Source organism: Salvia splendens, chromosome 2, assembly GCF_004379255.2.
Source record: "Salvia splendens isolate huo1 chromosome 2, SspV2, whole genome shotgun sequence".
NCBI classification, from domain to species: Eukaryota; Viridiplantae; Streptophyta; class Magnoliopsida; order Lamiales; family Lamiaceae; genus Salvia; species Salvia splendens.
The window spans coordinates 23,153,428-23,214,375 of record NC_056033.1 but is presented as its reverse complement, the minus strand read 5'-3'; the positions used below and the strand labels follow the sequence as shown (position 1 = coordinate 23,214,375).

The 60,948-nt window shown below is 39.7% G+C and overlaps 1 protein-coding gene and 2 long non-coding RNA genes across 4 annotated transcripts; 1 reads left to right on the top strand and 2 right to left on the bottom strand.

Moving 5' to 3' along the window:
- Window positions 1-1,209: 1,209 nt before the first annotated feature.
- LOC121769268 lies at window positions 1,210-2,034 on the bottom strand. Of its 2 annotated transcripts, none has more exons than XR_006043530.1 (2): window positions 1,522-2,034; window positions 1,210-1,447 (listed from the first exon to the last, which is right to left on the bottom strand). It is a non-coding gene; the product is annotated as an uncharacterized LOC121769268 (long non-coding RNA). The 2 variants fall into 2 exon arrangements; XR_006043528.1 differs by having other exon boundaries at window positions 1,210-1,438.
- A 6,703-nt stretch (window positions 2,035-8,737) lies between these two features.
- On the bottom strand, window positions 8,738-14,392 carry LOC121764105. Its single transcript, XR_006042548.1, has 3 exons — window positions 14,259-14,392; window positions 12,557-12,632; window positions 8,738-9,014 (listed from the first exon to the last, which is right to left on the bottom strand). It is a non-coding gene; the product is annotated as an uncharacterized LOC121764105 (long non-coding RNA).
- A 35,086-nt stretch (window positions 14,393-49,478) lies between these two features.
- On the top strand, window positions 49,479-56,517 carry LOC121791877 (cellulose synthase A catalytic subunit 3 [UDP-forming]-like). Its single transcript, XM_042189697.1, has 15 exons — window positions 49,479-49,837; window positions 50,092-50,187; window positions 50,356-50,551; window positions 51,711-51,925; window positions 52,016-52,091; window positions 52,196-52,388; window positions 52,567-52,833; window positions 53,083-53,428; window positions 53,511-53,648; window positions 53,867-53,992; window positions 54,103-54,315; window positions 54,426-54,690; window positions 54,968-55,170; window positions 55,326-55,676; window positions 55,751-56,517. Exons 2-15 carry the CDS (start codon window positions 50,164-50,166, stop codon window positions 56,333-56,335), a joined length of 3,198 nt encoding a protein of 1,065 aa, XP_042045631.1. The 5' UTR covers window positions 49,479-49,837; window positions 50,092-50,163; the 3' UTR covers window positions 56,336-56,517.
- Window positions 56,518-60,948: the final 4,431 nt, after the last annotated feature.

Genomic DNA, 60,948 nt, shown 5'->3' with positions numbered 1-60,948 from the left:
CAATCTTTACCTCCCTGTGGATCGACACTTGAAATACTACTACGACACTGCAATCTTGCAGTATTGTAGTATTATTAGAGTTAATTAATTAAACTTGATAATTTGTCTGAACTGGTCTAGATACTCTAAAATACGCATCATGGACCCCATAATCTACTAACACTACTTTCCACCACATTTTCCCTCCCTCCCTCCCTTTTATTTTACTTATGGTGCATTAAAACTCGTGTCGTTTACAACTTTGTCTATTTTTTGTGGACGAGGGAGTGCTACTCAATTTGTAATGCCCCATCCCTAATCAATAAGAAACACTATTAAATATACTAAAATATGAATTTCTCTTATTTTAAAATTTAAGATATTAAATGGGAATAAAAAAACGAAAGCAATTTTGTAAACTTAAAAAAGAAAACATCATCGACATTTTATTTTAGTTCTTGAATAAAAATTTGTCAATTAACAATTACAAAATATGTGTAATCAAATACTAACTTTTTATAGTAATAACTAATAACTAAATATCAATTTTGTATGTTAAAAATATCAACATAAAGACATAAATTTATCAATCTTTTTGTGTTGATAAACTTATGTCTTTGTGTTGATATTTAAATTTACATGTTGTATTGATATAATTATATCTTTGTGTTGATAATTTTAATACACAAAATTGAAAATTATTAGTTAGTACTGTAAATTAGTTAGCACATTAACGCAACCCTAATATACTTCATCTAAAAAAAATCCCCATCATCAAATAAAAAGACATATACATGTATTTGATGTACTTTTCATTAGTACTAAATAAACCTGCAAGTATACATAGTATATATAGTATAGCTAATGGTCAGTACCGAATATCGAACACAGGATAAACGAACACAGACGGTCTACCTTCTACTAAGATTCTTCTACTATGTGGAAAAACAAGAGAATTTGATTTTTGAAAATAAAAGATTTAACTATGATAGAACCCAAAGGTTTAATCTTGTATCCTTCATCTTCTCCCTTGAATCCTTCTTCAAACACTTTTGCTTTGATGAACAACAGAAGAACTCTATTTGATGAAGCTTGAGGGGGTATTCATAGCCTTCAATTTCGTGCTCCAATGTAACACCCTGACTTTTTGACATCTTAGCTATTCTCAAAAGGACGTCGAATGGCTAGACAAATTTTTTTTGGATAAACTTTAAAACAATTAAAGGAGCATTTGGACGTTTACGATCGATCAAGAAGATTTTCAAATTTCGTTTAGTACAAAAGAATTCAAGTCAAAACAAACAATCAGGTCCATAATGATATGAAATTGTGTTGGGCTATGTCTAATTTTCCCTTGAGCCCAAATTCTTTTATGCTCGGCCCAATAGCTTGAAGATCAGCCACGTAGCAGCCACCTAGGGCCTCAACCGATCAGCTCCGAGACCCCTCTCCATATGTCCTAATTCAGCTAGCAACTTGAGTTGGTTACTACACAATTAATAACAAGGAGGAACCAACAAGGATAAAATAAATACGACAAACCTCTTGCATGCCAAAAGCTTTTCAGCTCCAACCTCAGCCACTCTTTCACCGACAGCTTTAGAGTGTCCTACACATGAAACAAAATCAGTTAGGGGACAGCCCTTGATGTTGTGCAGTACAGACCCAAAATGAGCATGCTATACCCAAAGAAGACCTGAAAAAGGGAACCAACTCCTAACTCAAAATATCTGATCCCCACCTGCACAAAACGTGCTCCCAACAGATTTAGCAAGAAGCCAAGAGAGCAGATTTCTCTCTACACACCCCTTTGACCAAATCCCAATAAACTCTCAAATTTAGTAGATATATAGGTGCACAGCTCCAATCTATTTCTCTTGTTACACAAAATCCTTTTCACCACCATAACCAAGAGAGAGCAAGAGAGAGTGTTAGAGCATCCGCAACGGTGGCGACGGTCGCCACCGCCGTCCGCGCCGCTGGCAAGGCGAAGCACCGCCGCCGCTGCGCTCGCGCCGCGCCAGCGAGCAGCTGACGTGGCGGCACGGGATTGGGCAACGGCATAGCCGTTGCCTTCAAATTATTATTTTTATTTAAAATTAGTTTTTAATTAAAAAAACCGATAAAAAAAAATTCACTTCCCAAAAAAATTATAACCGTTTATTACCATTTTTTACACTTTTTTTTTCCACAAAAATACACACTTTCATTTATAAATACCCCACTTTCACACCCAAAAATTCACATCAAACTACACAATTCTCATCTTCATTCTCCAATATCCATTTTCATCTTCATTCTCCCATATCCATTTTCATCTTCATTTCTCATACCCTAACAATGTCCGGCCAAGGCGATGACAACCCGCCCTCTCACGGTTGGAACCCCCAATGGTTCGGGGGACAACTGTTTCCTAGTCCGGAAACGGAATATTCGGCCCCTCCTCTCACCCAAGATTCGGCCGTTCCGGGTGGCTACCAGCCATACCCAATCGACGACCAAGGTGCCTCCGAAGGGCGATACGGGTGGACACCGGAGCCTAGGTCGACCACCCCTTCCCAAACTCCAACTCCTCCTACTCGCGCCGGTGTCCGCACACCGTACACTCCGGCGGAGATGGATAAATTGTTCAAGGCGTACTTTGAAATCTCCGAAGATGCGGCGGTTGGCACGAACCAAACCGGCGATCACTTTTGGTGGCGCGTCTCTCGCCGGTACAATGCAAACCGGCCGCCGGGAACGATCGAGCGCAACGAGAGTATGGTGCGCAACTGCATCGGCCGAGCCAACGAAGAAATTGGCAAGTTCAATGGCTATTTCCTCCAGGAGTCGCGGAATGCCGGGAGCGGCCGGAGCGAGGTCGACATCATCACTGCCGCGCTTAGCACCTACCAATCCTTGAACAGTAAGTCGTTCAAGTACCTCAACGTTTGGCAGGAAACGCGGTTCCACCCGAGGTATATGGGAGGCGTAACATCCTCCTCTAGCGGCTCCTCCAAACGGTCAAGGTCGGTATCCCTATCCGGCTCCGGCTCCGAAGAAGTGGCTAGCCAATAATCATGTAATTTTTTATTTTTAGGAGTTTAATATAGTAATTTTTAATTTTAGGATTTTAATTATGTAATTTTTAATTTTTAAGATTTTAATTATGTCTTTTTTATTTTATTTGTAATTTGTAATATTTATTGTGGTTTTTAATGAATTTTAGTATTATGGAAATGTTTTTGTGTAATTGAATTTTAAATTAATTGTGCTCGTCCTTGCGGAAGAGCACAGCTGTGGGTGTTGTGCTCTTGCCAGAGAGCAGGCAGAAAAAGTGGGGTCGAGCCCACAACCGTGCCGCTGGCAAGAGCACGGTTGTGGATGCTCTTAGGTAAAATGAGCTGCCTTGAAAGTCCAGCTTAAACCAAATCCGACAGCCACCCAAAGAAAGAAAGTCAGGTAACCACACTCTCGTCCTTCTATTTTCATGCATCTCACAGTTAGAATAGGAAAGCATGAATCATCTCCAGTGGGCGGATGTCCCATTAGGACATCCACTAGGCCATCCCAAAAACACCTCCTGCCACGTCACTAGTACTTTCCATCCCACTGTCACGTCACTAGGACATCCCCTGCACAATCTGTCCTTCACATCGCCCTTCCCACTAGGACATCCCGCAATAAAAAAAATCATACATTTACAAATAAAACAATTTACATTTACGGAAATAAAATTTGACCGAGAATACGAATGAAATAAAATTCAACGAGCCGTATATATAGAGTTTAAAAAAAAAAAAATTTAAAAACAGGACGTCCGACTGGACGCCACAATGGCGGACGTCCGCCCGCCCGTCGCGCCGACGTCCGAGGACACCCGACGTCCTCACGGGACGTCCGTATCCGACCTTCGACGCTCCAATGGCGGACGTCCCCAACGCCCTTCCGCACGTCCGACCCGACGTCCTACCGGAAGGCCGCCACTGGAGATGCTAAGAGCATCTCCAATAACCGGCGTCACCACCGCGACGCCAAATTTTCGCCGACGCCGGTTTGACGCCGAACCATTGGAACCGGCGTCGGCGAAATCGGCGTCAAAATAGGCGTCGCCATGCCGATTCCCGCGCTGACGCCGGTTCCGACGCCGATCCTCACGGGCGCCATTGTGCGTCCCGGATCGGAGCCAAACCGGCGTCGGATTTAAATTTTTTTTTTGTTTTTCGAAAACACTATATATACGCGCGTTGAACCTCATTTTCATTCGCACCACTTGTTTTAACGAGTATTCTCTCTACCTTACTTTTTGTTCAAGATCAATTTAAGAAATGAGTAATGCCGGTGGTAATGGTGGGGATGCGGATGAGTACGAGCGTATGATGAACGAAGAGCTAGATGCCTATACGAGCCGTGAGGTTGATCGATGGATGCAGAGTTATATGCAGCCGGCGGCACCTCGCCCACGACCAGTTGTCCACCGTCGACAAGTGGTGCATCGTGATCATGAAGCTGCACATCAGCGCCTGTTCACAGATTACTTCGCAGAGGAGCCGCGTTTTGACGCCAACCATTTCAGGCGTCGTTTTAGGATGAGGCGGGACTTATTTATGCGTATTGTTAACGCATTGGAGCAGCGATATCTGTATTTCCGCTTCAGGCACGATGCGGCTGGCAGACCCGGCCACACCCCTATTCAAAAGTGCACTGCGGCAATCAGGCAGTTGGCCTACGGCACCGCGGCAGACATGTGGGACGAATACCTCCACATCGGTGAGACGACTGCCATCGAATGTATGAAGTATTTCTGCCTGGGCGTGATCGAAGTATTCGGTGATCAGTATCTCCGAAAGCCTACCCCCGAAGATTGCCGGAATCTGCTGCGGATGCACGGGGATCAGCACGGGTTCCCGGGAATGCTAGGCAGCATAGATTGTATGCATTGGGAATGGAAGAACTGTACCGACGATAATGAAGCAGGTCCAAGCCACGGCGTCACCACCGCCAACATACGAGGTGGGGTACCGCACGATGAAGAAGCCCTCCTCCAAGCACATGCCGACATGCGTCAGACGGAGGCTCATATTCGACTGCAAAAGGATTTAGTTGAAGAGTTGTGGGCGCGGAGGATTGCAAGGCGTTAGTTTTTATGCAAATTTATGTAATTTTTTAAATGTAATTTTTTTAATTATTGTACTTTTTTTATAAAATTAATGTACTTTTTAAATTTTAATATTATTATTCGAATTTTCCGTATTTATCTCGTAAATTAAATTCCGTATGTTGATACGAGTGTAAATTAAATTATATAATTGTTATTAGTGATGTGGATAGGTAGTGTGAAGGCTATGTGAGGGCTATTTGATGTCCAGTTGATGTGGCAAGCTGATGTGGCAGGAGAATTGTAGGGCTGATGATGTGGCAGTGTGAGGGCTATTTGACGTCCTAACCTATTGGAGATGCTCTAAGAACCACAGATACTCTAATCCATGTTACAAATCTAGTAAATGAATTAAACAACCTATAAATAGAAATGACTTAGCTTTCTGCTGTGAGAGAGACTCCCCGGCGAGTCATCTCACAGACGGCATCACAACGACTGCTACTCATGGAACGCGATGGCCAGGACTTAAACGTTTGGACGCATCGGCTGCTCGCACATCAGCGCTGACGGAGGGAGTGCAGCGGCGGCGACACCGGTTTCGCGCTGGCAGGCCGCACCCCACGCTGCGACAGCCGAGCGGGCAGTTGCGGCAGCGCTGGTCTGAGAAGCGGACCGAGCAACGTCGGTGACGGAGACGGGAGGCAGCGACGGGAAGCTTCCAAGCCCTCGAACAGCAGCCGCGTTGCGGCAAGACGGAGTGAGAGCAGTCGACAGTGGAGAGAAAGGAAAGAGAAGGGAGAAGCGAGATTTAGGGATTTAAGTTTTGAATTAGGGAATGAATTTGTGGGGGAAAGGAGACGGCGACGAGGTACTGCGACACCGGCGACGGAGCGCCGGCAATTGGAAGAGGCGACCATGAATTCGCCGGAGAAAGAGAGAGAGAGAGAGCAAGCTAGGGCACGCTGCTGTGTTAAGGCGTGAACGAGGAAGAAAATAATTGGGGAAAGAGAGAAAGGAAATGGGTCAGATTTTAGTTGGACTCATTTGTTGACGTGTTTGGGCTAAAGTGTGAATATGTATTGGGCCAAAGTAAATAAAAGAATGAGATGAAGAAGATGGGCCAAGGAAATTAAAATGAGGTGCTATTTTATTTGGGGGCAGCTGCGAAATATCGAACGAAGGGGATGACGTCTTCACGGAAATTAAACTAGTCCTCCCGAAATAATTAACTCAAAGGAAGATTAAATTTTAGTAAAATTAATTAAATCTCATGATTTAATTAATATGTTTCTGGAAATTGTTAAGAATGAACGAAAGATAAAAACAAATTAATTAGGAAGCATGCATTCTTATTAAAGGTTTAAGTTTTCTTAACGTCTAATTAGTAAGTTGTTATGTTTTTCACAAAGGACTATCTCCGCGAGTTAAGATCAAAGCGACAAATTCAAGTTAAGGAAATTAAGCGAACGAGGTGGGCTTTTTGTTTACTATACAGTTTTTGTGAGAAGTATATTCTGTGGGCTTTCTATCCTATATGATTATGTGGGCTTTTCTATCCTACACTATTATTGTGGGCTATATGTTTGAAGTACATTTTTTTATGAAAAGTGCTATTATGATATGATATTACGTGGGCCTTATAAGATATGCTTTGAGTTGTTTATGTTCCCAGTATGTTTTGCAATATGAATGCTTATTTAAGTTATCACTATGTTTTGTCTTGCCAAGTTTTGTTTTGAACTTTGCCCATCTGTTTGTCTAGCAAGGGCGACGTACCTACTAGACCGGTTCAGTTTAAGCGAATTCGGGTCTGTAAGTGGGGTGAGCCCATACATACCCGGTTCACACAGTTTCAGATATGGCATTAGTTCCACGAAAAATAAACTGCAGTGACAGATTTTTACGTAGAAAATACTTTTAGTGTCCACGGGCCTTTTAAGTTAAAACCCCGAGTTCACTCAGTAACGGCTTGAAAAAACCAGTTTCTTTTCAGTAAAATATATTTCGGCACATGTCCACAACAGCGCCAAAAACTTGATGCACTTTTTATTAGCACTATAAATACCTGCAAGTATACAGAGTAGGAATAGTATAGCTAAAGGTTAGTACCGGATATCGATCACGGGGAAAACAAACACAGACTGTCTGTCCTCTACTAAAATTCAATTACTATTTGGAAAACCGAAAGATTTGAAGATTTTTGAAAACAAAGAACAATTGAAAGCAAATAAACAACTAATTGCAAATAATCACGGAGATAAAAGTATAGAGATAGGGGAATTCCAGGGATGTGCGTTCACAGTTATGGTTATACAAATTCCAACTACAACACCCTAGCACAGTTCTTACTTTGATAGAACGAGTCACCTAGCTTATGCTCATGCGATGCAAACGTTGATTACAAACATTAGGGTTGTTAATCCTAAATACGTAACTCCTATAAGCTCCTAAGACCCTTAAAAAGTCCCCACTCTCAATTAATAGTGTCGTTTTAAAGGAAGCTAATTATAGTGTCTACTAAGTGGATCTAACTCGCCAACCTCCTCTCACGATTATGTAGCAAGTTATATTAAATCATCACAGAATGTGTCATTCTAACGTGAAGCTTTATCCAATTACTTATGGAAGAAAAAAAGTAAGAACAAAATGGATATTAAATAGAAAAAGGAATTGTATAACCAAAGTCGTTACTAACACATCCCTGGAATCCTATGAGTTTAGTTACACATGATTGAATAAACTAAAAACATAGATTGTAGGGAAGATAATGAAAACATAAGGACTAAAGCAAATAAAACCCAAAGGTAGAATCCTTGTAGCATTGATGAACTCTTGAATCCTTCTTCAACCCCTTGCACAATGAAGTATTCTAACTTTTAAGCTCTGGAAATATTTGGCAATGTGAAGATCATTTTTTTATGAAGCTTTGGGGGGTATTTATAGGGAGAAAATCGGCCCTCTTCGAATATGGAAAAAGGTTGCAAAATATGGTAAATCTTGGAGAGAAAGTAGGGAAAATCTGCTCACCGCTTTTTCCCAGCGGGCCGCTGCACCTTGGCCAGCGGTCGCTGTGGGTTGTTCCGAGGCTTCTGTCTCTTGGCCAGCGGTCGCTGCACTTGTTTCAGCGGTCGCTGGCAATCATCCCGTAACTCTCTGGACTCTTTGTAGCGGTCGCCATGCACTCTCCAGCGGTCGCTGGGCGTATCCTTTCTTACATGCACAACTTCCCCGGAGTAGGCCGCTACTGACTTAGCGGTCGTTGGGCGCCAGCGGTCGCTGGCTTTGTTGCAGCGGACCGCTGGACATGCAGAACAACTCCAGATTTCCAACTTCGCGTTTTGACTCCATTTTTAAGCTCAAATATGCACATTTCTCACAAAACATGTCAAAATACCAAAATAGATAAAATATGCAAATAATGGACATGTAGTGCAACTTTGACATTAAAAACAGATCAAATAGTGGCCTTAAAACCTTGCAAAATCTGAGCGTATCAGTACTCATGTAACACCCCGACTTTTTTTTTCTTTCTCTCTTTATAGTTGTTCTCGAAAGGACGTCGTTTGTTTAAGCCAAATATCATGGTTGTTTCTTTTTATCGAATAAAGGAAATATTTGCGTTTTATCGATCAAAAGGATTTTTGATTTACGTTTAGTATTTGGAATAACACCAAAGTATTAAATGTTTAAAATAGTACTAAAGTTAACTCTAATAAAATAAATAATTTGGGTCTACCAAATATATTATCAGAGTCCTTTGTTTTAAATAAAATACAAGTTGGGCTTCGCAACTAAATGAATAAATAAATGAGAGGTGTCTTCAAGCCCAAATTCTTCCATTCTTTTTCCTCATGTATTTTTTCCACTCTCCAGTGCAGAGATTTCTTGAGAAATTTGTTCAACTCCTTACAGTTACTTTGCAAGAGATTAATTCCTCCATAAATATGATTAAATCCTGCAAATTAAAACCACCGTTAATACCATTCATTTCCATTTAGTGACAATTAACCCAATTGAATTGCAATAACACAATTTATTTCCATCAATTTACCAAGCAAATTCAAAACAATATATATACTCCTCTGTCTATCCCAACGTCCTCATCACATACGGTCTTGGTCAATCAAATTAAGAGAGTTAATAAGAAAAGAGAGAGAGCTAGAGGTGGGCAAGAATTTTGAGTTCGTATTCAATCCTTTCAAGAATTCACATATCGAAAGGTATAATTCTTTCCCTTTTCAAACTCTTCTTTTTCTTCATGAATGGCATAGCATGCATATTTCGAACAGTAGCATCAAATCGGGAACCCTCTTAATGTTGTAACTCAAAAACACTAGAAAGAACATAATGGCTGTTCGGTTATAAACGGGGGCGGTCCGGTTTTTGTCGGGGAGAATCAGGGCTGTTCGTGCTTAGTCGGGGATGTCGAGTGGTTGAACAGGGGCTTCCGAGCCGTTGACGGAGAACTGAGAGGATTGAGGGACTGCTTCTCGAACTGGACAGCAGCGGCGACGGCGAGAGAAGGCCGCAGAGCAGCGACAACGAAGTGCCTGAATCAGCGCTGCTGTTCGGCTGTGGTGATTCCACGGTGGTGGATTGTGAACGGAGACCATCCCCTCTCGCTGCAGCAGCGATTTCCGCAAAGGAGACAGTAGCAGCGGTGGCTGGCGAAGGCTGACCCGGCGAGCTGGGACAACAGCGACGGCGTGGAGTCGTGAGGAGGAAGGCGATGGAGTTTGGGTTGCTGATTTGGGGTATCTTGAGAAAAATTGAAAGGAGGGCGACAGAGGTTTTGAGAGAAAGAGAGAGTAACCGAGATGGTGGAAGGGAGTAGTTGGATCTTTTTGTTTGGACCTCACAAATTAAATTGGAGATATAAAGTGGGGAAATATTTAAGCCTTGGACTTTTAATTAATTTTGGGCTAAAGAAAATTAAGTACTTGGGCTGTAGTTTAATTAAAATATGTGGGCTGCCAGGATTTAAATTGTTGGTTTGAAATTAGTGTTGAAGGTGTTACGTACGGATGGAGGGCGCAAATGGCCGGCCGGCGTCGCCAGCGACGTCTTGGGCGGCCGCCAAAATTTGAAAAGGAGTTTAAGACGATGTTCTAAAACCACGATAATCTAATTTTCTTTTTCGAATAATTGATTTAAGGAGCGAAAGATAAAATTAACACCTACGTAGAATGCATACATTCTTTTTAGTTACTTGTTTTTAGGCTAATTTAGCATATTATATTGTTTATGAAAAGGCTATCTCTACGAGCAAGTTGAGGTTGGAGTAAGAAATCTCAAGTTAGGGAATTTAAGCGAACGAGGTAGACTTTCTTTTAAATAAAGAAAATATCTTTTGAAGTATGCTATTAGTTATTTAAATTCCCAGCATGTTTTGTCTTGCCATGTTTTATTTTGAGCATTGCCTATTTGTTTGTCTAGAAATGAGATCAACCCTACTAGACCAGTTAAAAGTAATCGAATTCGGGTTTGAGTGTGGGGTGAGCCCATACTCAGGCTAGGGTACACGATAGTGAGCCATCTTTCGAGTTGGCCACATTCCCGGCACCAGGAAAAGGTTCAGATATGGTAAATGTTCCAGGAAAAATAGATCATGATCACAGTTTTAACAGAGAAAAGATTTTAGTGTTCTCAGGCATTTTAAATAAAACCCCGAGCTCACTCAATAATGGCTTGACAAAACCAATTTATGGAAAAATATTTGGCATGTGTCTACTGAGTATATCAAATACTCAGCCCTGCATGTGTTTTCCCTATGTGCAGGTTGAGCGGTGCTGACGATGGGTGGTGTTGAGCAGAGACATCATATGTTCTTTAATAGTGATTTGGATGCATCGTGTCTCCATACATGTGACATTCGCTCTTGGATGCTTCCGCTAAAATAGTATTTCTTTTTAGTTTATGTAATTGTCGAGATGATACTCTGATTTTATTCAATTTATTTCTATGAATTCGAGCCAAGTCCAGTTATACAATTGTTTACCCCCTTCTTCCCCGCTTCTTAAATCCCCCATTAGTCGCGATCAACCGTTCTTTCTATCCTTAGAAAGGGCGGGCATGACAACTCAGCCCTGCATATGTTTTAAAAATGTGCAGGTTGAGTAGTGATGACGATAGGCGGTGTTGAGCACACACAACAAAGATCTTTCGATAGAGTAGTTCTTGGATGTATCGTGTCTCTATGCACGGTGTCATTCGCTCTTGAATGCTTCTGCAAATGTCTAGTTCATTTTCAGTTTTGTTGTCCTAATTAGCGATATTCCAAGTTTATTGTAATATGTCGCACTCTGATAAATTTTGACTTATATATTCCAAGTTATTTTAGTTCAAGTCTAGTTGTTCCACAATTTTCCCCTTTCTTCCCCGCTTCTTTCATCCTCCCCTGGCCGGGCTTTCTATCCTAAAAAAGTGCGGTCGTGACACCTTAATATGGTAAATATTTAGCACAGTATGGTAAACCTTGGAGAGAAAGTAGGTAAATTCTGGGCGCCGCGTTTTCCCAGCGGAGTGCTGCAGTTTTTTTAGTGGTCGCTGCGAATTATTCCGTAGCTTATGTCTCTTGGATAGCGGTCGCTGGCAATCATCATGTAGTTACTGGATCTCCTGGAGCAGTCGTTGGGCGTGTTCCTCTTTTCAACTCAACTTTTCCGAAGCGGACCGCTACCTGTTCAGCGGTCGTTGGTGGCCAGCGGTCGCTGGCTGTGTTGCAGCGGATTTTCATCTTCGATTTTTTCTATCTTTTTAGACTCCATTTTGCACATTTCTCACAAAACACGTCAAAATATCAAAATAGATAAAATGTGTAATTAATGGACAAATAATGCCACTTTGACAGTCAAAACGAACCAAATAATGACCTTAAAACAGTGCAAAATCCGAGCGTATCAGTATTTACAACAAAAGTTTACCAAAATAATATATACTTTATCTTGTAAATTGCTTGTAAATAAAATTTTATCATTATCAAATGCACAATTTTATCAAAAGACATATCTCAGCCCACGTGTAATTACCATTATCGATCACACGATTTCAAAATATAATAATATCACAGTATTCATATATACTCCCAAAATGGATACTAGTCAAAGATTGGTCTGGGAGTCCCGTGGACCACCCTCGTGGACCTGACCCCTCGTGGGCTGTGGGTGGGCTGTCACGACCCATCTGATCCCTAGTGGATCAGACCCCTCGTGGGCCCATAAGCTCATATGAATGACGCACGACACAATAATGATTATAACCAATTATGTAATGAATCATGACATATTGAACCATTTCAACTTAGTTGACTTCTATATGAGACTAGCCTCGGTCCCTCGTGGACCTGACCCCTCGTGGACTGTGGGTGGGCTGTCACGACCCATTTGATCCCTAGTGGATCAGACCCCTCGTGGGCCCATAAGCTCATATGAATGACGCACGACACAACAATGATTATAACCATGTAACCACTACGTTTACAGATAAAGTAAACCTCACCTCGAAAGCTACAATGCACAAATAACCTCCCAAGCTTGGTTCGATTTTCCGTCCTCTAGCCTTGGATATGCTGCTCCTAGCACTCATGCATTTTAACTCAGTTTATAAAATTTCAAACTTAAACTTCAAACTAGGAACTTGAACTCATTCCATCTTTAGCAAACTCAAAATTAAAGCATATACAAATAGCTTGAACATCAAACCATAATCTTCTTTAACTATTACTTATAACCATAATCTCTATCATCTATAGAATCTATCGAATTCCATCAACTTACAAGTTACAACACACAAAACGGTTAAATAAATGAATCTCAGTAAAAGGATCTGTTAACACATGAGCACATAATACATTCACCATATGTTTCAAAATATTTTACCTATCACTCAACCATACCAAAGTATCAAGGTATAAAAGCTCTCACACTTACTAATCATATGGTCTACAGTCAAAATTCCCAAAAATAATGCAAAATGGTTTTAAATGATTTCCAAGAATAATCACACATCTTCCTACATCATTATTTCCAGTGTATCTCAAGTTCATAATAATCTCACACCAATAGGTTACTCAAATAAAACTAACAAAATCACTTTTACTATTATCCGTTACTATTCACGACGAACTGCACTAACTTTGAAAAAATCATTCCGCTCGACTCATAAATTGAAAACCAACGAAACCAAAAGTAAAAGATAAGAAGAAAAGTCTAGTTTACGAGGATTTGTTTTGATCTTGAAATTCCTATCTGTTTAAGATTTATGATTATTTTTCCAAAACATGTAAGGAACATGGTAGTCCTTTTAAAAAATTCATAATAAATCCATATGAAGTCGGTTGAAGCTGAATTTGGTGACAATATAAAAGATATCTAAGGATACATTCTTGTCAAATATGAGCCGAAAACAATTCTTTTGGTCAGTCAAATTATCCCCGAAACCCATTGTTGAAACAATGTATTGTTGACAATCATATTAGAAATGAGTCACTCACCCCTTAAAAGGACTTATAAGGGGAGAGTTATCCATACTTATATAGAGGATTTAGTATCATCACCAAGTCGATATGTGACAAGATTTAAGAGTTTTAACACACCCCTTCACGTGTGGGCCGTAATGACACATCGGACTTCCATCGCATGGGTAGGCAAGAGAAGAAACAATGATATAAAATCCATCATCGACTTGGGCCAACTTTGATGTCATATTAGAAATGAGTCACTCACCCCTTAAAAGGTCTTATAAGGGGAGGGTTATCAATACTTATATAAAGGAGTTAAGATCATCACCAAGTCGATGTGAGACAAGATTTAAAAGTTTTAAAAAATCAAAGGCTTCACTCCACAGTTCAGTCTTTGACTCCAAAATATGAATAAAAAAAGAATCCATTGCATCAACAAAATAAAATTAAGCTTCCTCTTAGATCTAGGGTTTCAACAATCTTACTAATTAAATCAAAGTTTCAAAAACAGCAACCAATATCCAAAATTTTTAACCCCAACAAACAAAATAATAGCCAAGCAAGCAAAGAAACAGATCTCCAAATTAGAATGAATTCAATTCTCTTCACTCACACATACTGATACAAACATAATCTTTCAATTAAAAGAACAAATACACAACATGGGATGTCATACAATCAACGAGTAATTTCACATTTTACTCTAAATCACGAGAAACTGAAATCGAGAAAAACTCTAACCTTGATTCCAACTTTAATGGAGATTATGGAAGATGGGCATGAAGAATCCAAGTAGAGGAAGGTTAGCCGACAGCCACAGCAGTACTGGCAGGTGGCAGCCGGTGATTTCCTGTGGCTGATATTCCATCAAGCGGGAGGAGGGGGGGGGGGGGGGGGGGGAGTGATGGGTGCGTGTGCTTAGCAGTGGGGTAGTATGAATGTGTTGGTGTGTATGATGTCTAGTGTGTATCAGGGTGTAGTGTGTGTGTTCTAAAATTATGGCTTGTGCGTGTAGAGTGTTCTAGATTAGAGCATCCACAATAGGAAGGACTTTCCCACGGACTAGCACTAGGACTTCCCAAAAATACCCTCCGCCACGTCACTAGGACTTCCCACACCACTGCCATATCACTAGGACATTCTACTACACAATAGTGGACAAGCACTAAGACATCCCACTAAACAAATTCACATATTAATAATACGGAATTGAAATTTCGACACGAATACGGAGAAATTGCAATCATAATTTCATTAAATTAAAAACATTAAAAAGTACAATTAAAAAAAAAATAAATTCAACAAATTACATTATAAATATCAACGTGCACTCCTCCGCGCCCACAACTCTTCAATTATATCCTGTTGGAGTCGAATATGGGCTTCTTGTTGGCGCATGTCAGCATGTGCTTGGAGCCGTCCGGCGTCATCATGAGGTATCCTCATTCGTACACTGGCGGTGTCCACGCCGTGGCTTGGCCCGACGTCATCTCCATTGGTCCAATCAGTCAGTTCTGGATCTTCTTGTTCGACGATGAAAGGGTCTTTAGATCTCTAGTGATTGCAAAAGCACTCTAGTTTGCGGAACAAATTTAGGCAAGCAGAGTCAACCCAACTGATCAAGTCAGGTGTTGAACTGATCAAGTCGGCAACTATCGGGTCGTTGGTTATGCAAACTTAGAGACTAAAGGCCTTCAATACCTTAACCCACAATACTATTAACTAGTAAAGGGAAGTAAGGGTCGAATCCCACATCGATAGAGGAGGGTTGAGTTGTGTATGAGACATGTGGGGGTTCGCTGTTGCCACGCTTCACTACTGGTGGGTTAACTAAAACTAAGATTACTCAAGTTGTAAACTAACTTGATCAACTAGACTACCAACATGAAATCAACAATAACTCCAAACTGATCAACTCAGATAGAAACATATGCAAGCATAAAACAAACGGGGACCACTGAAAGAAAACTTGTGCACTACCAAAAGTTGTTAAACGAAAAGGTGACAGTGCATGCAATACTAACGAACTATGACCTTCTTCTTCGCTGAGCAACAAATCAAGCACACATGGCAAAGGAAAACATAGCATATGACATTAAAGCGAGAAATAAACAAATGAAAACATGGATCCATTCGATTTAGCCGAAGAGAAATAGATCTAAAGGTCTATCCTAATTTCATTCAAGTTGACGAGCAAAAACTTATATCTAACTATGAGAAATCGAAAACAGAGCAACGAAGGCAATATAAGCTAGATCTATCCCAGAAATCACCAATTTCCAACACACATGCATCGCATACTCTATCCAAAACATCAGATCTAAACATAAATCATTGAATTACGAAGAACAAAAAACATCATATCCAAAACAACTTGCACTGAAAACTCCATTTCATAAACAATCTCTGATAAACCAAACAAACAAAATTCCAAAACTTTAGATTTAGAAGATCGATCAACAACAAAAGTACTGTAGTAGCAGCTAAGAGAAAACAGAAAGAACAACTGAATTGTGGAAAATCAAAGAACTAAAACTGAATAACAATTGTTTGACCCCTCGGGGCTTAAAGAAAAAGAAACTATGAAGGCTTCCTTGGAAGATCTGAGTCTCTTCTTCCTTGATGAGGAAGAAGAAAGGAAAGTTGAAGTAGAAACCGGCTCCGATGACTCCTAGCTCCCGTGCTCCATGCTTAAAGTGTAACTGGTGATTGATATGATACTGGACTCTCCAAAAGAAAAACCGAACCCTGCTATGTGCCTTCTCTCTACTATTTATAAGATGGCCTTGGCTCAAATCCCTAGGTTAAGCTCATTCCGTCTTGAAATTAATGCCCCTGAGGTGGCTTCTTCTTTTCTCTCTCTTCTGACTCATCATCTCGTGTGTTGAACTTCACTTGATCAGCTCGCTAGTTGGGCAGGTTCTCTTGCTTGTTCGGAATTGATCAGCTTGCCCTCGGATTTGGTCATTTCTTGCTTTATTTCCAGGTTGATCAAGTCGTCCATGCACTCCGCCTCTTCTGCACTTTTCCAGCCCCTGGACACTTAAATTCACCACTTTTTTCGCACATTATCAACCCGGTTAGTGTAATAAACCCCTATAAAATCATGCTTGTAACGAATCCTATCAAACTGCTCACACTTAAACCATGTTTGTCCTCAAGTATGAAAGAACAAGAAAACAAAAAAGGGCAAGTTACATGCATGGGTCCGACTCCTAAAATTAAACAGACTCCACAGACACTAACACAGATAGACAAACACAAGCAACACTTAAACAAATGTTCACTTCTCCATGTTTGAAACTGGCTCAACTTCTGACAATATTCCCCACAAGCTTAAGGTCACTTCAAATATTTTGCAGTCTCAAATTCATCCCTCCCCTTTGGTTCAGTCTGGTCAGTCTATCAGTTCGTCAAGATAACCTCTATTCTAGTCCACTGTTGGATTCACTCGGTCACTCATTTCTCACCAGAGATGTTAGAACCATTCACTCATTCATTTTGCCACACCACTGATGCTTGAGTTCCATAGGCACAGACTAGCTCCTTAAGGTCTTTCTTAGGGTTGTAATGGGGCCATGGGTTTTTATGTGAATAGGTGAGGATCCTATGGGTTCTAAGTTCATAACATTCTTCACTGCAACGAAGGACATGTGAACTTGGAAACATAGCTGGAGCAGCCTCCCCATTACATCTTCAAAAATCCCAGAATCAAAGAACATCCCTTGGCCATTTTGGCCTTATTCGCTAACCTTTCTCTATAAGGCCGGGTTACATTGTTCATTGCCCTGTCTAAACTGATATATATGAAAAAGTTTGAGGGACAGGTTACACTTTCTCCTGCCCCCCCCTTTTTTTTCCTGCCATTCTCTCTTTTTTCCATGTCTTCCCTTCTTTTCTTAACTGTTTGACTGTAATTCCTTCTTTTCCTTTTTTACCGCTTCTATTCCTTGTTGGTAGCTGCTGCATTCCATCCCCTAACTCACATGGCATGAAGGCTCATGGTTCAAAAGGAGAGTGAATTCGGAATGCAGGCTCAAAATGGGGTGACTAAGGGGTGCCCTTACAATGAGGCGGGTTCATCTAGTTCAAAAGAAAAGAGGACCAATGAAGGTAACGTTGTGTTTGTGTATTACGGAGAAAGCAAGTGTGCACAGAGAAAACTAATGCAAGTGCTTGGGCAAGACACCACGCTCCTTAAATCCACTGGATCACCAGGTCCAGGAACTCAAGAGAACACGGAGTATTTTTGTCGTTGGACACACTCGACTCCCATTCAAAGAAAATATTAAATCCCTCAACCCGAATGCTATAAATTAGTATAGGGAAGCGGGGTCGATCCCACGAAGATGGATTCGTGAAGTAGTGCTTAGAGACTCTGGAAACAAGCGGCTGCTGCCACGCAAAAGGGTTGAGAATTTTAACTACTTCTAGACCTAGACACGAAATGTAAATGCTAGACCTAGGACACAGAACATGTAATAGAATCAGACTTCAATACTGAGAGACACATTTTGCTTCCTGGATGGAGTAGACGACTAACTAATTAAGACTAGACAGGGAGAATAAAACAGCGGGGACCATGACTCCAATTATAGCAAGTACGGTTAAAGCTGCAAATAACAAACTCATGCTCCAACTAACAATGACATGCAATTTCCTTACCGATTCAAGCACGCAAATGGAGAAAACAGAGCATATATCTAGATTCGAACAGAATATAAAGATTTTGATGCCAGAAACTTGCTATGAACCGGAAATACATCAAATCTACGTAAACTAGGCGAAATGAAATGAAAACACGTAAAATAGGCATGAAATTAAATCAATCTTGCTCAGATTCACGTCGGATGCTTAATCCACTCCGGATCTAAGCGATCCGAACCCAACAACAGACATAACCGACTCCATAACTCCGGTTTTCACAGATCTGCTCCGATCAACTCCGAATTCAAACAACCACAAACAATTCCACAACTCCTAACTCAACCCTCCGATTTATCCACAAACAGACTCCGATCACCCAGATCCAACTGCAAACCTGCATAAATTCAGAAAACAACTGCGAAACGCATCCAACTCGAACAATCCAACTCCAAAATTCCGAAAATCAACGTAACAGAAAATCAAACTTGCATTAAAATTAGAGAATATTCGGCAAAACAAACAAATAGAGCTCCGAGCTTCGGACAGCGAAGCTCGGCGAAATCAGGAAAGTATGAAAGCAGAAATTAAATTGTTTCTTCGCCCCACAGAAGGACGGTGTTACAACCCACAATAGCTTCAAAGAAAACTAAACATGAACCCCGGTGCGAACCCTGAATCTCCCCACGAAAAGAACCCAAGTGTGTGAAAAGTGAACTAAGCTACAGGCTGTTAGCGAGGCCTCCAACCCAGCAGATCCTCCAGCGTGCATGCTTCTCCGTTTTATAGATGCGGACATAGCCTTCTAGAGTCTTCGTAGAAATCTCTATTCTACCCTTCAACTCCGAGGTTTCCTCCGTCAAGCAATTTTCCGCATAATGTCCACTCATGCGCCTATTTCCTAGGTCCACGCAACTGTCCTCCTCCTTTCCTGGACCTGGCGAAAAATCTTCACACACCTGGCTTAAAACGTGCGTTAGACCCAGAAATTTCACGAATTAAAGCCCTAGACCTATGCATGAAATTAGCTTTATCAAACTGCTCACACTTAAACCATGCTTGTCCTCAAGTATGAAAGACAAGAAAAAGAAATAAGGCAAATTTCAATGCACGGTTCCCAAGAACGACTCTACAAACAAGACACTAACACAGAAACAGACTCCTAAACCTAGACACATACAGACTCTGAAAAGAAAATAACACAAAAAGAAAACAAAACACAACAAATAAGCATGCACTAGTTTCAACTTTTAGGCGACTGTCCCCACAAGCTTAAGTTCTCTCTGTAAAATCGTCTACAGTCTTCAAATCCTCCCTCTTCCTTTGTCAACCTAAACGGTCCGTCAGTTTGTCAAGATAACCTATTGATTTCCCAGCCATTAGGTTCGCTCGATCATTCATTCCTCACCAGGGATGTTAGGATCAAAACGCTTCAAAGTTAAAGTTACACCACTGATGCGTTGGGTTATGAGAGTTTCTCCTTTCTATCATCTCCTCCCCCCTTTTTTTTTCCTGGGTCAGGTAATTTTTTCTTCCTGCCCTTAGGTAATTAATCTTCTTTTTCCTCTTTTTATCTTCCCCCTGGACTTCGTCCAGCTTATACCTCCATTTTTTTTCTTTTTTCCTTTCAATATATATATATATATATATATATTTTAATTTACTCCTCCCCTGGACTTCGTCCAGCTTATACCTCCTTTTCCTGGACTTCGTCCAGCTTATACCTCCATAACCCATTTTTTCTCCTTTATACTCTACTCCCTAAGCATCAAATGGTTGCCCATTTTTTACATGTTAGCTCAAAGTGTTTAGGCTTATAACTCACTTTATAGTAGGGCTGCACAGCTAGGTTAGCTAAGGAATTTTCTATCGTCCTTACTTCATTCAGACCGCTTTTAGTTTGTTAAGGAAAAGGGCATCAAAGTTGACGTGTATCCTTCCTTCAATTGCTCTAACTAAGGGAATTTTTGCCGTATTGTATCCACTAGCTCATGCAACACGCAACACACAAACAAAACTGAAAACTCTAAGACTCTTATTCACAGAAAAAGAAAAACAAAGCAAATACTTGCACCTATTCCCTCCCCCTCCCACTTCACTCAAGCTTGTCCCCAAGCTATCCTAGTGAAGGGGGAAATAGGGAAGTATAAAAGACACAAAACAGACCACAAACAAACAAACAGCATGCTAGAAACAAAACAAACTTCTCACACTTAGACCGTACACCGGGCTAAGTGGGAGAAGGCTCAACAAACAAAACCAAACATGCAAAAATAAACGCAACCCCTTCTCACACTTAGACCAAAGATTGGGCTAAGTGTGGGAAGTTGCAACACATATGTACAAAACAAAGCATGCTGGCACGGATAAACATAACGGAAAACAATAAAAAAAAGGATGAAAAGTAAAAGTTACTTGGGTTAGGGGGGTTCAATTCGGGGTCTGGCCCCCTCGGTAGCCAGACTTGGGCGGCACGGCCTGTTGGGTCACTTTAGCTTTCTTTCTCGCCGGCGATTCCGGCTTCTCTGTCGTCTCTGCTGTCTGTATGGGTACGGCTTCTTCAGGGTCACAGATTTGGGGATTGATTTCACAGTCACGGGCTTGCTGGCAGACGGGGTGGTTAGAGGTTTTGTCGGTTGGGAAAGCTTTTGAAGAGATGAACTTCCCTGCCCCGGCGATTCCGAAGTGCTCCCAGGTCCAGGAAACAACTCTAGTGCGTCTGGGAACTTCCTTCTAAACCATTTTGCCATCGTCATCATCAGTGCGACGGCCTCGGTCATCTTCTCAGTATACTTGGCTGATGTAGCCACTAGATCGGAAACACGCCCTTTAAGGGCCACGATCTCTTCCCTAACTTGCCCAACTTCCGTTCGCATGTTGTGTACTTCCGTTCTTACTCCCGTGACCTCCTTCCATACTCTCTCACTTTCAGCACTGTCCTTTCCTTTGCCCCGTAGGGCCACGATCTCTTCCCTCACCATTTTAATTTCGGATCTCATCCATCCGACTTCTTTCCTCATTTCTTCAACTTCCACGACTGATCTTCTGGCTTCATCCACATCAGCAATTTCCTTCACTCCCGCCACCTCTTGCTCCTGTTTGATCTGGGCTTCCGACTTACCAACTTCATAGAAACAGACGTCCTTCCCGTGTGTGATTAGCAACCCCTTGTTGAAGAAGTAATCCATGTTGAAAACCTCTGGGGGTAGAAACATCTTCACTTCTCGGCAGGACTTGTGGATCTTCATAATCACATTCCGCTGTAGATACGCCCCAAGGAGATGGCATGTGTATAGATGCCGGGAAGGGTTGGTAGTTACTTGGTGGCAGGCTTGAGCTAACCAGTAACCCAAGTGGACACGTACACCCGTGGCCATGCACCAGGTAAAGTATAAGTCGGGAGTTGTCAATGCGTTGTTGCCTGTGCGCCTGTGCCCATCAGATTGTAGCTAATGAAGGTTTGGGCGAACCTCAGGATCCTGTTCTCGATATGGTGGGCCTTCGAAAAACTAGTTTTAAATTGACCCACCCTCGGGTGAGTCAAGAACTCCCATGCACTCTGCGCTTTGAAACCTGGTGTGAACTTCGGTTGGCCGACCATTCTCTCGTTCCATAATCCTTCATCATCTTCTGTACGCGTCAGCAGACCCATCCGTAAAGTCCACTCACGGATGCTCATCACACGCTCTTCATTGAAGAGCCGGAAGCTAACGGAATCGGCCTCCAAGTCGGTGGTGGATTTAAACCGAAAAGTCGAGAAAAATTCCCGTGCCAAGTCTATCGGAACCTCAAGGGTGCTATGCTTTAGCAACCAGTCAAAGCCGATTGCATCTATATTCCCCCAAACTCGTCATTTGACGCGATCTCCTTGAGTTCCGCCGAGTCATACATCTTCCCGGACTTAGCAACCTTTCCCAAACCACTCTTCTCTTTGTGTATGGCGGCACGTTTTGGGTCCGCGAACTTCCTCATCTCGTTCAGCAGTTCTTTGGTGATCCAGATTTCTTTCGACTCGAAGTTGAGCTCCTCTTCTTGTTCTTCTTCGGAGTTGCCGGACCCATCAGGGCTTTCGGACTCAACAGCGTACGGCACCTTAGCAGGTGAAGGGAGAGAGGGTTCAACGGACTTCCCTTTTACTTTCTTGGTCGAGGAAGGAGCAATCTATTTTCCTTTTCTCTTCCTTTCGACCGCGTGGCGGCGCTCCTCCTCCTCGTTCTCCCCATCGCTAGGTCTAGGAGAGATTACATGCTCAGGTGCTGCGGTCTCTAGACCCAACGACCCTTCTTCTGTCTGTGGAACGTGTTCCTCGATTTCATCACGTAAACTCCGACGAGCTTGCCTCCTTGCATCTCTTGCGTCGATCGGTATATTCGTCCCCTCTAGGACATCCGTCAGATCCACAATCAATTTAACCTTGTCCTCAACAGGGTCTTGTTCAGCATCAGCAACGAGGGCTTCTTCCTCTTCAGACATAAAAGGGGTCGCCCCCTTGAGATAAACAGGGGACTCTACCCCAACCAACTCTTGTTCAACGTGGGCTTCTATACCCACAGACTTTTCAGGGGTTTCCCCCTCTTTGACATCTTCCTCAACAATTTGGGCTTCGGTGCCCCCAACCACTTCTGGGGTTTCCCCCGCTAAGTTTCTTCCAGAATTTAGGGCTTCGTCGCCCTCAGGAACATCATTACCAACAACAGGGGTTTTCCCCTCAACAAACTCCTCCAAAACACTAGGGGTTTCCCCCTCAACAAAATCCACGGCGGCGATAATAGAACCTACCCCCTCGGACACACCATGGGTTTCTTCCTCAGTGGCAGAATCTAACCTGGGTTCACTCACAGCCAACAACTCCAACCCTGCCGCCAGATCTGCTTCTTCTGCATGAGTTTCTGCGGCGGTCGTTTCTGGAACAGTAGTGTCGGGCTCTGCGACGGCTTCAGGTATATCGGGTACTGGCTCCGCGACGGCCTCCGCTTGGGATGTTGAAACCCCTGAAATCTCCGCTTGGGATTTCCCCATCACAGCCGCGAACATAGCAAACGCCTCCATCGCCTTTTCTGGTCCGCCAAATTTTTGTAGTATGTCGGCCATAAACGCTGCCGCGCTTGAATCGGTGGTTCCCGACGTGTTTCCGGTCCCCTGTTTGTTATCCATGAGGAATTCTGTAGAAAGATTTGGAGAAACTTGGACGAAACTTGTATCTTGATTAGGGTTAGAGAAAGAAAACACGAGAGAGAATTTGGGAAATTTTTGTTTATTTTTTTTAATGTAGAGAGAGAATGAGTAAAAAAAACAAACACGGTTATAGCGTAGGTATGAGAGAGGACGTTTTGCAGGCTGTTGCAGGTATGACGCTAGCTACCATACGCCTCCCCATAAAAGTGCCTTTTGAAATCCGAACCGGTGCCAACTCCCTCCAAATTTTGTACTCCGCAACTCCCTGCCCCAGTAGATACTCTCTGCAAAACTGCACATAAAAAGATATCAAACTAAAAAAATGAAACGCCAGACCCCCTAGGTCTAGGATATGACAATATAAAAAACATTCCTGAGGAGTCTGGTATTTCGAAAATATTTTTGGAAGATTTTTTTTTTGATTTAAAGAAAGCAATTAAATATTTACAAATTCTGTTTCCAAGTGTTCTCAAGATTCCCTGGGTCAAGGTATATAAAAAGAAATCTAAGTCACCTGACCCAGGAATTTTCTAAGAACACTTCCTTCCCAGACCAGTCAGGCGATCTCAAGGAGTGCGCGTAGCGGCACTTCGTCCACTACACACATCTCCGAGTTATCCCTAAATATCTTCACACTATGACCATTAACCAGAAAAGGAGTAGAGTTTGAAGCACTTCCCTGGATCTCTACTGCCCCATTTGCACGAAGACTCACAACAGTGTATGGTCCAATCCATTTGGACTTAAGCTTACCAGGCATTAACTTGAGCCGGGATTGGAACAAGAGAACTTTCTGCCCAACTTGCAGTTCCTTGGTCCGGAGATTCTTATCATGCCAAAGCTTGGTCTTTTCCTTGTACCACATCGCTGATTCGTAAGACTCAAGTCTCAATTCTTCCAACTCCTGGAGCTGCAGTTTCCTCTCTCCCTCACAAGCTTGAGGGTTCATATTAATCTCCTTGACCGCCCACTACGCCCTATGCTCAATTCCCACCGGCAAGTGACACATCTTGCCGAATACTAACCTGTAAGGGGACATTCCAATGGGTGTTTTATACGCTGTTCTGTAAGCCCACAATGCGTCATCAAGTCTCTTACTCCAGTCCTTCCTTGACGGATTAACCGTCTTCTCCAATATCGACTTTATCTCCCTGTTGGAGATCTCTGCTTGCCCATTTGATTGAGGATGATACGGTGTGGAAAGACGGTGGTAAACTCCGTACTTTCTCATTAGAGCTTCAATAGTCCGATTACGGAAATGCATCCCATTGTCAGATATTATAGCTCTGGACACTCCGTACCTGTTAAAGATGTTAGTTCTAAGAAATTTCGCTACCTCTTTAGCTTCACAAGAAGTGGTCGCCTTGGCCTCTATCCATTTCGAAACATAATCAACCGCCACAAGTATGTATGTGTTCCCGTATGAAGTCCATTCCCCATACGTCGAAGATTTCGCAAACGATCACAGGGACTTGCGGCATTTCATCTCTCCTAGAGATTCCACCAGTCTGCTGACACCTCTCACAATTCTGGCAAAATTCGAATGAATCCTTGTGCAACGTAGGCCAGTAAAAACCACTATCTAACACCTTCCTTGCAGTCTTCCTAGGTCCAAAGTGACCTCCACAAGCTAGGGCGTGGCAATGGTTCAGCACATCCCTTTGTTCCCATTCTGGTATACATCTTCTAATCACCTGGTCAGCTCCCATTTTCCACAAATACGGGTCGTCCCATAAATAATACTTGGCTTCGCTTTTAAGCTTCATTCTCTGGGCCAGGGAGATTTCCTGCGAACTGGGCACCTCTCCAGTGACCAAGTAGTTTGCCAGGTCTGCGAACCATGGCTCATCGTTTAGGTGACATTTACCCTTTTCAGAATCTCCTAGACCTGTTAATGCCATAATCTCTTCCCAATTGATAGGTCTAGGAAATTCCCCTAAATAATACAATTGTTCCTCGGGGAATGCATCCGGTATTGCTTCCTCGGTCTCCCCTTGAAAAATACGACTCAGATGGTCAACCACCTTGTTCTCAGTTCCCTTTTTATCCTTAACCTCCCAATCAAATTCTTGTAAAAGTAGCACCCAACGGATTAATCTCGGTTTGGACTCCTTCTTCGCCAGCAGGTACTTAATAGCTGCGAGGTCTGTGAAAACGATCACCTTCGACCCCAACAAGTATGGTCGAAACTTCTCAAATGAGTATACAACAGCCAGCATCTCTTTTTCAGTGGTGTCGTAGTTCTTCTGGGCTTGATTTAGCGTTTTCGAAGCATAGAAAATCACGTAGCTTTTTCCATCAACTCTTTGACCCAGCACCGCCCAAACTGCATAATCGCTGGATCGCACATGATTTCAAAGGGTAGATTCCAGTCAGGTGCTCTGATAATGGGAGCGGATACTAATTTGTCCTTCAACAGCTGAAAAGCTTTTTTACACTCCTCATCGAAAACAAACTCCACATCGTTATGCAATAAGTGAGTGAGCGGTTGAGCAATTCTTGCGAAATCCTTTATAAACCTCCTATAAAATCCTGCGTGCCCTAGGAATCCTCTCACTTCTTTTTGATTCGTCGGGTAAGGCAGTTTTGAGATAACATCAATTTTTGCTTGATCTACCTGTATGCCTCTTTCCGATACCACATGCCCTAGGACAATTCCCTCAGGGACCATAAAGTGGCATTTCTCGAAATTCAAAACCAAATGCTTCTCCTGGCATCTTCTCAGCACTAAGTCCAAGCTCGCCAAACATGAGTCAAATGAATTCCCGTACACAGTGAAATCATCCATAAAAATCTCGATGCAATCCTCCAGAAGATCCGAGAAGATACTCATCATACACCGCTGAAAAGTGTCTGGCGCATTGCACAGACCAAACGGCATCCTTCTGTAAGCGTACGTTCCAAAGGGACACGTGAAAGTTGTCTTCTCCTGGTCTTCGGGATCCACATAGATTTGAAAATACCCACTATATCCATCCAGGAAACAGAAATATTGCTTTCCCGCCAATCTTTCCAACATCTGGTCAATGAAAGGTAACGGGAAGTGATCCTTCCTAGTAGCCTCGTTCAGCTTCCGGTAGTCAATACACATCCTCCACCCAGTAACAAGTCGAGTGGGGACCAACTCATTTCTATCGTTCTTGACCACCTGTATTCCTGACTTCTTCGGTACCATATGTACTGGACTAACCCATTCACTGTCTGGTATGGAATATATGATTCCTAGGGATAGCAACTTCAATACTTCCTTCAACACTTCTTCCCTCATGTTCGGATTCAATTTGCGTTGCGGCTCCCTACAGGCTTTTGCTCCTTCTTCTAGGCGAATGTGATGCATGCACATATCTGGACTGATTCCAACCAAGTCAGAGAGTGTCCACCCAATAGCCTTCTTGTTCCTCCGAATTACCTTCAGCAATTCCTCTTCTTGTCCCTCGGTCAAGCTGCTGTTAATAATCACCGGGAAATTTTCATTCCTCTCCAGATACGCATACTTGAGCCCAGGTGGAAGCGTCTTCAATTCTTTCTTGGGAACATCTATTTCCTGGGGCAAGGGATTTTTCTCTGTCGACTCAATTGCTATTCCCTTCTTAGACTCAGTAGAACTGTCCATGCTCGCCACATAAGATATCTTCCTTGATCGAGCTAGCTCCGAGTTCGTACAGAATTCCAGAATCGCTTCAGCTAGCTCATCGTTTGATAACTCACTCGTGTTCATTTCTTGACACCAACTAGCTACTTCTCTATCAATGGCATGACTCATCTCGGAATTCTCAATCTGTTCCTGCATTAACTCTGTCTCAAGATATTCCTGGACCAAAGGGTTAATAACATCTACAGCACGCAAATTTTCAACGTCAAGAGGTTTTTTCATTGCCTCACCTATGCTGAATGTATATTTCTCCCCATTATAATCAAGGCAGATGGTAGCATCAAAAACATCAATGATAGTCTTAGCGGTACGCAGGAAGGGTCTCCCTAGTAGTACGCCGCCAGACTCTGCAGACTCATTATCACTCATTCTAATCACATGGAAATCAGCTGGGTACAAGAAGTCATGTAACTTTACTATTATATTCTCAAGCACTCCTTCAGGACAAATGCATGACCTGTCTGCCAATTGGATCACAACTTTGGTGTCCACCATGCCTACACCTACCAACTTCTTGTATATAGACAGTGGTAACACATTTATGGATGCACCTAAATCACACATAGCATGCTCGATTTTTACATCACCAATAGAGATGGGTAAGGTAAACATACCTGGATCATTGCATTTTGAAGGCATCCTCCGCTTTTCAATCACTACAGAGACGCTCTCGCCTATCAAAATTTTCCCACTGGGTCTAGCCTTCCCAGCTATAAATTCCTTGATGAACTTGCTAAACACCGACAATTTCAAAGCCTGTAAGAATGGTAGATTAATCTCCAATTTCCCAAAAATATCCATGAAATCCACCGACTCTTCCTTCTTCTTCTTGGCTTCCCCCCGGCTTGGGAAAGGCTTCAGTCGCTTCCCTGCTCCGATAGAGTTTTCAACTGAGAATTCTCCGATTTCTTCCCCTACTGCCTTACTTCTCAATGCTGGCTTTGGATCAAGGAAGAATGGTTCAGTTGACCTAGGCAGAGGTTTCTCCAAATCTCCTGTCTTAAGGTCATCCTTGACCAAAGAATTTTCTCCCTCCAAGTTCCTAGACCTAGGAATTGTATCCTCTTCCTTTTTGCCTTCCTTGGGGTCTGTCGCTTCCTTCATTCTTACCAATGGCCCATCATATCCCCTCCCGGATCTCAAAGTAATCTGACTTATATTCGCTCTATCCGGTTGCCTTACCGAGGCGGGAATCTTTCCTTCATTCCCCCTCATATCACTCAAAGAAGTGGCTATCTGGGATAATTGTTTGGCCAGCATATCCATTGCTGCCTTCTGCTCCTGTTGAGCGTCTCGAAGCTTGTGCACGGCGTCATTGTTCGATTGCAGGTTGTTTTAAATATGTTGTTGAGAACTAACGAGATCATGCACCATATCATCGATACTCTTTGGTGGCTTTGGTGGCTGGCTGGGCCCTGGCCCTATACTCAGAGTCGGTCCACTCATTTGACCCTGACGAGCGTTTCCTTGACCTCCTGAAGAGTTGTTGTATTGATTTCCTTGACCCTGGTAATTGTTTTGAAAATTCCTTTGGTGCGGTGGTACATAAGAGTTCCCTTGATTGTTCTGATTTCTGTTTCCCCAGTTCGAGTGGTCTCCTTGGTTCCGATTGATCCAGCTGCCCTGCCCCTCGTGATTCCTTCCTGACCAGTTACCTTGTCTCTCGGGCTGAGGTGCAAACTGCTGACTTTGTTGTTGTGCTGGCTGATTCTGCTCATTGTCAGTCCATCTGAAATTTGGATGGTTTCTCCAGGGCGCATCTCTCTGTCTCCCTGGATTCCAGCTCCCATCGGGATTCCAACTTCCCATTGCATTGACCTGGGCCTGATAATCTCCTTCCTGGGTCCCGTAATATTGCTGAATTTGATTATCTCCTTGACCAGGAGATTTATCCTTCCCTTGTGAAGCTTGTGGAATTGTCTTTTCAATCGCGTTCAAAAGAGCCTCCTCGAGCCTGTCAATCCTCGCTTCTACTTTATCATCTTCTAGTTCTCTTATGGCATACACCGATCCTCTTCTCACTGCATTCCTAGGGTTATCGTACGCCTTCTTAGCGTCGATCAACTTCCCCAGGATTTATCTTGCTTCACTTCCCCTTTTTCTTGTGAAATTCCCCCCACTCGAGGAATTCATTAAGTCCTTTGACTCAGGAGTTGCCCCTTCGTAAAACTGAGAGTAGGTTTCTGCCTCTATCATTCGGTGGTTCGGGCACGCATCCACAACCCCTTGAATCTCGACCAATACTGACTCAGAGATTCATCGTAATCCTGCTTACACTCTAGTATTTCTTTTTTCAGTGCATTCGTCTTGTTAGATGGGAAGAAATAATCTAAGAATTCCAACTTGAAGTCCCTCCATGTGCGGATAGAATCCGGGGGCAACCTCAATAACCACGTATTAGCTTCCCCTTTCAAGGTAAACAGAATTGCCCGTAGGCGATAATCCTCCTCTGTTGTTTCATTCGGCCTCTTCTGAATTCCACACAACTTACTGAATTCATTTAAGAACTCATACGGACACTCATTTCTGCGCCCAGAGAACGTTGGCAAGATGCCGAGTACGTTTGTCTTGATCTCAATAGTCCTCTGGCGCTGGTTCATTACTATGGCTTGGGCTGGTTCTCCATCTAAATGGGCAGTGAGCGAGCCGATCTCTGGATCTAGATCTACTACATGCGCCATGACTACTTCCTCTGCTTCCCCTGTTTCTGACTCTGTTTCTGATTCGGGTGGTGACTCTGGATCTTCGCGTCCTGACGACGTCCAAGATTCGTCGCTAGTAAATTCACTCGGAAACGGATCTCCCGTGGTAAACCCTGATCTGGTGGTCACAGTAGAGACTGTATCCTTAACCCGCCAATTTAACTGGCCGTGCTTCCACCCAGATGAGTTGCTCCAGTAGGTAGATCTTGAGCCTCTGCTCATAAACTACAAATAAAAGATAAAATAAATCAAAACTATTTACACCACAGACTCTGAACACTTAACACAAAGCACGCCATCCATCTCCGGCAACGGCGCCATTTGAAGGTAACGTTGTGTTTGTGTATTACGCTGTAAGCAAGTGTGCATAGAGAAAACTAATGCAAGTGCTTGGTCAAGACATCACGCTCCTTAAATCCACTGGATCACCAGGTCCAGGAACTCAAGAGAACACGGAGTATTTTTGTCGTTGGACACACTCGACTTCCCTTCAAAGAAAATATTAAATCCCTTAACCCGAATACTATAAATTAGTATAGGGAAGCGGGGTCGATCCCACGAAGATGGATTCGTGAAGTAGTGCTTAGAGACTCTGGAAACAAGCGGCTGCTGCCACGCAAAAGGGTTGAGAATGAAATGTAAATGCTAGACCTAGGACACGAAACGTAATGTAAATGCTAGACCTAGGACACAGAAATATAAATGCTAGACCTAGGACACAGAACATGTAATAGAATCAGACTTCAATACTGAGAGACACATTTTGCTTCCTGGATGGAGTAGACGACTAACTAATTAAGACTAGACAGGGAGAATAAAACAGCGGGGACCATGACTCCAATTATAGCAAGTACGGCTAAAGCTGCAAATAACAAACTCATGCTCCAACTAACAACGACATGCAATTTCCTTACCGATTCAAGCACGCAAATGGAGAAAACAGAGCATATATCTAGATTCGAACAGAATATAAAGATTTGGATGCCAGAAACTTGCTATGAACCGGAAATACATCAAATCTACGTAAACTAGGCGAAATGAAATGAAAACACGTAAACTAGGCATGAAATTAAATCAACCTTGCTCAGATTCACGTCGGATGCTTAATCCACTCCGGATCTAAGCGATCCGAACCCAACAACAGACACAACCGACTCCATAACTCCGGTTTTCACAGATCTGCTCCGATCAACTCCGAATTCAAACAACCACAAACAACTCCACAACTCCAGCGAACTCAACCCTCCGATTTATCCACAAACAGACTCCGATCACCCAGATCCAACTGCAAACCTGCATAAATTCAGAAAACAACTGCGAAACGCATCCAACTCGAACAATCCAACTCCAAAATTCCGAAAATCAACGTAACAGAAAATCAAACTTGCATTAAAATTAGAGAATATTCGGCAAAACAAACAAATAGAGCTCCGAGCTTTGGACAGCGAAGCTCGGCGAAATCAGGAAAGTATGAAAGCAGAAATTAAATTGTTTCTTCGCCCTACAGAAGGACGGTGTTACAACCCACAATAGCTTCAAAGAAAACTAAACATGAACCCCGGTGCGAACCCTGAATCTCCCCACGAAAAGAACCCAAGTGTGTGAAAAGTGAACTAAGCTACAGGCTGTTAGCGAGGCCTCCAACCCAGCAGATCTTCCAGCGTGCATGCTTCTCCGTTTTATAGATGCGGACATAGCCTTCTAGAGTCTTCGTAGAAATCTCTATTCTACCCTTCAACTCCGAGGTTTCCTCCGTCAAGCAATTTTCCGCATAATGTCCACTCATGCGCCTATTTCCTAGGTCCACGCAACTGTCCTCCTCCTTTCCTGGACCTGGCGAAAAATCTTCACACACCTGGCTTAAAACGTGCGTTAGACCCAGAAATTTCACGAATTAAAGCCCTAGACCTATGCATGAAATTAGCCATATCAACCAACTAGTTACATCCTATTGCCTTTATTCCTTACTAGCCTATGTCACTTTTCTCTCAGCATCAAGTGGCAGCATCTCTAGTTTTTTTTTTAATTGTAGAAAGTGTTTCTGCAAGGCCTCCCTCATCAGGTGATTTATCTCAGCGGACGTATAGGCCCGTATCTCTTCGCGGATTCGCCGCGATACTTCGTCATCCCAGCCACTGCCACCCATACCACTACCACTATCACTAGCCATTTCGGGATTTCAAAAAATGTAGAGAGAAAGAAGAGAAACTCGTTAATACAAGTGAAGCGAATGAAAATGAACTGGAACGAGCCGTATATATAGAGTTTTAAAAAAATTGAAAAATTCGGTCGTCCGTGCACTCGTCCGTCGGGTGCCCACAATAGCGAACGAGCCGACGGACGAGCGCCTTATCCGACGGACGAGGGGTCGTCCGTCGACCGCTTGCTGGTCACAATAGTGGACAAGCGCGATGGACGAGCGGCTCGCCGGTCGCTCGTCCGCCGGCTCGTCCACTATTGTGGATGCTCTTTTAGTGTAGATTTTTATTTTTATCAATTCCTTTTTCTATTTTCTTTTTCTTATTGTAACTATCATAACGACATAAAAACCGACATAATTAATTATATTGTTCAAACATTTACTAAGTTTCTAATCTTAGTCAATCTATTATACTCCATCCGTGCCCAAAAATATGTACTTTGGGTTTGATACGGGTTTTAATGTAAAATTAGGAAAGTAAGATAGAGGTGGAGAGAAAAAGTAATTAAAATATTGTTAGTGGAGAATAAATCCCACCTTATTAGAGTGAAAAAATATTCGAAATTGGAAATTTCATATTCTGGACTAAAAAGGAAAGAGTGCATATTCTTGTGGGATGGAGGGAGTATGTAAAACCAACACACAAAAAGAGCACAAAAATAATTATAAGTGACATTAATCAAATTCTCTATATTCTAATTTCAATTCAAGCTTCTATAGCTACAAATTTCACCAAAAGATCAAAAATAAATACTTAAAACCTTATTAAATTTGCTAGGGCGCATCTTCAGATAAATAGGACAACCAATAAAACATTTGGAAATTACACTCATTAGTTCAAAGCTTTTATGATAAATTAATTGAAAATAAAATGATTTCAAAAATACTTTTAAAAATACCCAAAAATATAATAGCTTTTTTTTAAAAAAAAAGATGCAGGGTATTACACAATTCCTCCAAAAAAGGCGAAGTACTATATCATTTTCAGTACGAAATTTTATATAGTGTTGTTTTAAATGTAGTTTTAATGAGTAATTAGTAAAATAAGAAGAAAGAAGAAAATGTAGCTGAAATAATGTTAATGATGGTGAGACCCACATTTTTAGTGGTGTTTGTTTATCTGGATTGACCTCATCCTAAGATTTTACTTAAATTTCAGAATATTAATCAATATCACTATTGTGATTAATATTCAAATATCATTCCAAATTTGAATCACATAATTCCCGTGTTTAAGATATACTATGTCCATGAAATTATTCTTGTTGAACGACTTAATATAATTCATTTCTTTTATCCAGAAAGTGTTAATGTTTTGGAAGACCGTTATTTATTGTGCTTGAATAAGTTATACTCCATTTGTTCCAATTAGGTAGAGGCGTTTGAGCACAAGATTAAAAATTATATTAAATGGAATAAATAAAATTAAAATAAAACAAGAGAGAGAGTAAAATAAGAAAGATAAGAGAGAGTAAAATATGAGAAGGAATAAACTAAAAGTGATTAGATATTTTATATTGTCCAAAAAAGGAAATGAATCAATTTAGTTGGGACATCCTGAAAATGAATATGACCCAACTTAGTTGAGACAGAAAGAATAACTCTCTAGGTTTCTGTACAATATAACCTTGTTCAGAACATTTCTTGAATACAATATCATCTTCGACGTACCGAGACACAATTCTATAAATTAACAATACTAGCCATTCTCGAATGTTTATCACAACTACCCAAGACGACATGATTATCTGGTTGCGAAATACATTTCCTTGTTAAGACAAAGAAAATGTTGTATCCAATTATGAGACAAGAACTAAGGACGAAGCCACGAGTTCTAAATCAGTGGATGTGCAACAAGAATCAAGCAAGCGGATGAGGCATGTTCCCAAGGGGTCGTTTGATTTTCTAGGTAGGAAAGAGCAAGAAAACTAACTATAGATAGGATTTTCGGGCCGAAAATAAGATAGTTCAAAATAGTCTTTAACATTGTTGTTTGATAAGCAAAATAGTTTTTGTAGATAAAATTTGTAAGGACAAAAGTACCCTTATGTATTTAATTTCTTTTATGGATCTTAAATATATAATTTCTAATAAATTAGTTATATTATTCATTTATATATTAATTTATACTATGACTTATGACTGATAAAAGGTGTATTAGGTCCAATTTTTTTTTTGTATGAGGAATTAAGATTAGCTTATAATCATTTTTTTTATGAATTAGTTCAACAATCAAATTTTGTATGAATAAGTATGTCAATAATAAAAAAATTTAGCCATAAAATCAAAGTTTGATAGAAAACTTTCAAGAATCTAGCAGCTTCATCTCCTAATTTCCATGGCCTCAAGGATCCATTACCCAATTTTATTCAAGAACCCAATAACAATAAAATTTATTAGAAGTTTGGCCGCAAAATCTACCTCAAGGAAGAAAAAATCGAAATCGAGCAAGTCTAGATAGATGACCGAAATCAAGAAAAAAATCATAAAACGTAAACTCGAACAGAAACCCGATACTGATTAAATGAACCCAGATTTTCGGTCGTGGAGAGGTAGGCGGGCTGACGAAGCAAGAGGCTCAGATCATCGATTACAATAATCACAGCCCCACAGACGCAAATAAAAGAATCAACAAAAGGTAGCATTTTATCTCATCACCGCCTTACTAGATCCAGCCCGGTGGCTATGGAGCGGCAACACTCATGGTGCAACGGTGGTTGTCAGCGGCGGACCACTATAGCCATGGGAGAGGTGAACTGAGACCCAAAATCAAGAACAAGAACAAGAGTTTGGTGGGTCAACAAAGAGCCATGAATGTCTCGCATAAGAAACAAAATCATGCTCTCCATATAACAAGAACGGAGACGGCGGCCGGAGCGATATCACGTTCTAAGAAAATCGTCGCTGCCACTAGGAGAGAGTCCTACCACCTATAAACCAAACAAAATCGCAGTCCATGGAATCAACAACGATCGCACAGAAGATGTCTAGCTAGATCGAGCCATAGAGGGGGGAGGGCTGGAGATGAGGAGATGGGGAGAAAAGAAAGATGTGATAGAGAGGGCATTTATGGGTATTTTGGGCAAATAGTACACTAACCCACCAAATTTTGTGGGTTAGAGGTTCGGGCCGAGTGCGGGCTTTACATATTTTTTGGGCTCACGGAAACAACTTTCTTGACAATCAAACAAATGATTGAAGTGGTATCTACCCTTTTCCTTTTCTACCTAGGCAATCAAACGGGGCCTAAGGGTGCAATATTGAGACGTGGTAGTAGGGTCAGAACACCAAAGATCTTTGGTCCTGACTATATTGCTTTCATGTTGGATGAACAACCAATATCAATAAAAGTAGCATTTGCTGGCCAAGACAGGTTGCATTGAAGAAAAGCTGTTTAAATTGAAATTGATTCAGTTTTACTAAACCACACTTGGGTGTTAGTTGATCTACCTGAATGTGCTAAACGTTTAGAATGCAAATAGGTCCTTACAAGAAAATTTAAGGCCAATAGCACACTTGATAAGTATAAGGCTCGACTGGCAGTCAAAAGCATTACCTATTCACCTATAATGAGGATTGCATCAATTCGAGTGCTTATCGCAATTGCTGCTTTACACAATCTTGAGATTCATCAAATGGATGTTAAAACTGCATTTCTAAATGCTGACCTTGAAGATAAAATCTATATAGAACAACCTGAAGGGTTTGTAGTACCTGGACAAGAGTAAAGAGTGTAAACTGGTCAACTCCCTCTGTAGGATGAAACAAGCGACGTTGCAATGTAACTTGAAATTTGATAATGTGATGTTATCAAATTGGTTTAAAGTCAACCAATGTGACAAATATGTCTACATTAAAAACACCGGTAATGGATATGTTATAATGTGTCTCTACGTTAAGGACATGTTAATCATGGATAGTAACACCCGAATGATTAACGACATGAAAACCATGTTAAAGAGAAACTTTGTTATGAAGAACATGGGTCTAACTGATGTTATTCTTGGAATGAAAGTTCTAAAAACATCTGATGGAACTGTCCTGATATGTTGAGAAAATGCTATAGAGATTCAACGCTTATGTTAGAGTGTCGGCTAAGACGCCTATAGAGCTCAATGTTCATTGAGCAAGAACTAAGGCGAGCCCATAGCACAAGAAGATTATGTACATGTCATTGGTTGCATTATGTATCTGACTACTTACACTGGTCAAGCAGGCTAAGTGGCTTAAGTACTCCAAGTCGGCAAGCCACCTAGTCAGAATAACGTAGTGAAGCATAAGTGGCTGACACGTAATAAAGTTCACACATCATGAACGAACCTTGACGCGGGACGTGCCCAAATACATCCCGATCATTGATGAGCCTCCGACTCATGTAAGGGATAGTAACCCTCGTTGGTTACAAACTAGTCATGATGACAGATTCCAAATTCGAAATTGAATTATGTTGATTACAACAAGCTCCCAAGTCAAGTGGACTTGGCCTATAAATAGGAAACACTTCATGCATTCCTTACACTGCAACATTTAACATTTGCATTCACAAATAAGATCTCTCCATCTACATTGTCTATTGAGTCAAGGCTATGCCCTCACCATCATCCAGTTCGTCGGAGCTTGTTCCATCTGCTGTGTTGCAACGAACAAGATGAAGTCGTTTAATCTTTGGGGGAGACACGCCAAACCGAGAGCACTACCCAAGCGTATCTCGCCTTGCGGAAAGAGGTTACTTCGACTTGGCCTGATCAATTTGACTCGTTTATATTTTAGTTCATATTTAACTTTGATCAGTTTGTTTTCCTATATTTTCTCCTTCGCTTATTTTCCATTTGATTAGTTTGTTTTCCTATATTTTCTCCTTCGCTTATTTTCCATTATTTGGATTGTATTACGCACGACAAGTTCTTTATCATTGTACATCTAGGTATACTACCATAAATCAACAGTGATGATGCTCACAAATAAGTTCCTAATTTTCTAGTGCGAGACAAAATGAAGATGATGCTCTCACAAGCCATTTTCAGTCTTTCAAGCTACATATGTGTTGAATTCAAAATTCAATTATAATGTAACAAGATTCAAATCAAATTATACTAAAAAAATAATTTTCATATTTGAAGCTCTAAACGAGAGAGTGATTAGATGTTAGTTATGCACTTTCAACATCAGAATGGTGATGCTTAGAAGTTGGATGCTTAAGAGTAAGAGCATCTCCAGTGGGCGGATGTCCCACTCGGACATCCACTAGGACATCCCGAAAACACCTCCCGCCACGTCATTAGGACTTCCCATCCCACTGCCACGTCACTAGGACATCCCCTTCACAATCCGCCCTTCCCATCGCCCTTCCCACTAGGACTTCCCGCAATAAAAAAAATCACAAATTCACAAATTAAATAATTTACGTTTACGGAAATAAAATTTCAACACGAATACGAACGGGAAAAATTAACAACTTCATTTAAAAAAAACATACATGATTTGAAAAAAAAATTACATAGTAATAAAACAAAAAAAAGTACTAACATCAACGTCAACCCTTCCGCGTCCAAACCTCTTCGATAATATCGTTCTGAAGTCGAACATGGGCATCTGTTTGCCGCATGTCGGCAAATGCACGCATCCGCTCGACCTCTCCATGAGGTACCCCCATATTCACATTCGCAGTGGCCACGCCGTGACTTGGACCTGCACCCGTATCATCTTCATTGGTCCACTGAGTCAGTTCCGCACCTTCATTTTCGACAATCATGTTGTGCATTATGATACATGCGTACATGACATCGCCGATGTTGGGAATATACCACTGCCGTGCAGGACCCTTGACTACCGCCCATCGACTCTGGAGCACACCAAATGCCCGCTCTACATCCTTGCGCGCTGCTTCCTGACGGCTCGCAAAGTATGACTTCTTTTGTCCGAGCGGATGCTTGATTGTCTTCACAAAGACGGGCCAGTTTGGGTATATCCCATCCGCCAAATAGTATCCCATATTGTGCTGGTTGCTGTTGGCGACGAAACTGATGGCGGGACCAATGCCCGCGCACTGAGCTTTGAACAGGGGCGACGACTGGAGAACGTTGATGTCGTTGTTCGACCCGGCGACTCCAAAATAAGCATGCCATATCCACAGCTGGTAGTCAGCTACAGCTTCTAGGATCATCGTGGGATGCTTGGCTTTGAAGCCAGTAGTGTACATCCCCTTCCAGGCGGCGGGGCAGTTCTTCCACTCCCAATGCATACAATCTATGCTGCCCAACATCCCAGGGAACCCGTGCACCGACCCATGCATATCTACCAGGCTCTGGCAGTCTTCGGGGCTCGGACTCCGAAGATACCGCTCACCGAATATCGCTCTCACGCCCGCGCAAAAATTCTGCAGACACTCGACGGCTGTTGACTCGCCAATGTGGAGGTACTCGTCGAACATGTCGGCCGCGCCTCCGTACGCCAGTTGTCTGATTGCGACAGTGCACTTCTGCAAGGGCGTGAGTCCGGGTTTGCCAGCTGCATCCTCCCTGATCCTAAAATACAGGTATCTTCTCTCTAAAGCACCCACGATGTGCAGAAACAGCGGACGATGCATCCTAAAGCGTCGCCGGAATAAGGCTTCCCCAAAACGCGGTTGCGAAGCGAAGTAGTCTGCATACAACCGAATATGTGCAGCAATGTGGTCACGGGGTACTGTAGTTCGACGATGGATCATCCGAGGTACCGCAGCCTGCTGCCGCCGCTGCGCCCTCTGCTATAGCAGCCTATCTATCGCGCCTTCCACAGCGACCTCCAATTCATTCTCGCTATCACTGTCACTAGACATTCTAGATATACTTGAAATTAGAGATGTAGAGAGAGAAACTTGTTAACACAAGTGGTGCGAATGAAATAAAATTCAACGAGCCGTATATATAGAGTTTTAAAAAATTAAAAAAAATTTAAAAATCGGACGTCCGACCCGGACGTCCGCCCGCCCGTTGCGCCGACGTCCGAGGACACCCGACGTCCTCACGGGACGTCCGTATCTGACCTCCCCTGTCACAATGGCGGACGTCCCGGTCGCCCGTCGCGCACGTCCGACCGGACGTCCGCCATTGGAGATGCTCTAAGATATGTACTTCCTTTGTTCCATTAGTGTTGGCACATTTCTTTTTTACACTTGTTTGAAAAAAATGATAATAAATAGTTAAAGTCGAGAAAGAGAATAATATAGTGAAAACTCTTCTCTACATTATTTTCTCTCTTATTTTACCATCTCTCCACTTTAAATATTTATTATAATTTCTCCAAAACAAGAAAAATAAACGAAATGGAGTTATATTTAAACCCAAAACAAACAATGCTAAAAATTCGAAGTTTAAGACATATGATATGTTGTTCTTTTGAGATGTAGATGATGACTTGGCATATGAGAGATATGTTGCTCTAAATTATTTACTATTATCATGTCGATTTAGAAAAGCAAAAAATTAATAAATCTTTTATATGTAGAAAAATAACAACAAATGCGATATATTAATCGCCGATCATATAAATTCAAATACAATTTAAAAAAAATAAAAATCTTTGAAACTCACATTAATTATGTGAAACTCTATCTAATAAATATTTATATAAAATATTTTCTTTTTTGTACAGTTGAAATAAACAAAATTGATTGAAATTAAAATGATTTGAAGTATATAATAAGTTTAAATTAATTAAAGTAATAAATTTTATAATAATCATTATACTATGTGCTATGACATATATATGAATAATAATAAATACGACCAATGTAACCTCTCTATTTTCGTTACATATAACCATATAATGTGAGTTTCCCATTTGTAGTTTATTACATACCGAAACTTGAATCTTTCATTTACATTTCCATAAGAAAAATCTGACACTGATTTGATATTAGCCGATGAACAATGGCGATAATGGATCTATTACGAGCATATCCCAACTTTGGTGAGCTAGCGTTTAATTCAAGAGGATTATTAGGCAACCCCTCCGCAGCCTCCCTTTCGCTTTTGGGGCTTTGCTTGTCAATTATCATCACTTATCAATTACATGACATCTTTCTCTTATAAACATGATTATTAATTCACATACCTACTTGTGATTGGTTACAGAAACATATATATATTCAGATTCTAATTTTGTATCCATAAAAGTGATTCATAGTTAATATGGTTAAGTTGGTGACGCCTAACGTAATTTGGTATTGATAAATGTATCAATTTGTTTTAAAGACACTTGCAAAATATTGATAGTTTGGAGGTAGATTGGAATGGAGTAGTTATCCTGTTAACATTATGATTGTGTTTGTGAGGAGTAGCATCCTCTTCTGCACATAAATACCATTGCTTTGTGTGTTTATGAAAAAGTGGAATAAAGTTGTGGTTGAATGAAATATAGAATTTGTCATCTTGATTTCCTTCCTTTGCTTGCAAATAATTTGTTGGATGAGAACTATACCATGCTATCAAAACTAACTTAATATGCATCTCATCTCATGTATTAAATCATCTACCCAATTTTTCGATAAAGTCTGAAATACAAACTTATTAAGAAGCCTTAATATTGTAGATGTAACGACTTTTATGCATCAGTGAATTCTTACTAGAACTTGTAGGTGCAATGACATTACTGACTACTAATGAAATCGAAATATACCATATCCCATGAATGAAAGTGCTAGTTGAACTACTATCCTGAATCTCTTAGTTGAATTTAACTTTACATGTACATGTTTCTTCATGAATGGAGCTTATTGCGATGTTGGTGCCACGTTAAGCGAAGATTATCTTTCTAAAATACGGGCTACATCTGGAAAAATCTTCCAGAATGATGCCCTGACATACAGTACAAAGCAGTATGATTAGGCGTGCACAAACTGAACCGGCCCGGCGGTTAACCGCCGATTCGAGCCCGCCAGTTCATGAACCTGAACCGGGACTGGAACCGGCGGTTTGAACCGTCCGACGGGTTGCCGGTTCCAACGGGCCGGTTCAGGGTCGAAGGATGCGTGAACCGTGAACCGGCGGTTCAACGGTTCAAACCGCCAGTTCAGGGTCGGCAAAATCGTGAACCGTGAACCGGCAGTTCGGAGGTTTGAACCGCCGGTTCAACCGAATTTTTTAAAAAAAATTATTTATAAAAATTGATTTTTATATTTAAAATCAATTTTTACAAACAAATGAATACAAGAAATTCGTAATAGCCCATATATATTTGATGGGATTGCGAATTTAAGAAACTATTCTTGGTTGTTTCTCTTTTATAGAGACATCCTTGAATATTTTATGTTCCACTTTCGATGTGGGACAAACTCATTCTTGGTTGTTTCTCTTTTATAAAGACATCTTTGAATGTTTTATGTTTCAATTTCGATGTGGGACAAAATATGTTGAAGTACTTTCTTTAATAACTACATGTTTAGAGCATTCATTCATCTTTTTCCAATGTGGGATACAAAACTTTCTTTTGTCTTCTACTTTTCTTCATGTTTTGTATGATATATATAAACAAAATTAATATTCAAATATATTCTTGATTGATAAAAATAAAGAATTATTGAGAAATATGATTTGTATATAGAAAATATTTATTTGTATAATAATTATTGTTAGGTTTATTTAATTTGTATAAGAATTATTCTTTCAATGTGCATAATATTATTTATTAGTTAACATATACATAAATTTATAAACATAAGCAAATCATTAATGATAAATAAAATATTAAGTAGTGTTTATTAATTTTTGTAAATAAAATGTATTCATTATAAGTTGAAATACACTCTCTATAATTCAATACACTATAATTCAAGTAGTGTTCTCCCTATAATTCAATACACTCTATTCCAATTTAAATGCTCAAGTCCAATATTAAGTATTGATATTTTAAAAATCAAAAGGTTTAACTTTAAGTAGTGTTTATTAATTTTTGTAAATAAAATATATTCATTATAAGTTGTAATTTTTAGTCTTATTCAAATTTATTATCAATAAAATTGTAATTTTCACCTTATTGTTTGAAATTTGTTTAAGCACATTTTATACAAAATAAAGACTAAAAAGACAAAAAAAAATACTCCATACTTAAAGTTGGATTTGATTTTTTAAATGCCAATACTTGGATGAGAGTATATTGGATTTTATTTAATTTAGAAGATAGTATATTGAATTATTCTCTTTTATAGTTACACATTTTGGATGTGTTACTCTTTATTTCAATGTGGGATAAAAGTCTTTATTTATAAGTATATTATAGATCGTCCATCATTCTTCGTCTATATTAATACTCTATCTTCTATTATTATAATTTAACAACAAATATTATTACATAAACTATTATTCATTAGTTCTTTATCATTAATGATTTGCTTAGGTTTATAAATTTATGTATATGTTAACTAATAAATAATACACATTGAAAGAATAATTCTTATACAAATTGTATAAACCTAACAATAATTATTATACAAATAAATATTTTCTATATACAAATCATATTTCTCAATAATTCTTTATTTTTATCAATCAAGAATATATTTGAATAATAATTTTGCTTATATATATTGTACAAAACATGAAGAAAAGTAGAAGATAAAAGAAAGTTTTGTATCCCACATTGGAAAAAGATGAATGAATGCTCTAAACATGTAGTTATAAAAGAAAATACTTCAACATATTTTGTCTCACATCGAAAGTGAAACATAAAACTTTCAAGGATGTCTCTAGAAAAGAGAAACAACCAAGAATGATTTTGTCCCACATCGAAAGTGGAACATAAAACATTCAAGGATGTCTCTATAAAAAGAGAAACAACCAAGAATGATTTTGTCCCACATCGAAAGTGGAACATAAAACATTCAAGGATGTCTCTATAAAAGAGAAACAACCAAGAATGGTTTCATAAATTCACAAGCCCATCAAATATCTATGGGCTATTATGAATTTCTTGTATTCATTTATTTGTAAAAATTATTTTTGAGTATAAAAATCAATTTTTATAAATAAAAAGTATTTTTTTTTTAAATTTTCGGTTGAACTGCCGGTTCTTGCCAAAAACCGGCGGTTTTGAACCGCCTCGTGAACCGGCGGTTTTTTGAACCGGAACCGCCGGGACCCTTGGCGGGCCGGTTCCGGTTCATGCATATGATGAACCTTGAACCGCCGGTTCATGAACCGGAACCGGCGGTTCGGAACCGTTGTGCATGCCTAAGTATGATATTCAAATGAAGCCACTTTTCTCAGCCATCGCTATGACATCACTAAGGTCATTTTTGATATTCTATCTTCTCTTCAAGAACCATAATTACGCATGGAAGAGGATGATGATGACTTCCTAGCAGATGACATGGAAGAAAATAAAATAGACTTGGTGATTCCTTTCAAGCTTGAGGTGAGAATTTCTCTATTTCCTTTCAAAACTTGAATACGAATCTTAAGATTTTTTTATGCACAGACGACAGTAATCACAACAAGGCGCCTTCTTGAAAGAGTTGTAGTATATTATGGTTCACAACGCATGGCATGCACAATTCTCAAAGGTATTTTTAGATGTTTTGTTGCATTAATTATAACCTATAGCTTTTACATGTTGCTCGAGTGGTTGTGTATAAGAAACTATTGCCGATGTCCCCCATTCTGCCCTTCGGAAGGCTGGAAGACATATACTGTGTCGGTAGAACTACTTTCAGAGGTCATATAAGCTTACTTTCATTTTACATGTCATGTTGTTAACTCTCAACAATTCACCATTTTCTCATTTTCATTTTCTTGATTGATATCAACAGCACATTTAGCTTCATGGATTGTTCACGTTGACAAAACAAAACATTTCTTACGAATTCTTAGAAGAAAGGTCTCTGGTGCCACTGTCGGGTGTTGTCGAGTTTAACTCGCCCTTCTGTAGGACAATGGATTGGTAAGATTTGATATTGACTGTCTGAACATGACAATAATTCAAACTGCATAAAACTGTTAGTCATTTTGCGGTCTGTATTTTTTTGTGTAGGAAGTGAGGTGGCTTTGGGGAAGTGGCAGGGCCTATTATCATCGCCTTTTGTTTTGAAAAAGCTCGTGGTGAGATCTAATGCTTCTTTCAAGATAAAAGATGATAGTTTAAGTCCTCTTCAAGGATTACGTCTAAGAAAATATTACATGGTTCATATTGACTTTGCACTAAGCTAGTGTAGTGGAGATAGTTGCCACTTATATTATATATTGACCATAACTTTTTTGGCAGTTCATACAGAATGAATAAACCTTGATTAGAATAGAACCAATGTATTTTGGGTTTTCTTATTTTTAAAGAGTATTAAAATTGTTTTGTCATATACTTTGTGATAATTCAAATTCCAATTTGTCATTTTCGGGTTGATAGTCACTTAGGGCCTAATTTTTGTGGGTTCACATGGTGATTTATAACCCAGTCTTCTAATATCATAAGATCATTAACAATGCATGAAAACTGAAGAGCATTTACTAATAAGTACTACTCCCTCCGTTCCATCACAATCGATGAATTTCTTTTAGGCGTGAGATTTAAGAAAATGATATGTATTGAGTGAAGTGAATAAAGTATGAGAGAGGAGAAATTAAGAGAGATAAACCGAGAATAAAATAAGAAACATGGAATAAAGTAAGACAGAGATAAAATAAAATAAGAGAGAAAATGTTTTATTTTTTGCTAAAAAGGGAAATCAATCACTTGTAGTAGGACAATCCCAAATAGAAAGCTGATCACTTGTGATGGGACGGATGGAGTACTCTCTAGAGTCCCAAACCTACTTTTAACCTACTTTTGAACTCGAGACCTAACAACTACAACCCATAAGTGCTATGAATATTTCACTTATTATATTTATGGTCTCACACCATCATTTCTTGTTCTTTTGTTTCAAATTTTTATTCTCTTTGTTATATATTCCAATTAAATTGATTTACAACTAAATATAAAATATTAATTTCATTAAAACAACTATAATTTGCATAATTGAAATAAAATATAACGTAATTGAAATATATCACTGTATATTTAAAATAAATCCTAAAGATTAAGGGGGGGCCAAAACTTGACTAAATTTCGTCAGCTAGATTATATTGTTCTTTATTGAGTGGTGTAACATAGCTACCTGCTTAACTTGGGAAATTTATTGAACCTTGATTTAAGCCGTCGCTTGCAGTCGGTTAGTCAATCGTGTCCTCGTCTACCTAATAAGGATTGCTGCCTCTATCATCCTCAATAATCATATTGTGTAATATGATCCATGCATACATTATCTGGCACATACTTGAACCCTATATGGCCCATACCTTTATTGATTGTGGATCATGTTTAAAGCGCGCTGAATGTACATTCATATCTTTAGTCACATATGATAAACTTGTTGTCTCGTACTCCCTACGTCCCTTTGTCGCAGGGACGTTTCGTTTCGGTAAGATATTTAAGAAAAATTGTGTTAAGTTAGTTAAGTAAATGGATAATAAAGTACGAAAGGAAAAATTGTGTTAAGTAAGTTAAGTAAATAAATGGATATATCTTAGTCTAAGACAAGGATAAGTCAAGTTTTTTGCACCATTGGGGATCATTATGTGTTAAACACATAATATTATGATAAAATTGAAATTGCTAATCTAGGCATTTTATTTTATTTTTATTTGGATTTCTATTTATGCTAATACCTTTTGTTAACAAGATTGCATGCACATACACTCTAGATGGATGGAAGTCATTCCAACCGACACAAATTATTCCAAGGTGGTTATAAAATTAGTATAGAAGAACATCTTCATCAAATTCGGCACAAGTTAAGAACACATGGCTGGAGAATTTGCTTACTAGATGTGGAGTAAAGAACTGAGTGAGGACACTGTATCATCGGCACAAGTTAAGAACACATGGCCGGTTGTTCGATATGGCGACTTCGTCTCGAGATAGAGAAGCGGCAGAAGGCGTGAAGTTGGAGCATTATTTCCTAGTTTAGTTAGACTTATTTTTCTTGGCTTTCTCTTTGGTTTAGCGTCAGTTATGGACCGAATTTATTATTTTAGAGTCGAGCCCAATAAGCTCCTTTCTGGGTTTTCTTGTTGATTCTTTCCCAGATCGCAAAAGAGAGTCGAATCGTCTAGGGTCCTTAGATATAAAAAAGGATGAATGTTATGAATTACAATCAAGAAATAACATAATATTTTCCCAAGTTTTTACGTTTTCTTTCTTTTCCGCAACCCTAATCGGAGTTGATCTCGGGGAGAGCCTGAGACGTCCATCTTTCATTCGTACGTTGTCGACACCGCGTCGCCGATCGTTTCTTGTTGAGGGGATTACCCTTAACAGCCCCCAAACGACAACATCATCTCCTTGTGACTCATCTGGTGGCATAATAACAGCTATGATTTCGACAACATCTCTTCGCACTAAATGTTGAAATTTAGACTAATTACAAGCCGAGTTTTCAACAAAAAAATCTATTGTCTTGTAAAGCAGACGCTTGGGGATAAGCTGAATAGCTGATTCAGACAATGGTCCACTTAACATTGGGACCCATCGATGATTCCAAAATTGGACACTCTTGCCTGTCCCCAATGCCCATACCAAGTTCCTTTGCATTAACATCCAAGAGCTGCAAACAAACCCCCAAAAAGGTGTGCAAGAGGTAGTGGTATATAGATCAAAACCCAATGGAGGCTCAAACTTGTACTTTGCACATAACAATCTGCCCAAAATGACTCTGGTTTTTTAAGAATTTCCCAACAAGCCTTCATGCCAAAAGCAACACTAACTAAGTGTAAGTCTCCGAACCCCCGGCTGCCTTTCTCTTTGGGTCGTTCAATCTTACTCCATGCCACTTTACTCAAACATTTGCTTGCCAGATTACTCCCCCAATGAGATGGAAGGAATTTTAAGTGGGACGGAAGGAGTAAGTTATTCACTATTACTATTATACTTAATATATAGAACACATCAAAATTTAAAACTAGTCATACAATGATTTTTTTGCAAATAACTTGTCAAATAACACTCCATGAAAATAAAAAAAGGTTAAATACTTCATCAGCTCAAGGAGACTAATTCTTTAATAAAAGCTGTAACATACAATAGCGATTAAGAAATGATGTTACATAAAAAAATACTCCTTTCATCACATAAAAATAGAATTTCTTTCCAATTTTATTAGTCTTATAAAAATAGTTTATTTCTATTTTTTTCATAACTTCTTTCTTTTTAGTTAGGCATGTCACATCATCCACTAATATATTCTAATAATTTTTTGTTAGAGCATCCATAGTGATCGGCGGACAAGCAATAGCCCAGTCATAGTCCAGCCATGCCACATCAGCAGCACTAAATTCCTCCTGCCACATCAGCTGGACAAGCAACTGGACAAGCAACTGGATAAGCAATAGCCCAGCCACAACCTTGCCACATCATCAGCACTAAAATAAATAATTAACAATTACACAAAATACGGAATTAAATTCACGCCACATATACGGGAAAATTCGATAATTTCATTTAAATTAAAAAAGGTACATAATTTAATAAAATTACATAATAAAAAAAATTACATAATTTAACAAAATTACATAATTAAAAAAAAAACTATCGTCGTGCAGTCCTCCGCGCCCACAACTCTTCAAAATTACATAGTGTTTCGAAAATTAAAAAAAAAAATCGTTCGTCGGTTCCTCGCCGATCGGGAGGCTGCAATAGCGGCGAGCCGATCGGCGAGAGAATCGGCGAGCGCCCGGGAATCGGCGTACCCTCACCGAAATTCTCGTCGATTTGGTGCTCGCCGGCTCCAATAGTTCGGCGAGTGCCAAAAATCGGCGAGCCGCTCGCTCGCCGACCACTGGAGATGCTCTTAGGCCATCCACAACGCTGTTCCTATACCGTTCCTAAACCGTTCCTTAAACCACTATTTGAGGGCCCCACTGTACTTTTTTACTCCATTCCTTAACTAAGGAACGGAACCTGCAACCCTCGTTCCTTAACCGTTCCTTAACCGTTCCTTAAATTACTATTCATTCAATTTCATTTTTTTTTAATTTCAACTCAATTCAATTAAAAAAACAAACACATTTTATTAAAAAACACACAACATTAAAACAAAGTTACAACTTAAACTTAAAAAAATAAAAACCACACAATTAAAATCATAAAAAAATAAAAGTACACAATTTTAATAATTTCATCCGCCAAAGTTTGCCCAAATGTGCTCAATTAGATCATGTTGGAGTTGGGTGTGGGCGCTAGAGTCGCGTGTCCTTGCACGAATAGATAACCGTTCTTGTATAGACGGATGCGCTCCACTTCGAGGCGGACTCCTTGCGGTTGAGCTTCCGGGGGATTCGGGGTCGAACCAATTTCCCGCCTCGGGTCCTTCGTCTTGGACAATCATGTTGTGCAAGATTATGCACGTATACATGATGTCGACCATGTTCTCCATGAACCACGTACGAGCCGGGGCTTTGATGATGTTGAAGCGCGCCCCCGAACGCCCTCTCCACATCCTTGCGAGCAGCCTCCTGCTTCTGCGCAAAAAGAGCCTGCTTTGGGTTCGCAGACCCACTGCACGTCTTCACGAAGGTAGGCCACTTCGGGTAGATGCCATCGGCGAGATAGTACCCCATTTTATAAAGCCGATTGTTGGCGACGAAGTTGATGGCCGGCGCTTTACCATCCAAAACTTCGGTCAAGAGGTCGGACTGGTTGAGCACGTTTACGTCGTTGTTCGACCCGGGGAGCGACGTTGGGGCGGAGCGGCTTCTTCCGCCTCCCGTCGTCGATCTTCTTCAAGTGATTGTTCCAATATTTGACGCATTTGTTCATAAGGATCCATTAGTTTGATTAAATTTGGGAGAAGGAAAATAGAGTTGATTTGAGATGAAAATTGGGGTGGAAATAGAGAGAAATAGATGTGTGTTTGTGATTGAAATGAGTATGAAATAGGAGTATTTATAGAGTAAATAAATAAATAATAAAAAAAAAACAAACGGCTATAAAATTAACGGTCTCATTACCGTTAATAAAAAAAAATTTTATTTTTTTTTTATTAAATTCGAAATTTTTTTTAAAAAAAATGAATTATTGCGTCATCGGGACGAAGCCCACTCGCGGGGCAGCGAGTGGGCTTCACGCGTCGAATGGGAGTCCGCCACGTCGCCTCGGCGCGTGGCGGAACGTTTCGTTCCGCGTTCCGGAGGAACGAAACGCGGCACGGCATGGGAACGGTGGCGGCACGGAATGGCGACGGAACGCACGCTGCAACGCGTGCCGCCGCGAAACCGTTCCTCCGGAACGGCATAGGAACGGCGACGGCACCGCGTTGCGGATGCTCTTACCATCTTTCTTTTTAGTCAGGCATGTCACATCATCCATTAATATATTCTAATAATTTTCTGTTACCATTTTTTCCATACTATATGAATTATATATTAAAACCCATTTCATCCCAAATATCTTTATATTTTTGGCATGGAATGGAGCATTAGTTGAGAAGTCACTCTCATAATTTTCCAAGTCCATAAATAGGGGCAGACCATTTAGAAGTGTACAAGCATTTGAAACGCAAAGTACCACACTGCTCTGATTGCAGTGTCGGTGGAGTAATTATAATTGAACTGCTTCTCTCTCGTCATTTTCTGTCAAGAGATAGATTAGCAAAGCCGCTCGCCTGTAGTATTCTTCCCTTCCACGCCATTTTTATACATTTATTTATAACCACAATTACCATAATTCAGATTTGAGAAACCACCCACTCATTAACAGCTATACACACACGGATTATTTCTCTACTTTCTAGTGAGGAAAAGCGGAAGAGAGAATAGCTACTGTTTCTACTCAATCTGCGTATTCATATCCTCTTTGCATTTGGCATTGTGTTTGGATCGGCTGCGGTCTCGATCTGTTTCTCTTGATTCGAGTTCAGTTTCGGAATCGTTTGGATTGCGCGGTGAGCTTCTGCTTTTTGCAATAACCAGGAATGCGAGAATTGGCGTTTCATTTCAGTTATTTTTATGATTTACTGCTTAATTTTAATTGCAAGTAATTTTGATTATTCAATTGAGTCAAGAGTCAAATGAATTAACAATAAACGTGCTGAATCTGAGTGTTGGCAGTTTTTGTTGTTAGTTTTCTCGGTGTAGATCTAATCTGTGAAATGACGAGTTCCGAGGGACTGAGATACACCTTTTTGCACTTTTTCAGATGTTAAATTCAGTGTAAAGCTTTGCAATTGGCTCATTCTGATCCGTCGCTCTTCACTGAGGCTAACTCACAATGGAACCTGAAGCAGAAGTCAAGGTTGGTATGAATGTTGTTGATCAATATCATGTTAAGATATCTTCATTGATTATTGAGAATATTGGATGCGTGATTAGCTTTTCTTCTTCTTATATGGTTGTAATTTTTTAGTGTGATTTTGTTTGTTGGGAATATCATGCTCACTTATTTACTGCCTTGGGTTGCTAGGGGAAGACCTTGAAGACCATTGGCAGCCAGGTCTGTCAAATCTGTGGGGATGATGTTGGTTTGACTGCTGACCTTGAGCCATTTGCTGCATGCGATGTCTGTGCGTTCCCAGTTTGCAGGCCTTGCTATGAATATGAGAGGAAGGATGGAAATCAGTCTTGCCCTCAGTGCAAAACCAGATACAAGAGGCATAAAGGTATAGTAAGTGCAAATAAAAAGTGTCCCTTCCTATCCTCTTTCAATTAGGAATGGATCAGATGGAGTAAACATTAACAGTTTCACGGTATATTGCTGAATTTGTTGCAAAATAACTTTTTTTTATGTAAAACTATATTGAGTTGCACAAATTGCTAATCATCTTCAAGGCTGTCAAAGTTTGTTTGTTTTTTTTTGTAATAAATCTAATCTCCCTAAAATCAGGTCAGGTATATATACATAGCTACAAAATATTGATTGATCATATAAGGAAAAACAGCTGTTATAACTAGAATATTGACCAGTGAACTCCGAGGGGATTTGCAACATATGTGAAAACTATGCTGAGAAGGGGTATAGGTCTTGAAAGATTCCACATGCAATGACCAAACAGTAGATAAAATAATTGGAGTGATATTGTGGATTCCGCAATACTTGTTATTTATATGTTAATTTAAAGTTGTAATGGAAAGCTGTGTTCCTGGAATGGTTTTGTAATAAATATGCTTTTTGTTTCATTTTTAGAGGGGATATCTAAATGTTTTAGAACGTGCAGGTTCTAACTCACATGCCATAAAAGATTTCAGTGTTTGGTGGTGTCACATCTAGTTTGAGTATTACTATGTTTTTTGTTGCATAATGTAATGATTATAGCATTAAGAAAATCACTGTATATGATTGGTATTGGTTATCTTGCTGTAATGTATGGTATTATGACTAAATATACAAATATGTTTCTAATGTAATTGAAACACTGAAAGCTCTACATGTATGGATGACCATTATTCAGGTTAAATTGTCGTTGGGAAAATTAATGCCGTTTCAGTAAACAGTAGCCTAAAAGACATGGCTGTTGTACTTTAAGACATACTCCATCCGTCCCGCCGAAGATGACCCACTTTCCTTTTTAGTTTTTGTTTTTCCCACCTTACCCATTAATAAAAAAATAGAAACCCCTTTATCTATACTTTATTCCCCCTCTCTTACTTTATTCTCTCCATCTAACACACAAAATAAAATTGCATAAAATCCCGTGCCACCCAAGGACATCTTCCTTGGGACAGAGGGAGTAATTATTAGAGACTTAAACACTGAAAATTTTATTTGCATCACGGCCAAAATCTTTTTTTCTGAAAATGAGTTTTGATACTTTAAAACAGGGAGTCCTGCAATTCATGGTGATAGTGAAGAGGATGGTGTTTCTGATGATGTTGTTGATGATATCCATTACTCTGAAACTCAAAGTAACAAGCAGAAAATTTCAGAGCGAATGTTGAACTGGCGAGTTAATCATGCAGGAGAAAGTCTTAATGCGCCAAAGTATGACAAGGAAGTCCCTCAAAACCACATTCCATTGCTTACGAATGGAACAGATGTAAGTTTTGATGCTTTTGAATCACTATAGTCTACTGTTATATTGTGCAGTCATATATTATGGCATTCCAACTTTCTTTTCATTTTGCAGATCTCTGGGGAACTATCTGCTGCATCACCCGGGCGCCTTTCAATGGCATCTCCTCCTCCTGGAGGCAGTGGAAAACGTAAACTTTACTTTGTTACAATTCCTTCAATAAATAGTAGCATTTCATTCGTTCTGTCAGTCTTTCGTATTCTTTACTTAATATCTTTCTTCTTCCATTTGCAGCCAGGATTGTGGATCCAGTGAGGGAGTTTGGATCTCCAGGCTTAGGCAATGTTGCCTGGAAAGAAAGAGTGGATGGCTGGAAAATGAAGCAGGAAAAGCCTGCTATTCCAATGACTACTAGCCATCCTCCTTCAGAAAGAGGAGTGGGAGATATTGATGCGAGCACTGATATTCTTGTCGATGAGTCTCTGCTGTAAGTTTATTGTTTTATATACAGACGTTATGCAGGTTATGCTTGAGCAAAAACTTTGATAATATTGGTGAATTCCATAGAACAACATATCTTGCTGACATGTGGCAGCAAAAAAGGACACACTGTGTTTCGTTGCATGAAAGTCATTCTCCTTCTGATACTTTTCTTCTTGGTGTAGGAATGATGAAGCCCGACAGCCCCTATCAAGGAAGGTTTCTATTCCGTCATCAAGGATAAACCCTTACAGGATGGTTATTGTATTGCGGCTGGTTATTCTATGCATTTTCTTGCACTATAGAATAACGAACCCTGTACCAAATGCATATCCATTGTGGCTGATTTCTGTGATTTGTGAGATTTGGTTTGCTATATCCTGGATTCTGGATCAGTTCCCAAAATGGCTTCCTGTAAATCGTGAAACGTATCTTGACAGACTTGCTCTGAGGTGAAAACTTTTCCACATGTATTTGCATATTTGGCTTCTTTATATGTTCCTCCCTGATGAAAGTTTTGTGCATATAGTACGTAGATAGGGCAGTGCCTTTGTTTGGTTCTGCAGCATTTATTCTGCTAAGCCCTTATATATTTAGTTCTTATATTCCCATAACATATTCTTTTGTCCTCTCTGGAAAATGGAAATTACTTTTCCTGTCTGATTTTGAAAACTGCGTTAATAATATGTATTTTGTAACAGATATGACCGTGAAGGAGAGCCATCGCAATTAGCTTCCGTTGACATATTTGTCAGTACTGTTGATCCTCTGAAGGAGCCTCCTCTCGTTACAGCTAATACTGTTTTGTCCATTCTTGCGGTAGACTATCCGGTGGACAAGGTTTCTTGTTATGTTTCTGATGATGGGTCTGCCATGTTGACGTTTGAAGCTCTATCAGAAACATCAGAATTTGCAAGGAAATGGGTTCCTTTCTGCAAAAAGTACAGTATTGAGCCACGGGCTCCCGAATGGTACTTTGCTCAGAAGATTGACTACTTAAAAGATAAAGTCCAGCCATCTTTTGTGAAAGACCGTCGGGCTATGAAGGTGAGAATTTTGTTTTACCAGAATTTACCTTCACATTTGGTCAAGCGTCTTATTTCTCTTCTCTGCATTATTTGTACTATAGAGAGAATACGAAGAATTTAAAATTCGTATCAACGCTCTCGTATCCAAGGCTCAGAAAGTTCCTGAAGAAGGTTGGGTCATGCAAGATGGTACACCTTGGCCTGGAAATAATACAAGGGATCACCCTGGAATGATCCAGGTAAGAAGATAACTGGAATTTTTTTTATCTTGTCAAGTGTCAATGTTACTTTGTACAGTATAGGCATGCTCATTTCATATGCAAAGACCATACATTTTTAATTGTTCACATGTTCCTATTTATTTGGTTTCAAAGCAAGAGGCATGTTATATGTTTTCCCTCGACAAACATGTACTCCATTGCATTCATGTAAAGTTCCTCATATATCTTGGTCACAGGTTTTCTTAGGTCAAAGTGGTGGTCTTGACAGTGATGGTAATGAGCTTCCTCGATTAGTATATGTTTCTCGTGAGAAGCGTCCTGGTTTCCAGCATCACAAGAAAGCTGGTGCCATGAATGCACTTGTAAGTAGTCAAATGATGTATTTTTGAACATTTAGTTTACCATGCTGCGATTGAACATTTAGTTTATCATGATGTATTTTTGGCATAATTATGTACTACTATGCTTACAGGTTCGTGTGTCAGCAGTTCTTACCAATGGACCTTTCTTGTTGAATCTCGATTGTGATCATTACATTAATAATAGCAAGGCGTTGCGAGAAGCAATGTGCTTTTTGATGGATCCGAATCTTGGGAAATATGTTTGCTATGTACAATTTCCACAGAGATTCGATGGTATAGACAGGAGTGATCGATATGCCAACCGTAACACTGTCTTCTTTGATGTGAGTTTCAAGTGTTTCTAGTCATTACAGTCCTTATAATCCATTTGATACAAGTTTTGTTTTTGGTTACCTATCTAACTCATTTGAACTGTTCCTTTTTCGCTCACCAGATTAACTTGAGAGGTTTGGATGGTATTCAAGGCCCTGTATATGTGGGCACTGGATGTGTCTTCAACAGAACAGCTTTGTATGGTTATGAGCCTCCTCACAAACCTAAGAATAAGAAGGCTCAGATGCTTTCTTCCTGCTTTGGTGGATCAAGAAAGAAAAGTTCCAAGTCAAGTAAGAAGGGTTCAGATAAGAAGAAATCTAGCAAGCATGCTGATCCTACTGTTCCAATCTTCAGCTTGGAGGATATAGAGGAGGGTGTTGAAGGTATGCTCCCCTTGAAACTAATAACTCAAAACATGTCACTACTCTTTTATCCTCTAAGCTCATATGGATTATTTACTTGAAAGGGGATGTTGCTGTTCTACTGTTTATGCACTTAGTTCACCTTTCCCCCCTTGATTTATAATACTTCCAAATTATTACCGTGATGATTCTGCTTTAGATAGTGGTTCTTGCATGGCAAGGAGACAGAAATTGCTGACATCATGAAAATTTCAAGTTTAACTCAATTTATTTTATCCCCTTTTGTTGATTGAACCAGGCGCTGGATTCGATGATGAAAAGTCATTGCTCATGTCCCAGATGAGCTTGGAGAAAAGATTTGGTCAGTCAGCTGTTTTTGTTGCATCTACCCTGATGGAGAATGGTGGTGTGCCTCAGTCTGCTACACCAGAGACTCTCCTGAAAGAGGCTATTCATGTCATTAGCTGTGGGTACGAAGATAAGTCAGAATGGGGAACTGAGGTATGTGTCCTCTACTCCATCTACAGTTCTATGTTGGATTAGATTCATGTCCATCAAATGCTTACTTGTATGACATATGATATTTCCCCTCTTCTCAAAATAGTTCTTGTCCTCTAGAACTTTTTGCGAGACTAATTTTTCCCTCATGTATGCAGATAGGATGGATCTATGGTTCAGTCACAGAAGATATTCTTACAGGATTTAAAATGCATGCACGGGGCTGGCGATCAATTTACTGTATGCCTCCAAGGGCGGCCTTCAAGGGGTCAGCTCCAATTAATCTTTCCGATCGATTGAATCAAGTGCTTAGATGGGCCTTAGGATCGGTAGAGATTCTGTTTAGTAGGCATTGTCCAATATGGTATGGATATAAAGGAAGGCTAAAATGGCTAGAGAGATTCGCATATGTTAACACCACGATTTACCCGATCACTTCCATTCCTCTGCTATTATATTGTACATTGCCAGCTGTCTGTTTACTTACTGGGAAATTCATCATCCCACAGGTATGTCCTCATAAATTCTACATCCCTTGTGGAAGCCGAGAAACATGTTTTAAACTATATATTTTGATTTACAGATTAGTAACCTTGCGAGTGTCTGGTTTCTTTCCCTCTTTCTCTCCATCTTTGCCACTGGTATACTGGAGATGAGGTGGAGTGGGGTCGGAATTGACGAATGGTGGAGGAACGAGCAGTTCTGGGTCATTGGAGGTGTCTCAGCTCATCTGTTTGCTGTTTTCCAAGGTCTACTCAAAGTTCTTGCTGGAATAGATACAAATTTCACTGTCACGTCCAAAGCTGGAGACGAAGAAGGAGATTTCACTGAGCTTTACATGTTTAAATGGACAACTCTATTGATTCCTCCAACCACTCTTCTCATTGTAAACTTGGTCGGAGTTGTTGCTGGAATTTCCTATGCAATCAACAGCGGGTACCAATCGTGGGGGCCGTTGTTCGGGAAATTGTTCTTTGCCTTCTGGGTGATCGTTCATCTCTACCCCTTCCTCAAAGGTCTCATGGGGCGGCAGAACCGTACTCCCACCATTGTTGTGGTGTGGTCGATTCTTCTTGCTTCGATCTTCTCATTGCTGTGGGTCAGAGTTGATCCCTTCACCACTAGAGTCACTGGCCCAAAGGTCGAAGAGTGTGGAATTAACTGCTGATATCCACCTCACAGAATTTCGATGGTTGTCTGTGATTTTCTTTCAGAAAGAGAAAGATAAGAAAGCTACAGTTTGTTTCATATATTTATCGTAAATTGATCAAAATGTTTGTCCATTGTGTGTTAGAACTTGTATGATGTCAAGCATATTTATATTGCATTAATTTTTAATTCGTTTCTATAGCTGGAGTTACCAATGTATTTTGTTTTTATAGGTAGATCATAGATGAACAGAAAGTTAAAAGACTGTTTCACAGTAGACTGAATATGAGATTTTTGGCCTTGACACTAAATACTTATCATTTGGTTGGCCAAGTCACAAGATACATCATTTTCTATGTGAATTAGGTTCTGAATCTTCTGATATATGGAATTTGGTTTGGCTGGAGCTAATCCTTAAATTAAAGCATAGTAGATGTAAATGCACTTGTGAGTTCCTATCACTTTTAAATGCTGAGTTCACGTTTAAAGTTGTGAGCACAATTCTTGTACAACTCTATGAATTGAGTCTAAAGCATTATAAATGGTTTAGCAGGATTACGTGATGCCGGATACGAAACATCGAGTGGCATATCAACGAAAAGGATTACTCACTTTGTCCCATTCAAGATGTCCATTTTTTTAGTTTGTCTCAATCAAGACAATGGCCGATGCAGAATTTCAACTCTGGGGGTACAAATTATTACTAATATTATGAGATATCTTTTGGTATTTGCATCACCGAAAGTAATCGCGGCATGATAGCATAGAGTTGTAAGAGATATAGATGAGCATTGAGTATCATATAATAATAGGTCGTTGATGCTAACTAGAAATACATGTTGTGATTGTCGTTAAAAATAGGGTCGACATAGTTACAAAAGCATGAATACTCTGTTTTATGACTAAACATTATAACACCAATAAACTATAGTAATATCTCTTTTTCCTTTTATCCACCACTATTAATTATTAAAAAAATTACATTTTTCATTATTTTGCAAAAGTTTATGTTGAACAAAAATAAAATATTTAAATAGAAATTTAAAAGTCAAAGAAGAAAAGAAAAGAAAAGAAAAAGCAAATCTTAAAACAAAAATAACAAGCTGGCGCCGAACCCTGCTCTCTACAATTTAATTTAATTTTATTTAATTTTATTTTATTTTATTTTATTTTATTTTAGACTAAAGCGCTAGCCATCTCTTCTATACAACTTCACGTCACATTTATGAACATAATATACATATACTAAAAACTAAAATTGTTGGGGATTTCATGGGACTCCATGTCCTAGCGTAGGTCCGCTCCTAAGTTAAGATGTCCACTTTATATATTCAAAATAAATCTCCCTCTTTTTTTCTTTATTAAAATATTTAACTATTTTTTTTTTCTTTCTACTTACTTCACCTAACAACTCTTCCTAAAATCTCGTGTAACTCAAGAATGTGGACATCTTGATTGAGACGGAGGGAGTACTTATTAATTGAGAATGAAGACCAAAGGTTGAGAAGGCCTTACAACCCATTCAAATGAGTAGCCTTTGTGCACGCCCCGTGTAGGATGGCGGGTTGGAACAAGGTCCATCACACAGCACCACCACCATACAACCTGTGTGGCCATGTGTCTTATTTAAAAGGGGCTCATTTGACTGTGCGCTCACACTACAACACACTGCCTATGCGCGAAGTTGGGGCGACAGTTGGACAGGACGGCCCGCACCGACTGTGTTAGCCATACGACCATGGACGGATCTAGTATAGAATGAGAAGGGGCCACCTCAATATTTTATAAGCATGTAGGCATTTATATTATACTATTACCTTAATATATGTAAATTCACACTATTTGCCCCCTTACATTTAAGAAAATAATAATTTATTTGCCCCTCTCCTAAAAATACACCACCTTGTACCTAAAAACACACCACCTCTCCAATTTCTTTTTTCGCATATCTTCAATTAATTGACACCTTTATGTTTACTACTTTTGGTAATGAACCTCACATTCTTACTACTCATTCTATTATTATAAAATTGATATATAAAGGTAGGACTCACATCTTATTAACTTTTTCCACATATTTTTCAACTATATTTCTTAAACTCATGTCAAGTAAATTAATACCAATTAACGAGAGAGGAAGAGAGTATAACTTAATTGCAAGATTACAATCGATGTTATAATACTTTGGGTCGAACCACAAGAAAGCATAAGCTTGTTTAATACACATAAATTTGATTTTGAGTTTGATTGGAAATAACATATTTACGTCATGTTTGATTTCCCCTCATGTATAATTTAACGTGGATTTATTCCGTAATAGATTTCGATATGACAAATAAATAAAAGAATGTATGAAATGCAAGACAAGCGTAAACATTAATAACTGGTTAAGAAGATATATAAGAAATTAATCGGATAATATGAATAATCAATAATTTAAGAAAAGCAAAAGAGGGTATGACACGTGGCGGCTCCAAACATGAGTTATGGTTAACGTGTCAAGTAACGAGGCAACACAAGAATCACTTAACTTTTGTTGATCTTATCAACCCACCTAAATCCATATATATATATACGTAGATTTCACATATCGCTTGTTATTGAATGATTGTCCCCTTCCACAATACAACTATATCTGCGCTTATTGAAAATGTCAGCCTCTGAAGAACCAATACCATCAATCGCCTTGATCTCATTATATGTTTCTTTTTTCTCCCTCTCTAAGATCTAATATATATATATATATATATATATATATATAGATAGATAGGATAGTGATCAAGATATAACTAATCTTAAATATATAACTACAGAATAAATCTCAGCCACACATCTTAATGCAACAAATATTATTTATTTTAATAATAGAAAATATGCTGAGGGTATTTTTAGAAATTATCTTATGAAATTTAAATCAAATTACGCAGCAAGTTCATCAACGAGCCGGAGAGAAAGTGATCTGAAATCTCATCTATGAAGCTCCTTCTCTCTGTAGATATGGTGATTCACGGCGGCGAAGTCTATCTGGTGTTTTACGGCGAAGATCTTGACGGTGGAAGAAGATGCTGATTCACAGTGGAGATCGGAGATCGGTACTTTGAAGGATTAATAGGATAAGAAATTTTCTTTTGAAGCTGAATTAGATACGTTGGCTTCAAATTCCAATGCAGCCATTTCGTGTCAATCATTCAACTCCCTCCTATTCACGAATTTTGTAATTAATTGGGAATTTGCTTAATTATTTCTTAAACTTGATAATCTCACCAGAGAGTTTAAATAGGAGTACAAAAATTCGGTTGAGGCCGTGGGAATAGATTAACTGAGATTGCTTTTGATGTGGTTAAATCGAATAACATTGTGGGAATTGTACGTATATATTGATAGTGAATTAGATAAATTATTACTACTACTACTACTAATTTTACAATGCACAGTTACTCGTATTTTATCTTTGCTAAGATCCACTTCACATTTTAACTACTCCGCATTTCCTTATTTTAGAAATAAAATGTGTGCTTGTTAATCACATGCCAACACAGTTCCACTTCACTTTTTAATTTCACTCTTGTTTACAAAACACATCACTCTTATTGTGATTTTACTTCACTCTTGTTTACAAAACACGTCACTCTTAGCATGATTTTACTTCACTCTTGTTTACAAAACACGTCCCTCTTATTGTGATTTTACTTCACTCTTGTTTACAAAACATGTCACTCTTAGCATGGTTTTACTTCAATCTTGTTTACAAAACACATCACTCTTATTGTGATTTTACTTCACTCTTGTTTACAAAACACATCACTCTTATTGTGATTTTACTTCACTCTTGTTTATAAAAAAGTCATTTTTATCATAATTTTACTTCACTCTTGTTTACAAAACACGTCACTCTTATTGTGATTTTACTTCACTCTTGTTTACAAAACACATCACTCTTATTGTGATTTTACTTCACTCTTATTTACAAAAAATTCATTCTTATCATAATTTTACTTCACTCTAGTTTACAAAACACGTCACTCTTATTGTGATTTTACTTCACTCTTGTTTACAAAACACATCACTCTTATTGTGATTTTACTCCACTCTTGTTTACAAAACACATCACTCTTATTGTGATTTTACTTCACTCTTGTTTACAAAACATGTCACTCTTATTGTGATTTTACTTCACTCTTGTTTACAAAACACATCACTCTTATTGTGATTTTACTTCACTCTTGTTTACAAAAAAGTCATTCTTATCATAATTTTACTTCACTCTTGTTTACAAAACACGTCACTCTTATTGTGATTTTACTTCACTCTTGTTTACAAAACACATCACTCTTATTGTGATTTTACTTCACTCTTGTTTACAAAAAATTCATTCTTATCATAATTTTACTTCACTCTTGTTTACAAAACACGTCACTCTTATTGTGATTTTACTTCACTCTTGTTTACTATAAAACACATTACTCTTAGCATGATTTTATTTCACTCTTGTTTACAAAACACATCGCTCTTGTTTAAAATAATCTCATGCGACCTATCAGAATTAACCGCATAATCCACTACTAAGCTGCCTAACCGTTGTTATACTATAAAATCCAATAACTCGCACAACACCAAACTCTTAATCCAATC

What these genes read in the sequence shown, in the direction of transcription:
- LOC121791877 (XM_042189697.1), top strand. Translation starts at nt 50,164, where the DNA reads ATGGAACCTGAAGCAGAAGTCAAG. An exon ending in AACCTGAAGCAGAAGTCAAG is followed by an intron (nt 50,188 to 50,355) that starts GTTGGTATGAAT and finishes TTGGGTTGCTAG; the next exon opens with GGGAAGACCTTGAAGACCAT. An exon ending in AGTCAGAATGGGGAACTGAG is followed by an intron (nt 55,171 to 55,325) that starts GTATGTGTCCTC and finishes TCATGTATGCAG; the next exon opens with ATAGGATGGATCTATGGTTC.